Genomic DNA, 72,089 nt, shown 5'->3' with positions numbered 1-72,089 from the left:
AACAGTGTGGAACTGGCTCTAAACGGGCACAGGGACCAGAGGAACAGGACAGAGAGACCAGAATTCAACCCACACGGACGGGGTCGGTGAATTTATGACACAGGGACCAAGGACACACCAAGGAGCACGACACGCCCCACGATAAATGGTGCTGGGAAAACTGGACGCCCCATAACTCACGCTGGCTACCCTGCACACAAACCTGACCAAAAACCCAGCTTTCCACGCCAAGCCCTCCCTCGCTCACACGAAGACGGACCCCCTCAACGGTCAGTCGCCCACAGGAAGCTTCTCCCCACTTTTCCTCACCGTCTCTTCACCTTTTCCTCAGGCATCACCTGGGTCCTCAGGAACCCTAGTTCCCTAGTCAGCGTGGAGGCAGCCCCACTTTGTCCTGAAGCCGAAACCCCAGCGAGTCCTGAGGAGATGGAGACCGAGCTCCTCTCAGCAGAGAAGCTGAGCCGGGCGTCCTACCCGAAGGCCCCCGCCCCCGCCCCCGCGCCTGAGGCGGCTCAACTCCTCTCAGCTGCCCTCACAATGGAGTTCCATGGAATGAGCATGCGCTGTGGGTCAGAGAGGCGAACTCGGCGCCACCCTGTGGTCAGTGCAGGAAGTGCAGGCCGTGCCTCCCTCACAGGTCACTGGAGGCAGCGTGCCCTACTGACAGGACTGCTGAATCCATTAAACTGGAAATTCAAACGAAAACGGAGTCTCTATCCCAAAAGTTTTCTAAAAGTAGTTAAGGAACAATTAATTGGAAACCATTTGGAAGGAAGTGAATGTAGATGCAAACTTTACAACTTATACCAAATTCACTCAAAGTTATTCAGAGGCAAATTTTATTTTAGTTTATAATTTATGTTTGGCTGCATTGGGTCTTCGTTGCTGCATGTGGGCTTGCTCTGGTTGCGTCGAGCGGGGCTACTCTTCGTTGTGGTGCACGGGCTTCTCATTGCGGTGGCTTCTCTTGTGGGCGAGCACGGGCTCTAGGCGCACAGGCTTCAGTAGTTGTGCCGCGCAGGCTTGGTTGCTCTGCGGCATGTGGGAGCTTCCCGGACCAGGGCTCGAGCCCGTGTCCCCTGCATTGGCAGGCGGACTCTTAACCACTGCGTCACCAGGGAAGTCCCCACAGACAAACTTTAAATACAAAACTATTCAAGGGGCTTCCCTGGTGGCGCAGTGGTTGAGAATCTGCCTGCTAATGCAGGGGACACGGGTTCGAGCCCTGGTCTGGGAAGCTCCCACATGCCGCGGAGCAACTAGCCCCGTGAGCCACAACTCCTGAGCCTGCGCGTCTGGAGCCTGTGCTCCGCAACAAGAGAGGCCGCGATAGTGAGAGGCCCGCGCACCGCGATGAAGAGTGGCCCCCGCTTGCCACAACTAGAGAAAGCCTTCGCACAGAAACGAAGACCCAACACAGCCAAAAATAAATTAATTAATTCATCAATTAAAAAAGAAAGCTGTCTCTCAAATTTAACTTCCAGAATATATTCAGGAAAAACGCATACGCCCTTTTTGCCCAACCAAAGAAGCGGGCAATGCAAATCAACACTACAGAGAGGTATCACTGTGAATCAGAAAAAAGGACCATCCTCACAAAGGGTAAAAACCAGATATGCAGGACAAGGAGAGGAGAAAAGGGAGCCTTGTTACGCTGAAGGGGGGAATGTAAATTGCCAACGGCCACTCTGGAGAAGTGTGCTGTGTTTCCTGAAGCATCTAAAAAACAGAGCTACAAAGCATAGGGCGCTTCCACTCATGGGCCTATATGTTGGCAAAACCAAAAATCCACAGGATGCAGGCACCCCGTTTACTGCTGCTATGTTTACAACAGCCTCGACTTGGGTACAACTTCATAGTCCTTGGAAGGAAAAAACGGTGAAAGAAAATTTGGTACTTAAGCACAACGGAATATTACTCAGCCCTGAAATCAATGAAATGAGGCCAGTTGCAGCAACTCAGGGGGACTTATGTATGGTCATTGAGAGTGAAATAAGTTAGACAGCAAGAGAAACTTATCATATCACTTATAAAGGGAATCTAAAAATCGCCAACCGTGAACTGAATTACAAACAGAACACCATCACACATTTACAAAACACACTTATGGCTGCTTAAGGGGAAAAGTGTGGTGCGGTGATGCATAAACCAGGAGGTTGAAATTGGCACAGATACCGTTCCATACGCCAATAATGTAATCGCCAAGACATACTCATTGTTCAAGGAACTGGACTCAGCACACTCTATTCACAGAAAAAACATATATCTGACTACTAGAAACTAGAAAAGAATTTATTGATGTCTCTCTGTAAGTGACTCAAGTGGATGTACAGCACCAAGAAACACAACATTGCAAATCAGCTCCAGCCCATTATAAAAATTAATTATAAAAAGAGAAAGACAGTGAGAGAGAGAGGAATTCTTACAAAATTCAATCAGGGGCTGTGAGGCAACTGGACTGACCACATCTACACTCACAGCTGAATGGGACGTAAGGCTGGACACCCTAACCCTAAACCCTAACCCTAACCCAACCCTAACCCTACCTTAACCCTAACCCTAACCCAACACTAACCCTAACCCTAAACCTAAACCCTAACCCTAACCCCTAACCCTAACCCAACCCTAAGCCTAACCCTAACCCCTAGCCCTAGCCCTAGCCCTAACCCTGACCCTAACCCCTAACCCTTAACCCCTAACCCCTAACCCTAACCAAGTTCACAAGTAAACTTCTCGCCCACCTGGAGAGACTGATTTCATTTGAAAGAGTAAAGACACAATCAGCTCAGTAATTGGCCACGGGGGCTGGAGGGGCCAAGGCTAACCTGAGCTGGAGGAACGTGGGTGCCTGCCTGGATGCTCAGAGGCCAAGGGCTGTACTGAGACCTGCTTGGACACCCGTGCAGATGGAACAAAGGATCCGCCCAGTCCCAAGAGGGCCCCACCGGCCCTCACGAACGCAACACCAGACTTCCCTGGTGGCGCAGTGGTTAAGAATCCACCTGCCAATGCAGGAGACACGGGTTTGAGCCCTGGTCCGGGAAGATCCCACATGCTGTGGAGCAACTAAGCCCGTGCACCACAACTACTGAGCCTGCGCTCTAGAACCCGCGAGCCCCAACTGCTGAAGCCCACGCGCTTACAGCCTGGGCTCTGCAACAAGAGAAGCCACCGCAATGAGAAGCCCCCACTCGCCGCAACTAGAGAAAGCCTCCGGGCAGCAATGCAGACCCAACACAGCCCAAAATTAATTAATTAATTAATTAAGGGAAAAAAAAAGGCAGCACCTGGGGGCTGGCAGACTGAGGCACCAAGTCTTCCATCACGTCTACTTAGTATCCTGCATGTCAGGGCCATGCTGGACCTGGGGCTGCCCAGACAGAGTGGGGCCTGCATCACCCTTCCCAGGAGGGAGGGTGGAGGGAAACCCTGCATGACCTCTGAGGCCCTAAGAACCCTTGACTAAGGCTGAGCTCAATTGGAAACAGTGGGTGACCAGAGCAGACATTTCATTCGTCTATCAATGAGAATCCAGCACTGGAGGAGCAGCAAACAATGGCCTCGCTCAACCTTGACGCTAATCCTGACATGGACCCTAACCCTAAACTCTGATCCTGACCCTAAGCCCTGACCTAACCTTAGCCTAACCCGTACCCTAAACCTGTACCTTACCCTAACCCATGCTCTACCCGCATCCTACCTGTACCCCAATTCTCACCCATACCCTAACACCCACTCTAACACAGAACCCTAACACCCTGAGACCAAAACCATAAACCTTAACCAATAAGCAAAACCATAACCATAACCAAACCATAAAATATAGTCATTAACCATACCCATAAATAACTCATTAACCATAAAACTTAAACCATAACAGCAACCATGAACCATACACAGCCCCAACCCTCACACCAGCCCCAGCCCTAATGCTAACCCTCCAAACCACTTACACCAAGCCAAGTCTAATCAGATTATACAACTACATCTCGAAAAAGAAAACTGGGGAATACTCTGGTGGCCCAGTGGTTAGGACTCTGTGCTTTCACTGCCAAGGGCTCGGGTTCGATCCCTGACTGGGGAACTAAGATCCCACAAGCCATGGGACGTGGCCAAAATAAATAAATAAGTAAAATGAAATAAAACCACTATTTTAAAAAAGATTTTAAAAATAAAGGAAAAAAACAAGAAAACTACCCCAGTACAACTTACAAATAGGAACGTAAAAATCTATCACACAATAATAGCAACATGAAACCAACAGAACTTTAAATGGATAATGCCATAAGCAAGTATCTCTACATCAGAAATTTCAGGTTGCTCAACATACGAAAAGTAAGCAATGTATTCAACCACAATAATGGTGTGAAGTAAAAACACATAATCATATCAATTAATGCAAAAAATCTACAATGAAAATCCAGGGTTATTTCATGAAAAACACTCAAGAAAGCAGGAATAAAAGGAAATTTGCTCAATATGGAAAAGAGTAGTACAAAAAGCCACAGCAAACATCATGCTCAACGTTAAAGACTGAAAGATTTACTCCTGAAATCAGGAACAGGGCCAGGAAGCTGGCCTTCATCACCGTTACTCAATAGTGTACTGGAAGTTCTACCCAGAATCTTGAGGAAAGAAAGAAAAGGCATCCATGGGTGAATGGAAAAATTAAAACCGTGTCTCTTCACAGAACATAGGTCACATCATCTTATATATAAGACTACCTATAATCAGCAAAGAAATTATTTGAGCTAATCAACTCATTAATAAGCAAAGTTATAGAACAAAATATCAATTCATGAAAATCTATCTTATATGCATACGCTGGCAAAAAATAATCTGAAAAAGAATTTATGAGAACAATTCCATTTTTAAGAATGTCAACATCAATATTTAGGAGTATATTTAATCAAGGGACGAGACTTGTTTTTATGTATGTAAAGTTGTATGTTTGAAATTACTGGAAAGTCAATTACTTTTCAAAACATCATGTATGTCAACAGCATGCCAGAAAAGCAGAGAAAACATCAAACTTCCATATAGAAGCCAAGCCTTACCCAGATCCAGTTCACCCAAAGTCCACATGTCATTTAGAGGCACTGTGGGAAGGTTATATTAGGAGCCGCTGTCCTCCGTGTTGTGGACGACCTGGATATGGTAGAAACAGTGGGATTTTTGAATTCCAATTTTCCACTTGATTCCACAAAAAAACTATTAGAACTAATAAATCAATTCAGTAAAGTTGCAAAATCAATACACAGAGATCAGTTGCCTTTCTAAACACTAATAATGAACCATCAGAAAGAGAAAGAAAGCAACCCTATTTACAACTGCATTCAAAAAGAACAAAATACCTGGGAATAAAGTCAACCAAGGAGGTGAAAGACCTGCACACTGAAAACTTGAAGACATTGATGAAGACATTGCAAAACACACCAAGAAATGGAAAGATATCCTGTTCTCATGGAATGGAACAATTAATATTGTTAAAATATCCATGCTACCCAAAGCAGTGGACACAGTGAATGCAATCCCTCCCAAAATTCCATGGTATTTTCCCCCAAAATAGAGCAAATCCTCCTAATATCTGTGGGGAACCACACAGGACCCCAAATAGCCAAAGAAACCCTGAAAAAAGAGAACGGGCTGGAGGCATCTCCCTCCCTGACGTCACACTCTGCTGAGAAGCTACAGTCACCAAAACAGTGTGGAACTGGCTCTAAACGGGCACAGGGACCAGAGGAACAGGACAGAGAGACCAGAATTCAACCCACACGGACGGGGTCGGTGAATTTATGACACAGGGACCAAGGACACACCAAGGAGCACGACACGCCCCACGATAAATGGTGCTGGGAAAACTGGACGCCCCATAACTCACGCTGGCTACCCTGCACACAAACCTGACCAAAAACCCAGCTTTCCACGCCAAGCCCTCCCTCGCTCACACGAAGACGGACCCCCTCAACGGTCAGTCGCCCACAGGAAGCTTCTCCCCACTTTTCCTCACCGTCTCTTCACCTTTTCCTCAGGCATCACCTGGGTCCTCAGGAACCCTAGTTCCCTAGTCAGCGTGGAGGCAGCCCCACTTTGTCCTGAAGCCGAAACCCCAGCGAGTCCTGAGGAGATGGAGACCGAGCTCCTCTCAGCAGAGAAGCTGAGCCGGGCGTCCTACCCGAAGGCCCCCGCCCCCGCCCCCGCGCCTGAGGCGGCTCAACTCCTCTCAGCTGCCCTCACAATGGAGTTCCATGGAATGAGCATGCGCTGTGGGTCAGAGAGGCGAACTCGGCGCCACCCTGTGGTCAGTGCAGGAAGTGCAGGCCGTGCCTCCCTCACAGGTCACTGGAGGCAGCGTGCCCTACTGACAGGACTGCTGAATCCATTAAACTGGAAATTCAAACGAAAACGGAGTCTCTATCCCAAAAGTTTTCTAAAAGTAGTTAAGGAACAATTAATTGGAAACCATTTGGAAGGAAGTGAATGTAGATGCAAACTTTACAACTTATACCAAATTCACTCAAAGTTATTCAGAGGCAAATTTTATTTTAGTTTATAATTTATGTTTGGCTGCATTGGGTCTTCGTTGCTGCATGTGGGCTTGCTCTGGTTGCGTCGAGCGGGGCTACTCTTCGTTGTGGTGCACGGGCTTCTCATTGCGGTGGCTTCTCTTGTGGGCGAGCACGGGCTCTAGGCGCACAGGCTTCAGTAGTTGTGCCGCGCAGGCTTGGTTGCTCTGCGGCATGTGGGAGCTTCCCGGACCAGGGCTCGAGCCCGTGTCCCCTGCATTGGCAGGCGGACTCTTAACCACTGCGTCACCAGGGAAGTCCCCACAGACAAACTTTAAATACAAAACTATTCAAGGGGCTTCCCTGGTGGCGCAGTGGTTGAGAATCTGCCTGCTAATGCAGGGGACACGGGTTCGAGCCCTGGTCTGGGAAGCTCCCACATGCCGCGGAGCAACTAGCCCCGTGAGCCACAACTCCTGACCCTGCGCGTCTGGAGCCTGTGCTCCGCAACAAGAGAGGCCGCGATAGTGAGAGGCCCGCGCACCGCGATGAAGAGTGGCCCCCGCTTGCCACAACTAGAGAAAGCCTTCGCACAGAAACGAAGACCCAACACAGCCAAAAATAAATTAATTAATTCATCAATTAAAAAAGAAAGCTGTCTCTCAAATTTAACTTCCAGAATATATTCAGGAAAAACGCATACGCCCTTTTTGCCCAACCAAAGAAGCGGGCAATGCAAATCAACACTACAGAGAGGTATCACTGTGAATCAGAAAAAAGGACCATCCTCACAAAGGGTAAAAACCAGATATGCAGGACAAGGAGAGGAGAAAAGGGAGCCTTGTTACGCTGAAGGGGGGAATGTAAATTGCCAACGGCCACTCTGGAGAAGTGTGCTGTGTTTCCTGAAGCATCTAAAAAACAGAGCTACAAAGCATAGGGCGCTTCCACTCATGGGCCTATATGTTGGCAAAACCAAAAATCCACAGGATGCAGGCACCCCGTTTACTGCTGCTATGTTTACAACAGCCTCGACTTGGGTACAACTTCATAGTCCTTGGAAGGAAAAAACGGTGAAAGAAAATTTGGTACTTAAGCACAACGGAATATTACTCAGCCCTGAAATCAATGAAATGAGGCCAGTTGCAGCAACTCAGGGGGACTTATGTATGGTCATTGAGAGTGAAATAAGTTAGACAGCAAGAGAAACTTATCATATCACTTATAAAGGGAATCTAAAAATCGCCAACCGTGAACTGAATTACAAACAGAACACCATCACACATTTACAAAACACACTTATGGCTGCTTAAGGGGAAAAGTGTGGTGCGGTGATGCATAAACCAGGAGGTTGAAATTGGCACAGATACCGTTCCATACGCCAATAATGTAATCGCCAAGACATACTCATTGTTCAAGGAACTGGACTCAGCACACTCTATTCACAGAAAAAACATATATCTGACTACTAGAAACTAGAAAAGAATTTATTGATGTCTCTCTGTAAGTGACTCAAGTGGATGTACAGCACCAAGAAACACAACATTGCAAATCAGCTCCAGCCCATTATAAAAATTAATTATAAAAAGAGAAAGACAGTGAGAGAGAGAGGAATTCTTACAAAATTCAATCAGGGGCTGTGAGGCAACTGGACTGACCACATCTACACTCACAGCTGAATGGGACGTAAGGCTGGACACCCTAACCCTAAACCCTAACCCTAACCCAACCCTAACCCTACCTTAACCCTAACCCTAACCCAACACTAACCCTAACCCTAAACCTAAACCCTAACCCTAACCCCTAACCCTAACCCAACCCTAAGCCTAACCCTAACCCCTAGCCCTAGCCCTAGCCCTAACCCTGACCCTAACCCCTAACCCTTAACCCCTAACCCCTAACCCTAACCAAGTTCACAAGTAAACTTCTCGCCCACCTGGAGAGACTGATTTCATTTGAAAGAGTAAAGACACAATCAGCTCAGTAATTGGCCACGGGGGCTGGAGGGGCCAAGGCTAACCTGAGCTGGAGGAACGTGGGTGCCTGCCTGGATGCTCAGAGGCCAAGGGCTGTACTGAGACCTGCTTGGACACCCGTGCAGATGGAACAAAGGATCCGCCCAGTCCCAAGAGGGCCCCACCGGCCCTCACGAACGCAACACCAGACTTCCCTGGTGGCGCAGTGGTTAAGAATCCACCTGCCAATGCAGGAGACACGGGTTTGAGCCCTGGTCCGGGAAGATCCCACATGCTGTGGAGCAACTAAGCCCGTGCACCACAACTACTGAGCCTGCGCTCTAGAACCCGCGAGCCCCAACTGCTGAAGCCCACGCGCTTACAGCCTGGGCTCTGCAACAAGAGAAGCCACCGCAATGAGAAGCCCCCACTCGCCGCAACTAGAGAAAGCCTCCGGGCAGCAATGCAGACCCAACACAGCCCAAAATTAATTAATTAATTAATTAAGGGAAAAAAAAGGCAGCACCTGGGGGCTGGCAGACTGAGGCACCAAGTCTTCCACCACGTCTACTTAGTATCCTGCATGTCAGGGCCATGCTGGACCTGGGGCTGCCCAGACAGAGTGGGGCCTGCATCACCCTTCCCAGGAGGGAGGGTGGAGGGAAACCCTGCATGACCTCTGAGGCCCTAAGAACCCTTGACTAAGGCTGAGCTCAATTGGAAACAGTGGGTGACCAGAGCAGACATTTCATTCATCTATCAATGAGAATCCAGCACTGGAGGAGCAGAAAACAATGGCCTCGCTCAACCTTGACGCTAATCCTGACATGGACCCTAACCCTAAACTCTGATCCTGACCCTAAGCCCTGACCTAACCTTAGCCTAACCCGTACCCTAAACCTGTACCTTACCCTAACCCATCCTCTACCCGTATCCTACCTGTACCCCAATTCTAAACCATACCCTAACACCCACTCTAACACAGAACCCTAACACCCTGAGACCAAAACCATAAACCTTAACCAATAAGCAAAACCATAACCATAACCAAACCATAAAATATAGTCATTAACCATACCCATAAATAACTCATTAACCATAAAACTTAAACCATAACAGCAACCATAAACCATACACAGCCCCAACCCTCACACCAGCCCCAGCCCTAATGCTAACCCTCCAAACCACTTACACCAAGCCAAGTCTAATCAGATTATACAACTACATCTCGAAAAAGAAAACTGGGGAATACTCTGGTGGCCCAGTGGTTAGGACTCTGTGCTTTCACTGCCAAGGGCTCGGGTTCGATCCCTGACTGGGGAACTAAGATCCCACAAGCCATGGGACGTGGCCAAAATAAATAAATAAGTAAAATGAAATAAAACCACTATTTTAAAAAAGATTTTAAAAATAAAGGAAAAAAACAAGAAAACTACCCCAGTACAACTTACAAATAGGAACGTAAAAATCTATCACACAATAATAGCAACATGAAACCAACAGAACTTTAAATGGATAATGCCATAAGCAAGTATCTCTACATCAGAAATTTCAGGTTGCTCAACATATGAAAAGTAAGCAATGTATTCAACCACAATAATGGTGTGAAATAAAAACACATAATCATATCAATTAATGCAAAAAATCTACAATGAAAATCCAGGGTTATTTCATGAAAAACACTCAAGAAAGCAGGAATAAAAGGAAATTTGCTCAATATGGAAAAGAGTAGTACAAAAAGCCACAGCAAACATCATGCTCAACGTTAAAGACTGAAAGATTTACTCCTGAAATCAGGAACAGGGCCAGGAAGCTGGCCTTCATCACCGTTACTCAATAGTGTACTGGAAGTTCTACCCAGAATCTTGAGGAAAGAAAGAAAAGGCATCCATGGGTGAATGGAAAAATTAAAACCGTGTCTCTTCACAGAACATAGGTCACATCATCTTATATATAAGACTACCTATAATCAGCAAAGAAATTATTTGAGCTAATCAACTCATTAATAAGCAAAGTTATAGAACAAAATATCAATTCATGAAAATCTATCTTATATGCATACGCTGGCAAAAAATAATCTGAAAAAGAATTTATGAGAACAATTCCATTTTTAAGAATGTCAACATCAATATTTAGGAGTATATTTAATCAAGGGACGAGACTTGTTTTTATGTATGTAAAGTTGTATGTTTGAAATTACTGGAAAGTCAATTACTTTTCAAAACATCATGTATGTCAACAGCATGCCAGAAAAGCAGAGAAAACATCAAACTTCCATATAGAAGCCAAGCCTTACCCAGATCCAGTTCACCCAAAGTCCACATGTCATTTAGAGGCACTGTGGGAAGGTTATATTAGGAGCCGCTGTCCTCCGTGTTGTGGACGACCTGGATATGGTAGAAACAGTGGGATTTTTGAATTCCAATTTTCCACTTCATTCCACAAAAAAACTATTAGAACTAATAAATCAATTCAGTAAAGTTGCAAAATCAATACACAGAGATCAGTTGCCTTTCTAAACACTAATAATGAACCATCAGAAAGAGAAAGAAAGCAACCCTATTTACAACTGCATTCAAAAAGAACAAAATACCTGGGAATAAAGTCAACCAAGGAGGTGAAAGACCTGCACACTGAAAACTTGAAGACATTGATGAAGACATTGCAAAACACACCAAGAAATGGAAAGATATCCTGTTCTCATGGAATGGAACAATTAATATTGTTAAAATATCCATGCTACCCAAAGCAGTGGACACAGTGAATGCAATCCCTCCCAAAATTCCATGGTATTTTCCCCCAAAATAGAGCAAATCCTCCTAATATCTGTGGGGAACCACACAGGACCCCAAATAGCCAAAGAAACCCTGAAAAAAGAGAACGGGCTGGAGGCATCTCCCTCCCTGACGTCACACTCTGCTGAGAAGCTACAGTCACCAAAACAGTGTGGAACTGGCTCTAAACGGGCACAGGGACCAGAGGAACAGGACAGAGAGACCAGAATTCAACCCACACGGACGGGGTCGGTGAATTTATGACACAGGGACCAAGGACACACCAAGGAGCACGACACGCCCCACGATAAATGGTGCTGGGAAAACTGGACGCCCCATAACTCACGCTGGCTACCCTGCACACAAACCTGACCAAAAACCCAGCTTTCCACGCCAAGCCCTCCCTCGCTCACACGAAGACGGACCCCCTCAACGGTCAGTCGCCCACAGGAAGCTTCTCCCCACTTTTCCTCACCGTCTCTTCACCTTTTCCTCAGGCATCACCTGGGTCCTCAGGAACCCTAGTTCCCTAGTCAGCGTGGAGGCAGCCCCACTTTGTCCTGAAGCCGAAACCCCAGCGAGTCCTGAGGAGATGGAGACCGAGCTCCTCTCAGCAGAGAAGCTGAGCCGGGCGTCCTACCCGAAGGCCCCCGCCCCCGCCCCCGCGCCTGAGGCGGCTCAACTCCTCTCAGCTGCCCTCACAATGGAGTTCCATGGAATGAGCATGCGCTGTGGGTCAGAGAGGCGAACTCGGCGCCACCCTGTGGTCAGTGCAGGAAGTGCAGGCCGTGCCTCCCTCACAGGTCACTGGAGGCAGCGTGCCCTACTGACAGGACTGCTGAATCCATTAAACTGGAAATTCAAACGAAAACGGAGTCTCTATCCCAAAAGTTTTCTAAAAGTAGTTAAGGAACAATTAATTGGAAACCATTTGGAAGGAAGTGAATGTAGATGCAAACTTTACAACTTATACCAAATTCACTCAAAGTTATTCAGAGGCAAATTTTATTTTAGTTTATAATTTATGTTTGGCTGCATTGGGTCTTCGTTGCTGCATGTGGGCTTGCTCTGGTTGCGTCGAGCGGGGCTACTCTTCGTTGTGGTGCACGGGCTTCTCATTGCGGTGGCTTCTCTTGTGGGCGAGCACGGGCTCTAGGCGCACAGGCTTCAGTAGTTGTGCCGCGCAGGCTTGGTTGCTCTGCGGCATGTGGGAGCTTCCCGGACCAGGGCTCGAGCCCGTGTCCCCTGCATTGGCAGGCGGACTCTTAACCACTGCGTCACCAGGGAAGTCCCCACAGACAAACTTTAAATACAAAACTATTCAAGGGGCTTCCCTGGTGGCGCAGTGGTTGAGAATCTGCCTGCTAATGCAGGGGACACGGGTTCGAGCCCTGGTCTGGGAAGCTCCCACATGCCGCGGAGCAACTAGCCCCGTGAGCCACAACTCCTGACCCTGCGCGTCTGGAGCCTGTGCTCCGCAACAAGAGAGGCCGCGATAGTGAGAGGCCCGCGCACCGCGATGAAGAGTGGCCCCCGCTTGCCACAACTAGAGAAAGCCTTCGCACAGAAACGAAGACCCAACACAGCCAAAAATAAATTAATTAATTCATCAATTAAAAAAGAAAGCTGTCTCTCAAATTTAACTTCCAGAATATATTCAGGAAAAACGCATACGCCCTTTTTGCCCAACCAAAGAAACGGGCAATGTAAATCAACACTACAAAGTGGTATCACTTCGAATCAGAAAAAACAACCATTTAAGGCCCTGCTGCACTCAATACCTAAAGTCCTGACATTATCCTGAGCTAATATCCTGACCCATGTCTTACCAAGGTCCTGAAACTGTCCCAAAGTAAGCCCTGACACTATCCCTAAGTGAGGCCCTGAGGCGTTCCCTGACAGAGGCCCTGAGAATGTCTTTAACGAAGACCCTAATGCTGATCCTACAGAGGCCCTTATACGGCTCCTAAGTCATGCCCTGATACTATCCCTAGCTAAGGCTCTGACACTAGGCCTCACTCAAGCCCTGTCGCTCTCCCTAAGTCAGGCTCTGACGCTATCCCTACCTGAAGCCCTGACACTGGTCCTAAATTAGGCCCTGATGCCCTAAGTAACTAAGGTCTTGACACTATCCCTAGGCCATGCCCTGACACAATCCCTAGACCTTAACCTAACCTTCTCTTTAACTAATGTTGAGCTTCTTATGCTAAATAAATCCCTGATACTGTTCCTAACTAAGGCCCTAAAATTAGTCCCAGGACCGTGACCCTGGCCCTAACTGAGGCCTGGAGGCTCGTCCTAACTCAGGCCCTGACACTGTCCCTAACTAAGGCCCTGACACTACACCTAACTCAATCCCTGACACTGTACCTAAACAATTCTCTGATGCTAGTCCTAAGTCAGGCTGAGACACCGTCTCTAAGGCCCTGCTGCAGTCAATATCTAAAGTCCTGACATTATCCCGAGCTAATATCCTGACCCATGTCTTACCAAGGTCCTGAAACTGTCCCAAAGGAAGCCCTGACGCTGTCCCTAAGTGAGGCCCTGAGGCGGTCCCTAACAGAGGCCCTGAGAATGTCTTTAATGAAGACCCTAATGCTGATCCTACAGAGGCCCTTATACGGCTCCTAAGTCATGCCCTGACACTGTCCCTAACTCAGGCCCTAAAGATAGGCCTCACTTAGGCCCCGTTGCCGTACCTTAGTTAGGCTCTGACGCTGTCCGTACGTGAAGCCCTGACACTGGTCCTGATGAAGGCCCTGACGCTGGTCCTAACTAAGGCCCTGATGCTCTCAATAACTAAGGTCTTCACCCTATCCCTAGTTCACATCCTGACACTACCACTGGCCTGGAACCTGACTCTGTCCCGAGCTAACGTCCTGCCCCTTATCCTCAGCGAAGCCATAAGGCTCTCCCTAACTAAGGCCCAGACTAGTCCTAATTAAGGCCCTGACACTGTCCCTAACTAAGGCCCGGAATCTATCTCTAATATAGGCCCTGCTGCCGGCAATAACTAAAATCCGGACACTATCCTGAGCTAATATCCTGACCCATTTCTAACCAAGGTCCTGACACCGTCCCTAAGAGAGCCCTGTCGCTGTTCCTAAGTGAAGACCTGAGGCTGTCCGTAACTCAGTCCCTGAAGCTATGCCTAACTGAGGCCTTGACGCTGTGACTAACTCAGGCCCTGATCATGTCTGTAACGAAGACACTAATGCTGATGCAACAAAGCATGCTGATGCTAATGCGGATGCAACAAAGCATCCTGATTCTGCTCCTACATCATGCCCTGACAGTGTCCCCAGCTAAGGGCCTGACGCTAGGCCTCACTCAGGCCCTGTTGCTCTCCCAGAGTCAGGCACTGACGCTGTCCCTACCTGAAGCCCTGACACTGGTCCTAAATAAGGCCCTGATACTGTAACTAAGCTCTTGACACTATCCCTAGGTCATTTCCTGACAAGATCCCTAAACTTTACCCTAACCCTGTCCCTAGCAAATGTCCTGCCTCTTATGCTAACTAAAGCCCTTATGCTGTGTCTATTTCAGGGCCTGAATTTAGTCCCATGGCCGTGATACTGTCCCTAACTAAGGCCCTAACACTATTCCTATCTCAGGCCCTGACACTGTACCTAACAGAGGCCCAGATGCTAGTACTAACTAAGGCCTTGACACTGTCCCTAACTAAGGCCCTGCTGCCGTCAATATCTAATGTTCTGACACTATCCTGAGGTAATTTCCGGACCCATCTCTTACCAAGCTCCTGAAACTGTCCCTAAGTAAGCCCTGACGCTGTCCCTAAGTGAGGCCCTGAGGCGGTCCCTAACAGAGGCCCTGAGAATGTCTTTAACGAAGACCCTAATCCTGATCCTACAGAGGCCCTTATACGGCTCCTAAATCATGCCCTGACACTATCCCTAACTCAGGCCCTAAAGATAGGCCTCACTTAGGCCCTGTTGCCGTACCTTAGTTAGGCTCTGACGCTGTCCGTACGTTAAGCCCTGACACTGATCCTGATGAAGGCCCTGACGCTGGTCCTAACTAAGGCCCTGATGCTCTCAATAACTAAGGTCTTCACCCTATCCCTAGCTCACATCCTGACACTACCACTGGCCTGGAACCTGACTCTGTCCCGAGCTAACGTCCTGCCCCTTATCCTCAGCGAAGCCGTAATGCTCTCCCTAACTGAGGCCCAGACTAGTCCTAATTAAGGCCCTGAGACTGTCCCTAACTAAGGCCCGGAATCTATCTCTAATATAGGCCCTGCTGCCGGCAATAACTAAAATCCGGACACTATGCTGAGCTAATATCCTGACCCATTTCTAACCAAGGTCCTGACACCGTCCCTAAGAAAGCCCTGTTGCTGTTCCTATGTGAAGACCTGAGGCTGTGCCTAACTCAGGCCCTGAAGCTATGCCTAACTGAGGCCTTGACGCTGTGACTAACTCAGGCCCTGATCACGTCTGTAACGAAGACACTAATGCTGATGCAACAAAGGCCCTGATGCTGCTCCTACATCATGCCCTGACAGTGTCCCCAGCTATGGGCCTGACGCTAGGCCTCACTCAGGCCCTGTTGCTCTCCCAGAGTCAGGCACTGACGCTGTCCCTACCTGAAGCCCTGACACGGGTCCTAAATAAGGCCCTGATACTGTAACTAAGCTCTTGACACTATCCCTAGGTCATTTCCTGACACGATCCCTAAACTTTACCCTAACCCTGTCCCTAGCAAATGTCCTGCCTCTTATGCTAACTAAAGCCCTTATGCTGTGACTACCTCAGGCCCTGAATTTAGTCCCAAGGCCGTGATACTGTCCCTAACTAAGGCTCTAACACTATTCCCAACTCAGGCCCTGACACTGTACCTAACAGAGGCCCAGATGCTAGTACTAACTAGCGCCTTGACACTGTCCCTAACTAAGGCCCTGCTGCCGTCAATATCTAATGTCCTGACACTATCCTGAGGTAATTTCCGAACCCATCTCTTACCAAGCTCCTGAAACTGTCCCTAAGTAAGCCCTGACGCTGTCCCTAAGGGAGGCCCTAAGGCTGTCCCTAACAGAGGCCCTGAGAATGTCTTTAACAAAGCCCCTGAGGCTGATCCTACCAAGGCCCTTATGCTGCTCCTAAGTCATGCCCTGATACTATCCCTAGCTAAGGCTCTGACACTAGGCCTCACTCAAGCCCTGTCGCTCTCCCTAAGTCAGGCTCTGACGCTATCCCTACCTGAAGCCCTGACACTGGTCCTAAATTAGGCCCTGATGCCCTAAGTAACTAAGGTCTTGACACTATCCCTAGGTCATGCCCTGACACAATCCCTAGACCTGAACCTAACCTTGTCTTTAACTAATGTTGAGCTTCTTATGCTAAATAAATCCCTGATGCTCTTCCTAACTAAGGCCCTAAAATTAGTCCCGAGGCCGTGACCCTGGCCCTAACTGAGGCCTGGAGGCTCGTCCTAACTCAGGCCCTGACACTGTCCCTAACTAAGGCCCTGACACTACACCTAACTCAGTCCCTGACACTGTACCTAACAAAGGCTCTGATGCTAGTCCTAAGTCAGGCTGAGACACTGTCTCTAAGGCCCTGCGGCAGTCAATAATTAAAGTCCTGACATTATCCTGAGCTAATATCCTGACCCATGTCTTACCAAGGTCCTGAAACTGTCCCAAAGGAAGCCCTGACGCTGTCCCTAAGTGAGGCCCTGAGGCGGTCCCTAACAGAGGCCCTGAGAATGTCTTTAACGAAGACCCTAATGCTGATCCTACAGAGGCCCTTATACGGCTCCTAAGTCATGCCCTGACACTGACCCTAACTCAGGCCCTAAAGATAGGCCTCACTTAGGCCCTCTTGCCGTACTTTAGTTAGGCTCTGACGCTGTCCGTACGTGAAGCCCTGACACTGGTCCTGATGAAGGCCCTGACGCTGGTCCTAACTAAGGCCCTGATGCTCTCAATAACTAAGGTCTTCACCCTATCCCTAGCTCACATCCTGACACTACCACTGGCCTGGAACCTGACTCTGTCCCGGGCTAACACCCTGCCCCTTATCCTCACCGAAGCCGTAATGCTCTCCCTAACTAAGGCCCAGACTAGTCCTAATTAAGGCCCTGACACTGTCCCTAACTAAGGCCCGGAATCTATCTCTAACATAGGCCCTGCTGCCGGCAATAACTAAAATCCGGACACTATCCTGAGCTAATATCCTGACCCATTTCTAACCAAGGTCCTGACACCGTCCCTAAGAAAGCCCTGTCGCTGTTCCTAAGTGAAGACCTGAGGCTGTCCGTAACTCAGTCCCTGAAGCTATGCCTAACTGAGGCCTTGACGCTGTGACTAACTCAGGCCCTGATCATGTCTGTAACTAAGACACTAATGCTGATGCAACAAAGGCCCTGATGCTGCTCCTACATCATGCTCTGACAGTGTCCCCAGCTATGGGCCTGACGCTAGGGCTCACTCAGGCCCTGTTGCTCTCCCAGAGTCAGACACTGACGCCGTACCTACCTGAAGACCTGACACGATCCCTAAAATTTACCCTAACCCTGTCCCTAGCAAATGTCCTGCCTCTTATGCTAACTAAAGCCCTTATGCTGTGACTACCTCAGGCCCTGAATTTAGTCCCAAGGCCGTGATACTGTCCCTAACGAAGGCCCTAACACTATTCCTAACTCAGGCCCTGACACTGTACCTAACAGAGGCCCAGATGCTAGTACTAACTAAGGCCTTGACACTGTCCCTAACTAAGGCCCTGCTGCTGTCAATATCTAATGTCCTGACACTATCTTGAGGTAATTTCCGGACCCATCTCTTACCAAGGTCCTGAAACTGTCCCTAAGTAAGCCCTGACGCTGTCCCTAAGGGAGGCCCTAAGGCTGTCCCTAACAGAGGCCCTGATAATGTCTTTAACAAAGCCCCTGAGGCTAATCCTACCAAGGCCCTTATGCTGCTCCTAAGTCATGCCCTGATACTATCCCTAGCTAAGGCTCTGACACTAGGCCTCACTCAAGCCCTGTCGCTCTCCCTAAGTCAGGCTCTGACGCTATCCCTACCTGAAGCCCTGACACTGGTCCTAAATTAGGCCCTGATGCCCTAAGTAACTAAGGTCTTGACACTATCCCTAGGTCATGCCCTGACACAATCCCTAGACCTTAACCTAACCTTGTCTTTAACTAATGTTGAGCTTCTTATGCTAAATAAATCCCTGATGCTCTTCCTAACTAAGGCCCTAAAATTAGTCCCGAGGCCGTGACCCAGGCCCTAACTGAGGCCTGCAGGCTCGTCCTAACTCAGGCCCTGACACTGTCCCTAACTAAGGCCCTGACACTACACCTAACTCAGTCCCTGACACTGTACCTAACAAAGGCTCTGATGCTAGTCCTAAGTCAGGCTGAGACACTGTCTCTAAGGACCTGCGGCAGTCAATATCTAAAGTCCTGACATTATCCTGAGCTAATATCCTGACCCATGTCTTACCAAGGTCCTGAAACTGTCCCAAAGGAAGCCCTGACGCTGTCCCTAAGTGAGGCCCTGAGGCGGTCCCTAACAGAGGCCCTGAGAATGTCTTTAACGAAGACCCTAATGCTGATCCTACAGAGGCCCTTATACTGCTCCTAAGTCATGCCCTGACACTGTCCCTAACTCGGGCCCTAAAGATAGGCCTCACTTAGGCCCTGTTGCCGTACCTTAGTTAGGCTCTGACGCTGTCCGTACGTGAAGCCCTGACACTGGTCCTGATGAAGGCCCTGCCGCCGGTCCTAAGTAAGGCCCTGATGCTCTCAATAACTAAGGTCTTCACCCTATCCCTAGCTCATATCCTGACACTACCACTGGCCTGGAACCTGACTCTGTCCCGAGCTAATGTCCTGCCCCTTATCCTCACCGAAGCCGTAATGCTCTCCCTAACTAAGGCCCAGACTAGTCCTAATTAAGGCCCTGACACTGTCCCTAACTAAGGCCCGGAATCTATCTCTAATATAGGCCCTGCTGCCGGCAATAACTAAAATCCGGACACTATCCTGAGCTAATATCCTGACCCATTTCTAACCAAGGTCCTGACACCATCCCTAAGAAGGCCCTGTCGCTGTTCCTAAGTGAAGGCCTGAGGCTGTCCATAACTCAGTCCCTGAAGCTATGCCTAACTGAGCCCTTGACGCTGTGACTAACTCAGGCCCTGATCATGTCTGTAACTAAGACACTAATGCTGATGCAACAAAGGCCCTGATGCTGCTCCTACATCATACCCTGACAGTGTCCCCAGCTAAGGGCCTGACGCTAGGCCTCACTCAGGCCCTGTTGCTCTCCCAGAGTCAGGCACTGACGCTGTCCCTAACTGAAGCGCTGACACTGGTCCTAAATAAGGCCCTGATACTGTAACTAAGCTCTTGACACTAGCCCTAGGTCATTTCCTGACACGATCCCTAAACTTTACCCTAACCCTGTCCCTAGCAAATGTCCTGCCTCTTATGCTAACTAAAGCCCTTATGCTGTGACTACCTCAGGCCCTGAATTTAGTCCCAAGGCCGTGATACTGTCCCTAACTAAGGCCCTAACACTATTCCTAACTCAGGCCCTGACACTGTACCTAACAGAGGCCCAGATGCTAGTACTAACTAAGGCCTTGACACTGTCCCTAACTAAGGCCCTGCTGCCGTCAATATCTAATGTCCTGACACTATCCTGAGTTAATTTCCGGACCCATCTCTTACCAAGGTCCTGAAACTGTCCCTAAGTAAGCCCTGATGCTGTCCCTAAGTGAGGCCCTAAGGCTGCCCCTAACAGAGGCCCTGATAATGTCTTTAACAAAGCCCCTCCCTGAGGCTGATCCTATCAAGGCCCTTATGCTGCTCCTAAGTCATGCCCTGATACTATCCCTAGCTAAGGCTCTGACACTAGGCCTCACTCAAGCCCTGTCGCTCTCCCTAAGTCAGGCTCTGACGCTATCCCTACCTGAAGCCCTGACACTGGTCCTAAATTAGGCCCTGATGCCCTAAGTAACTAAGGTCTTGACACTATCCCTAGGTCATGCCCTGACACAATCCCTAGACCTTAACCTAACCTTGTCTTTAACTAATGTTGAGCTTCTTATGCTAAATAATTCCCTGATGCTCTTCCTAACTAAGGCCCTAAAATTAGTCCCGAGGCCGTGACCCTGGCCCTAACTGAGGCCTGGAGGCTCGTCCTAACTCAGGCCCTGACACTGTCCCTAACTAAGGTCCGGAATCTATCTCTAATATAGTCCCTGCTGCCGGCAATAACTAAAATCCGGACACTATCCTGAGCTAATATCCTGACCCATTTCTAACCAAGGTCCTGACACCGTCCCTAAGAAAGCCCTGTCGCTGTTCCTAAGTGAAGACCTGAGGCTGTCCGTAACTCAGTCCCTGAAGCTATGCCTAACTGAGGCCTTGACGACGTCTGTAACTAAGACACTAATGCTGATGCAACAAAGGCCCTGATGCTACTCCTACATCATGCCCTGACAGTGTCCCCAGCTATGGGCCTGACGCTGGGCCTCACTCAGGCCCTGTTGCTCTCCCAGAGTCAGGCACTGACGCTGTCCCTACCTGAAGCCCTGACACTGGTCCTAAATAAGGCCCTGATACTGTAACTAAGCTCTTGACACTAGCCCTAGGTCATTTCCTGACACGATCCCTAAACTTTACCCTAACCCTGTCCCTAGCAAATGTCCTGCCTCTTATGCTAACTAAAGCCCTTATGCTGTGACTACCTCAGGCCCTGAATTTAGTCCCAAGGCCGTGATACTGTCCCTAACTAAGGCCCTAACACTATTCCTAACTCAGGCCCTGACACTGTACCTAACAGAGGCCCAGATGCTAGTACTAACTAAGGCCTTGACACTGTCCCTAACTAAGGCCCTGCTGCCGTCAATATCTAATGTCCTGACACTATCCTGAGTTAATTTCCGGACCCATCTCTTACCAAGGTCCTGAAACTGTCCCTAAGTAAGCCCTGACGCTGTCCCTAAGTGAGGTCCTAAGGCTGTCCCTAACAGAGGCCCTGATAATGTCTTTAACAAAGCCCCTCCCTGAGGCTGATCCTACCAAGGCCCTTATGCTGCTCCTAAGTCATGCCCTGATACTATCCCTAGCTAAGGCTCTGACACTAGGCCTCACTCAAGCCCTGTCGCTCTCCCTAAGTCAGGCTCTGACGCTATCCCTACCTGAAACCCTGACACTGGTCCTAAATTAGGCCCTGATGCCCTAAGTAACTAAGGTCTTGACACTATCCCTAGGTCATGCCCTGACACAATCCCTAGACCTTAACCTAACCTTGTCTTTAACTAATGTTGAGCTTCTTATGCTAAATAAATCCCTGATGCTCTTCTTAACTAAGGCCCTAAAATTAGTCCCGAGGCCGTGACCCTGGCCCTAACTGAGGCCTGGAGGCTCGTCCTAACTCAGGCCCTGACACTGTCCCTAACTAAGGCCCTGACAGTACACCTAACTCAGTCCCTGACACTGTACCTAACAAAGGCTCTGATGCTAGTCCTAAGTCAGGCTGAGACACTGTCTCTAAGGCCCTGCTGCAGTCAATATCTAAAGTCCTGACATTATCCTGAGCTAATATCCTGACCCATGTCTTACCAAGGTCCTGAAACTGTCCCAAAGTAAGGCCTGACGCCGTCCCTAAGTGAGGCCCTGAGGCGGTCCCTAACAGAGGCCCTGAGAATGTCTTTAACGAAGACCCTAATGCTGATCCTACAGAGGCCTTTATACTGCTCCTAAGTAATGCCCTGACACTGTCGTTAACTCAGGCCCTAAAGATAGGCCTCACTTAGGCCCTGTTGCCGTACCTTAGTTAGGCTCTGACGCTGTCCGTACGTGAAGCCCTGACACTGGTCCTGATGAAGGCCCTGCCGCCGGTCCTAAGTAAGGCCCTGATGCTCTCAATAACTAAGGTCTTCACCCTATCCCTAGCTCACATCCTGACACTACCACTGGCCTGGAACCTGACTCTGTCCCGAGCTAATGTCCTGCCCCTTATCCTCACCGAAGCCGTAATGCTCTCCCTAACTAAGGCCCAGACTAGTCCTAATTAAGGCCCTGACACTGTCCCTAACTAAGGCCCGGAATCTATCTCTAATATAGGCCCTGCTGCCGGCAATAACTAAAATCCGGACACTATCCTGAGCTAATATCCTGACCCATTTCTAACCAAGGTCCTGACACCATCCCTAAGAAGGCCCTGTCGCTGTTCCTAAGTGAAGGCCTGAGGCTGTCCATAACTCAGTCCCTGAAGCTATGCCTAACTGAGCCCTTGACGCTGTGACTAACTCAGGCCCTGATCATGTCTGTAACTAAGACACTAATGCTGATGCAACAAAGGCCCTGATGCTGCTCCTACATCATACCCTGACAGTGTCCCCAGCTAAGGGCCTGACGCTAGGCCTCACTCAGGCCCTGTTGCTCTCCCAGAGTCAGGCACTGACGCTGTCCCTACCTGAAGCCCTGACACTGGTCCTAAATAAGGCCCTGATACTGTAACTAAGCTCTTGACACTAGCCCTAGGTCATTTCCTGACACGATCCCTAAACTTTACCCTAACCCTGTCCCTAGCAAATGTCCTGCCTCTTATGCTAACTAAAGCCCTTATGCTGTGACTACCTCAGGCCCTGAATTTAGTCCCAAGGCCGTGATACTGTCCCTAACGAAGGCCCTAACACTATTCCTAACTCAGGCCCTGACACTGTACCTAACAGAGGCCCAGATGCTAGTACTAACTAAGGCCTTGACACTGTCCCTAACTAAGGCCCTGCTGCCGTCAATATCTAATGTCCTGACACTATCCTGAGTTAATTTCCGGACCCATCTCTTACCAAGGTCCTGAAACTGTCCCTAAGTAAGCCCTGATGCTGTCCCTAAGTGAGGCCCTAAGGCTGCCCCTAACAGAGGCCCTGATAATGTCTTTAACAAAGCCCCTCCCTGAGGCTGATCCTATCAAGGCCCTTATGCTGCTCCTAAGTCATGCCCTGATACTATCCCTAGCTAAGGCTCTGACACTAGGCCTCACTCAAGCCCTGTCGCTCTCCCTAAGTCAGGCTCTGACGCTATCCCTACCTGAAGCCCTGACACTGGTCCTAAATTAGGCCCTGATGCCCTAAGTAACTAAGGTCTTGACACTATCCCTAGGCCATGCCCTGACACAATCCCTAGACCTTAACCTAACCTTCTCTTTAACTAATGTTGAGCTTCTTATGCTAAATAAATCCCTGATACTGTTCCTAACTAAGGCCCTAAAATTAGTCCCAGGACCGTGACCCTGGCCCTAACTGAGGCCTGGAGGCTCGTCCTAACTCAGGCCCTGACACTGTCCCTAACTAAGGCCCTGACACTACACCTAACTCAATCCCTGACACTGTACCTAAACAATTCTCTGATGCTAGTCCTAAGTCAGGCTGAGACACCGTCTCTAAGGCCCTGCTGCAGTCAATATCTAAAGTCCTGACATTATCCCGAGCTAATATCCTGACCCATGTCTTACCAAGGTCCTGAAACTGTCCCAAAGGAAGCCCTGACGCTGTCCCTAAGTGAGGCCCTGAGGCGGTCCCTAACAGAGGCCCTGAGAATGTCTTTAATGAAGACCCTAATGCTGATCCTACAGAGGCCCTTATACGGCTCCTAAGTCATGCCCTGACACTGTCCCTAACTCAGGCCCTAAAGATAGGCCTCACTTAGGCCCCGTTGCCGTACCTTAGTTAGGCTCTGACGCTGTCCGTACGTGAAGCCCTGACACTGGTCCTGATGAAGGCCCTGACGCTGGTCCTAACTAAGGCCCTGATGCTCTCAATAACTAAGGTCTTCACCCTATCCCTAGTTCACATCCTGACACTACCACTGGCCTGGAACCTGACTCTGTCCCGAGCTAACGTCCTGCCCCTTATCCTCAGCGAAGCCATAAGGCTCTCCCTAACTAAGGCCCAGACTAGTCCTAATTAAGGCCCTGACACTGTCCCTAACTAAGGCCCGGAATCTATCTCTAATATAGGCCCTGCTGCCGGCAATAACTAAAATCCGGACACTATCCTGAGCTAATATCCTGACCCATTTCTAACCAAGGTCCTGACACCGTCCCTAAGAGAGCCCTGTCGCTGTTCCTAAGTGAAGACCTGAGGCTGTCCGTAACTCAGTCCCTGAAGCTATGCCTAACTGAGGCCTTGACGCTGTGACTAACTCAGGCCCTGATCATGTCTGTAACGAAGACACTAATGCTGATGCAACAAAGCATGCTGATGCTAATGCGGATGCAACAAAGCATCCTGATTCTGCTCCTACATCATGCCCTGACAGTGTCCCCAGCTAAGGGCCTGACGCTAGGCCTCACTCAGGCCCTGTTGCTCTCCCAGAGTCAGGCACTGACGCTGTCCCTACCTGAAGCCCTGACACTGGTCCTAAATAAGGCCCTGATACTGTAACTAAGCTCTTGACACTATCCCTAGGTCATTTCCTGACAAGATCCCTAAACTTTACCCTAACCCTGTCCCTAGCAAATGTCCTGCCTCTTATGCTAACTAAAGCCCTTATGCTGTGTCTATTTCAGGGCCTGAATTTAGTCCCATGGCCGTGATACTGTCCCTAACTAAGGCCCTAACACTATTCCTATCTCAGGCCCTGACACTGTACCTAACAGAGGCCCAGATGCTAGTACTAACTAAGGCCTTGACACTGTCCCTAACTAAGGCCCTGCTGCCGTCAATATCTAATGTTCTGACACTATCCTGAGGTAATTTCCGGACCCATCTCTTACCAAGCTCCTGAAACTGTCCCTAAGTAAGCCCTGACGCTGTCCCTAAGTGAGGCCCTGAGGCGGTCCCTAACAGAGGCCCTGAGAATGTCTTTAACGAAGACCCTAATCCTGATCCTACAGAGGCCCTTATACGGCTCCTAAATCATGCCCTGACACTATCCCTAACTCAGGCCCTAAAGATAGGCCTCACTTAGGCCCTGTTGCCGTACCTTAGTTAGGCTCTGACGCTGTCCGTACGTTAAGCCCTGACACTGATCCTGATGAAGGCCCTGACGCTGGTCCTAACTAAGGCCCTGATGCTCTCAATAACTAAGGTCTTCACCCTATCCCTAGCTCACATCCTGACACTACCACTGGCCTGGAACCTGACTCTGTCCCGAGCTAACGTCCTGCCCCTTATCCTCAGCGAAGCCGTAATGCTCTCCCTAACTGAGGCCCAGACTAGTCCTAATTAAGGCCCTGAGACTGTCCCTAACTAAGGCCCGGAATCTATCTCTAATATAGGCCCTGCTGCCGGCAATAACTAAAATCCGGACACTATGCTGAGCTAATATCCTGACCCATTTCTAACCAAGGTCCTGACACCGTCCCTAAGAAAGCCCTGTTGCTGTTCCTATGTGAAGACCTGAGGCTGTGCCTAACTCAGGCCCTGAAGCTATGCCTAACTGAGGCCTTGACGCTGTGACTAACTCAGGCCCTGATCACGTCTGTAACGAAGACACTAATGCTGATGCAACAAAGGCCCTGATGCTGCTCCTACATCATGCCCTGACAGTGTCCCCAGCTATGGGCCTGACGCTAGGCCTCACTCAGGCCCTGTTGCTCTCCCAGAGTCAGGCACTGACGCTGTCCCTACCTGAAGCCCTGACACGGGTCCTAAATAAGGCCCTGATACTGTAACTAAGCTCTTGACACTATCCCTAGGTCATTTCCTGACACGATCCCTAAACTTTACCCTAACCCTGTCCCTAGCAAATGTCCTGCCTCTTATGCTAACTAAAGCCCTTATGCTGTGACTACCTCAGGCCCTGAATTTAGTCCCAAGGCCGTGATACTGTCCCTAACTAAGGCTCTAACACTATTCCCAACTCAGGCCCTGACACTGTACCTAACAGAGGCCCAGATGCTAGTACTAACTAGCGCCTTGACACTGTCCCTAACTAAGGCCCTGCTGCCGTCAATATCTAATGTCCTGACACTATCCTGAGGTAATTTCCGAACCCATCTCTTACCAAGCTCCTGAAACTGTCCCTAAGTAAGCCCTGACGCTGTCCCTAAGGGAGGCCCTAAGGCTGTCCCTAACAGAGGCCCTGATAATGTCTTTAACAAAGCCCCTGAGGCTGATCCTACCAAGGCCCTTATGCTGCTCCTAAGTCATGCCCTGATACTATCCCTAGCTAAGGCTCTGACACTAGGCCTCACTCAAGCCCTGTCGCTCTCCCTAAGTCAGGCTCTGACGCTATCCCTACCTGAAGCCCTGACACTGGTCCTAAATTAGGCCCTGATGCCCTAAGTAACTAAGGTCTTGACACTATCCCTAGGTCATGCCCTGACACAATCCCTAGACCTGAACCTAACCTTGTCTTTAACTAATGTTGAGCTTCTTATGCTAAATAAATCCCTGATGCTCTTCCTAACTAAGGCCCTAAAATTAGTCCCGAGGCCGTGACCCTGGCCCTAACTGAGGCCTGGAGGCTCGTCCTAACTCAGGCCCTGACACTGTCCCTAACTAAGGCCCTGACACTACACCTAACTCAGTCCCTGACACTGTACCTAACAAAGGCTCTGATGCTAGTCCTAAGTCAGGCTGAGACACTGTCTCTAAGGCCCTGCGGCAGTCAATAATTAAAGTCCTGACATTATCCTGAGCTAATATCCTGACCCATGTCTTACCAAGGTCCTGAAACTGTCCCAAAGGAAGCCCTGACGCTGTCCCTAAGTGAGGCCCTGAGGCGGTCCCTAACAGAGGCCCTGAGAATGTCTTTAACGAAGACCCTAATGCTGATCCTACAGAGGCCCTTATACGGCTCCTAAGTCATGCCCTGACACTGACCCTAACTCAGGCCCTAAAGATAGGCCTCACTTAGGCCCTCTTGCCGTACTTTAGTTAGGCTCTGACGCTGTCCGTACGTGAAGCCCTGACACTGGTCCTGATGAAGGCCCTGACGCTGGTCCTAACTAAGGCCCTGATGCTCTCAATAACTAAGGTCTTCACCCTATCCCTAGCTCACATCCTGACACTACCACTGGCCTGGAACCTGACTCTGTCCCGGGCTAACACCCTGCCCCTTATCCTCACCGAAGCCGTAATGCTCTCCCTAACTAAGGCCCAGACTAGTCCTAATTAAGGCCCTGACACTGTCCCTAACTAAGGCCCGGAATCTATCTCTAACATAGGCCCTGCTGCCGGCAATAACTAAAATCCGGACACTATCCTGAGCTAATATCCTGACCCATTTCTAACCAAGGTCCTGACACCGTCCCTAAGAAAGCCCTGTCGCTGTTCCTAAGTGAAGACCTGAGGCTGTCCGTAACTCAGTCCCTGAAGCTATGCCTAACTGAGGCCTTGACGCTGTGACTAACTCAGGCCCTGATCATGTCTGTAACTAAGACACTAATGCTGATGCAACAAAGGCCCTGATGCTGCTCCTACATCATGCTCTGACAGTGTCCCCAGCTATGGGCCTGACGCTAGGGCTCACTCAGGCCCTGTTGCTCTCCCAGAGTCAGACACTGACGCCGTACCTACCTGAAGACCTGACACGATCCCTAAAATTTACCCTAACCCTGTCCCTAGCAAATGTCCTGCCTCTTATGCTAACTAAAGCCCTTATGCTGTGACTACCTCAGGCCCTGAATTTAGTCCCAAGGCCGTGATACTGTCCCTAACTAAGGCCCTAACACTATTCCTAACTCAGGCCCTGACACTGTACCTAACAGAGGCCCAGATGCTAGTACTAACTAAGGCCTTGACACTGTCCCTAACTAAGGCCCTGCTGCTGTCAATATCTAATGTCCTGACACTATCTTGAGGTAATTTCCGGACCCATCTCTTACCAAGGTCCTGAAACTGTCCCTAAGTAAGCCCTGACGCTGTCCCTAAGGGAGGCCCTAAGGCTGTCCCTAACAGAGGCCCTGATAATGTCTTTAACAAAGCCCCTGAGGCTAATCCTACCAAGGCCCTTATGCTGCTCCTAAGTCATGCCCTGATACTATCCCTAGCTAAGGCTCTGACACTAGGCCTCACTCAAGCCCTGTCGCTCTCCCTAAGTCAGGCTCTGACGCTATCCCTACCTGAAGCCCTGACACTGGTCCTAAATTAGGCCCTGATGCCCTAAGTAACTAAGGTCTTGACACTATCCCTAGGTCATGCCCTGACACAATCCCTAGACCTTAACCTAACCTTGTCTTTAACTAATGTTGAGCTTCTTATGCTAAATAAATCCCTGATGCTCTTCCTAACTAAGGCCCTAAAATTAGTCCCGAGGCCGTGACCCAGGCCCTAACTGAGGCCTGCAGGCTCGTCCTAACTCAGGCCCTGACACTGTCCCTAACTAAGGCCCTGACACTACACCTAACTCAGTCCCTGACACTGTACCTAACAAAGGCTCTGATGCTAGTCCTAAGTCAGGCTGAGACACTGTCTCTAAGGACCTGCGGCAGTCAATATCTAAAGTCCTGACATTATCCTGAGCTAATATCCTGACCCATGTCTTACCAAGGTCCTGAAACTGTCCCAAAGGAAGCCCTGACGCTGTCCCTAAGTGAGGCCCTGAGGCGGTCCCTAACAGAGGCCCTGAGAATGTCTTTAACGAAGACCCTAATGCTGATCCTACAGAGGCCCTTATACTGCTCCTAAGTCATGCCCTGACACTGTCCCTAACTCGGGCCCTAAAGATAGGCCTCACTTAGGCCCTGTTGCCGTACCTTAGTTAGGCTCTGACGCTGTCCGTACGTGAAGCCCTGACACTGGTCCTGATGAAGGCCCTGCCGCCGGTCCTAAGTAAGGCCCTGATGCTCTCAATAACTAAGGTCTTCACCCTATCCCTAGCTCATATCCTGACACTACCACTGGCCTGGAACCTGACTCTGTCCCGAGCTAATGTCCTGCCCCTTATCCTCACCGAAGCCGTAATGCTCTCCCTAACTAAGGCCCAGACTAGTCCTAATTAAGGCCCTGACACTGTCCCTAACTAAGGCCCGGAATCTATCTCTAATATAGGCCCTGCTGCCGGCAATAACTAAAATCCGGACACTATCCTGAGCTAATATCCTGACCCATTTCTAACCAAGGTCCTGACACCATCCCTAAGAAGGCCCTGTCGCTGTTCCTAAGTGAAGGCCTGAGGCTGTCCATAACTCAGTCCCTGAAGCTATGCCTAACTGAGCCCTTGACGCTGTGACTAACTCAGGCCCTGATCATGTCTGTAACTAAGACACTAATGCTGATGCAACAAAGGCCCTGATGCTGCTCCTACATCATACCCTGACAGTGTCCCCAGCTAAGGGCCTGACGCTAGGCCTCACTCAGGCCCTGTTGCTCTCCCAGAGTCAGGCACTGACGCTGTCCCTAACTGAAGCGCTGACACTGGTCCTAAATAAGGCCCTGATACTGTAACTAAGCTCTTGACACTAGCCCTAGGTCATTTCCTGACACGATCCCTAAACTTTACCCTAACCCTGTCCCTAGCAAATGTCCTGCCTCTTATGCTAACTAAAGCCCTTATGCTGTGACTACCTCAGGCCCTGAATTTAGTCCCAAGGCCGTGATACTGTCCCTAACTAAGGCCCTAACACTATTCCTAACTCAGGCCCTGACACTGTACCTAACAGAGGCCCAGATGCTAGTACTAACTAAGGCCTTGACACTGTCCCTAACTAAGGCCCTGCTGCCGTCAATATCTAATGTCCTGACACTATCCTGAGTTAATTTCCGGACCCATCTCTTACCAAGGTCCTGAAACTGTCCCTAAGTAAGCCCTGATGCTGTCCCTAAGTGAGGCCCTAAGGCTGCCCCTAACAGAGGCCCTGATAATGTCTTTAACAAAGCCCCTCCCTGAGGCTGATCCTATCAAGGCCCTTATGCTGCTCCTAAGTCATGCCCTGATACTATCCCTAGCTAAGGCTCTGACACTAGGCCTCACTCAAGCCCTGTCGCTCTCCCTAAGTCAGGCTCTGACGCTATCCCTACCTGAAGCCCTGACACTGGTCCTAAATTAGGCCCTGATGCCCTAAGTAACTAAGGTCTTGACACTATCCCTAGGTCATGCCCTGACACAATCCCTAGACCTTAACCTAACCTTGTCTTTAACTAATGTTGAGCTTCTTATGCTAAATAAATCCCTGATGCTCTTCCTAACTAAGGCCCTAAAATTAGTCCCGAGGCCGTGACCCAGGCCCTAACTGAGGCCTGGAGTCTCGTGCTAACTCAGGCCCTGACACTGTCCCTAACTAAGGCCCTGACACTACACCTAACTCAGTCCCTGACACTGTACCTAACAAAGGCTCTGATGCTAGTCCTAAGTCAGGCTGAGACACTGTCTCTAAGGACCTGCGGCAGTCAATATCTAAAGTCCTGACATTATCCTGAGCTAATATCCTGACCCATGTCTTACCAAGGTCCTGAAACTGTCCCAAAGGAAGCCCTGACGCTGTCCCTAAGTGAGGCCCTGAGGCGGTCCCTAACAGAGGCCCTGAGAATGTCTTTAACGAAGACCCTAATGCTGATCCTACAGAGGCCCTTATACGGCTCCTAAGTCATGCCCTGACACTGTCCCTAACTCAGGCCCTAAAGATAGGCCTCACTTAGGCCCTGTTGCCGTACCTTAGGTAGGCTCTGACGCTGTCCGTACGTGAAGCCCTGACACTGGTCCTGATGAAGGCCCTGACGCTGGTCCTAACTAAGGCCCTGATGCTCTCAATAACTAAGGTCTTCACCCTATCCCTAGCTCACATCCTGACACTACCACTGGCCTGGAACCTGACTCTGTCCCGAGCTAACGTCCTGCCCCTTATCCTCACTGAAGCCGTAATGCTCTCCCTAACTAAGGCCCAGACGAGTCCTAATTAAGGCCCTGACACTGTCCCTAACTAAGGCCCGGAATCTATCTCTAATATAGGCCCTGCTGCCGGCAATAACTAAAATCCGGACACTATCCTGAGCTAATATCCTGACCCATTTCTAACCAAGGTCCTGACACCGTCCCTAAGAAAGCCCTGTCGCTGTTCCTAAGTGAAGACCTGAGGCTGTCCGTAACTCAGTCCCTGAAGCTATGCCTAACTGAGCCCTTGACGCTGTGACTAACTCAGGCCCTGATCATGTCTGTAACTACGACACTAATGCTGATGCAACAAAGGCCCTGATGCTGCTCCTACATCATGCCCTGACAGTGTCCCCAGCTATGGGCCTGACGCTAGGCCTCACTCAGGCCCTGTTGCTCTCCCAGAGTCAGGCACTGACGCTGTCCCTACCTGAAGCCCTGACACTGGTCCTAAATAAGGCCCTGATACTGTAACTAAGCTCTTGACACTATCCCTAGGTCATTTCCTGACACGATCCCTAAACTTTACCCTAACCCTGTCCCTAGCAAATGTCCTGGCTCTTATGCTAACTAAAGCCCTTATGCTGTGACTACCTCAGGCCCTGAATTTAGTCCCAAGGCCGTGATACTGTCCCTAACTAAGGCCCTAACACTATTCCTAACTCAGGCCCTGACACTGTACCTAACAGAGGCCCAGATGCTAGTACTAACTAATGCCTTGACACTGTCCCTAACTAAGGCCCTGCTGCCGTCAATATCTAATGTCCTGACACTATCCTGAGTTAATTTCCGGACCCATCTCTTACCAAGGTCCTGAAACTGTCCCTAAGTAAGCCCTGACGCTGTCCCTAAGGGAGGCCCTAAGGCTGCCCCTAACAGAGGCCCTGATAATGTCTTTAACAAAGCCCCTCCCTGAGGCTGATCCTACCAAGGCCCTTATGCTGCTCCTAAGTCATGCCCTGATACTATCCCTAGCTAAGGCTCTGACACTAGGCCTCACTCAAGCCCTGTCGCTCTCCCTAAGTCAGGCTCTGACGCTATCCCTACCTGAAGCCCTGACACTGGTCCTAAATTAGGCCCTGATGCCCTAAGTAACTAAGGTCTTGACACTATCCCTAGGTCATGCCCTGACACAATCCCTAGACCTTAACCTAACCTTGTCTTTAACTAATGTTGAGCTTCTTATGCTAAAAAAATCCCTGATGCTGTTCCTAACTAAGGCACTAAAATTAGTCCCGAGGCCGTGACCCTGGCCCTAACTGAGGCCTGCAGGCTCGTCCTAACTCAGGCCCTGACACTGTCCCTAACTAAGGCCCTGACACTACACCTAACTCAGTCCCTGACACTGTACCTAACAAAGGCTCTGATGCGAGTCCTAAGTCAGGCTGAGACACTGTCTCTAAGGCCCTGCTGCAGTCAGTATCTAAAGTCCTGACATTATCCTGAGCTAATATCCTGACCCATGTCTTACCAAGGTCCTGAAACTGTCCCAAAGGAAGCCCTGACGCTGTCCCTAAGTGAGGCCCTGAGGCGGTCCCTAACAGAGGCCCTGAGAATGTCTTTAACGAAGACCCTAATGCTGATCCTACAGAGGCCCTTATACTGCTCCTAAGTCATGCCCTGACACTGTCCCTAACTCGGGCCCTAAAGATAGGCCTCACTTAGGCCCTGTTGCCGTACCTTAGTTAGGCTCTGACGCTGTCCGTACGTGAAGCCCTGACACTGGTCCTGATGAAGGCCCTGCCGCCGGTCCTAAGTAAGGCCCTGATGCTCTCAATAACTAAGGTCTTCACCCTATCCCTAGCTCACATCCTGACACTACCACTGGCCTGGAACCTGACTCTGTCCCGAGCTAATGTCCTGCCCCTTATCCTCACCGAAGCCGTAATGCTCTCCCTAACTAAGGCCCAGACTAGTCCTAATTAAGGCCCTGACACTGTCCCTAACTAAGGCCCGGAATCTATCTCTAATATAGGCCCTGCTGCCGGCAATAACTAAAATCCGGACACTATCCTGAGCTAATATCCTGACCCATTTCTAACCAAGGTCCTGACACCATCCCTAAGAAGGCCCTGTCGCTGTTCCTAAGTGAAGGCCTGAGGCTGTCCATAACTCAGTCCCTGAAGCTATGCCTAACTGAGCCCTTGACGCTGTGACTAACTCAGGCCCTGATCATGTCTGTAACTAAGACACTAATGCTGATGCAACAAAGGCCCTGATGCTGCTCCTACATCATACCCTGACAGTGTCCCCAGCTAAGGGCCTGACGCTAGGCCTCACTCAGGCCCTGTTGCTCTCCCAGAGTCAGGCACTGACGCTGTCCCTACCTGAAGCCCTGACACTGGTCCTAAATAAGGCCCTGATACTGTAACTAAGCTCTTGACACTATCCCTAGGTCATTTCCTGACACGATCCCTAAACTTTACCCTAACCCTGTCCCTAGCAAATGTCCTGCCTCTTATGCTAACTAAAGCCCTTATGCTGTGACTACCTCAGGCCCTGAATTTAGTCCCAAGGCCGTGATACTGTCCCTAACTAAGGCCCTAACACTATTCGTAACTCAGGCCCTGACACTGTACCTAACAGAGGCCCAGATGCTAGTACTAACTAAGGCCTTGACACTGTCCCTAACTAAGGCCCTGCTGCCGTCAATATCTAATGTCCTGACACTATCCTTAGTTAATTTCCAGACCCATCTCTTACCAAAGTCCTGAAACTGTCCCTAAGAAAGCCCTGATGCTGTCCCTAAGTGAGGCCCTAAGGCTGCCCCTAACAGAGGCCCTGATAATGTCTTTAACAAAGCCCCTCCCTGAGGCTGATCCTATCAAGGCCCTTATGCTGCTCCTAAGTCATGCCCTGATACTATCCCTAGCTAAGGCTCTGACACTAGGCCTCACTCAAGCCCTGTCGCTCTCCCTAAGTCAGGCTCTGACGCTATCCCTAACTGAAGCCCTGACACTGGTCCTAAATTAGGCCCTGATGCCCTAAGTAACTAAGGTCTTGACACTATCCCTAGGTCATGCCCTGACACAATCCCTAGACCTTAACCTAACCTTGTCTTTAACTAATGTTGAGCTTCTTATGCTAAATAAATCCCTGATGATGTTCCTAACTAAGGCCCTAAAATTAGTCCCGAGGCCGTGACCCTGGCCCTAACTGAGGCCTGGAGGCTCGTCCTAACTCAGGCCCTGACACTGTCCCTAACTAAGGCCCTGACACTACACCTAACTCAGTCCCTGACACTGTACCTAACAAAGGCTCTGATGCTAGTCCTAAGTCAGGCTGAGACACTGTCTCTAAGGCCCTGCTGCAGTCAATATCTAAAGTCCTGACATTATCCTGAGCTAATATCCTGACCCATGTCTTACCAAGGTCCTGAAACTGTCCCAAAGGAAGGCCTGACGCTGTCCCTAAGTGAGGCCCTGAGGCGGTCCCTAACAGAGGCCCTGAGAATGTCTTTAACGAAGACCCTAATGCTGATCCTACAGAGGCCCTTATACGGCTCCTAAGTCATGCCCTGACACTGTCCCTAACTCAGGCCCTAAAGATAGGCCTCACTTAGCCCCTGTTGCCGTACCTTAGTTAGGCTCTGACGCTGTCCGTACGTGAAGCCCTGACACTGGTCCTGATGAAGGCCCTGACGCCGGTCCTAACTAAGGCCCTGATGCTCTCAATAACTAAGGTCTTCACCCTATCCCTAGCTCACATCCTGACACTACCACTGGCCTGGAACCTGACTCTGTCCCGAGCTAATGTCCTGCCCCTTATCCTCACCGAAGCCGTAATGCTCTCCCTAACTAAGGCCCAGACTAGTCCTAATTAAGGCCCTGACACTGTCCCTAACTAAGGCCCGGAATCTATCTCTAATATAGGCCCTGCTGCCGGCAATAACTAAAATCCGGACACTATCCTGAGCTAATATCCTGACCCATTTCTAACCAAGGTCCTGACACCATCCCTAAGAAGGCCCTGTCGCTGTTCCTAAGTGAAGGCCTGAGGCTGTCCATAACTCAGTCCCTGAAGCTATGCCTAACTGAGCCCTTGACGCTGTGACTAACTCAGGCCCTGATCATGTCTGTAACTAAGACACTAATGCTGATGCAACAAAGGCCCTGATGCTGCTCCTACATCATGCCCTGACAGTGTCCCGAGCTAAGGGCCTGATGCTAGGCCTCACTCAGGCCCTGTTGCTCTCCCAGAGTCAGGCACTGACGCTGTCCCTACCTGAAGCCCTGACACGGGTCCTAAATAAGGCCCTGATACTGTAACTAAGCTCTTGACACTAGCCCTAGGTCATTTCCTGACACGATCCCTAAACTTTACCCTAACCCTGTCCCTAGCAAATGTCCTGCCTCTTATGCTAACTAAAGCCCTTAGGCTGTGACTACCTCAGGCCCTGAATTTAGTCCCAAGGCCGTGATACTGTCCCTAACTAAGGCCCTAACACTATTCGTAACTCAGGCCCTGACACTGTACCTAACAGAGGCCCAGATGCTAGTACTAACTAAGGCCTTGACACTGTCCCTAACTAAGGCCCTGCTGCCGTCAATATCTAATGTCCTGACACTATCCTGAGTTAATTTCCGGACCCATCTCTTACCAAGGTCCTGAAACTGTCCCTAAGTAAGCCCAGACGCTGTCCCTAAGTGAGGCCCTAAGGCTGTCCCTAACAGAGGCCCTGATAATGTCTTTAACAAAGCCCCTCCCTGAGGCTGATCCTACCAAGGCCCTTATGCTGCTCCTAAGTCATGCCCTGATACTATCCCTAGCTAAGGCTCTGACACTAGGCCTCACTCAAGCCCTGTCGCTCTCCCTAAGTCAGGCTCTGACGCTATCCCTACCTGAAGCCCTGACACTGGTCCTAAATTAGGCCCTGATGCCCTAAGTAACTAAGGTCTTGACACTATCCCTAGGTCATGCCCTGACACAATCCCTACACCTTAACCTAACCTTGTCTTTAACTAATGTTGAGCTTCTTATGCTAAATAAATCCCTGATGCTCTTCTTAACTAAGGCCCTAAAATTAGTCCCGAGGCCGTGACCCTGGCCCTAACTGAGGCCTGGAGGCTCGTCCTAACTCAGGCCCTGACACTGTCCCTACCTAAGGCCCTGACACTACACCTAACTCAGTCCCTGACACTGTACCTAACAAAGGCTCTGATGCTAGTCCTAAGTCAGGCTGAGACACTGTCTCTAAGGCCCTGCTGCAGTCAATATCTAAAGTCCTGACATTATCCTGAGCTAATATCCTGACCCATGTCTTACCAAGGTCCTGAAACTGTCCCAAAGTAAGGCCTGACGCCGTCCCTAAGTGAGGCCCTGAGGCGGTCCCTAACAGAGGCCCTGAGAATGTCTTTAACGAAGACCCTAATGCTGATCCTACAGAGGCCTTTATACTGCTCCTAAGTAATGCCCTGACACTGTCGTTAACTCAGGCCCTAAAGATAGGCCTCACTTAGGCCCTGTTGCCGTACCTTAGTTAGGCTCTGACGCTGTCCGTACGTGAAGCCCTGACACTGGTCCTGATGAAGGCCCTGCCGCCGGTCCTAAGTAAGGCCCTGATGCTCTCAATAACTAAGGTCTTCACCCTATCCCTAGCTCACATCCTGACACTACCACTGGCCTGGAACCTGACTCTGTCCCGAGCTAATGTCCTGCCCCTTATCCTCACCGAAGCCGTAATGCTCTCCCTAACTAAGGCCCAGACTAGTCCTAATTAAGGCCCTGACACTGTCCCTAACTAAGGCCCGGAATCTATCTCTAATATAGGCCCTGCTGCCGGCAATAACTAAAATCCGGACACTATCCTGAGCTAATATCCTGACCCATTTCTAACCAAGGTCCTGACACCATCCCTAAGAAGGCCCTGTCGCTGTTCCTAAGTGAAGGCCTGAGGCTGTCCATAACTCAGTCCCTGAAGCTATGCCTAACTGAGGCCTTGACGCTGTGACTAACTCAGGCCCTGATCATGTCTGTAACTAAGACACTAATGCTGATGCAACAAAGGCACTGATGCTGCTCCTACATCATACCCTGACAGTGTCCCCAGCTAAGGGCCTGACGCTAGGCCTCACTCAGGCCCTGTTGCTCTCCCAGAGTCAGGCACTGACGCTGTCCCTAACTGAAGCCCTGACACGGGTCCTAAATAAGGCCCTGATACTGTAACTAAGCTCTTGACACTATCCCTAGGTCATTTCCTGACACGATCCCTAAACTTTACCCTAACCCTGTCCCTAGCAAATGTCCTGCCTCTTATGCTAACTAAAGCCCTTATGCTGTGACTACCTCAGGCCCTGAATTTAGTCCCAAGGCCGTGATACTGTCCCTAACGAAGGCCCTAACACTATTCCTAACTCAGGCCCTGACACTGTACCTAACAGAGGCCCAGATGCTAGTACTAACTAAGGCCTTGACACTGTCCCTAACTAAGGCCCTGCTGCCGTCAATATCTAATGTCCTGACACTATCCTGAGTTAATTTCCGGACCCATCTCTTACCAAGGTCCTGAAACTGTCCCTAAGTAAGCCCTGATGCTGTCCCTAAGTGAGGCCCTAAGGCTGCCCCTAACAGAGGCCCTGATAATGTCTTTAACAAAGCCCCTCCCTGAGGCTGATCCTATCAAGGCCCTTATGCTGCTCCTAAGTCATGCCCTGATACTATCCCTAGCTAAGGCTCTGACACTAGGCCTCACTCAAGCCCTGTCGCTCTCCCTAAGTCAGGCTCTGACGCTATCCCTACCTGAAGCCCTGACACTGGTCCTAAATTAGGCCCTGATGCCCTAAGTAACTAAGGTCTTGACACTATCCCTAGGTCATGCCCTGACACAATCCCTAGACCTTAACCTAACCTTGTCTTTAACTAATGTTGAGCTTCTTATGCTAAATAAATCCCTGATGCTCTTCCTAACTAAGGCCCTAAAATTAGTCCCGAGGCCGTGACCCAGGCCCTAACTGAGGCCTGGAGTCTCGTGCTAACTCAGGCCCTGACACTGTCCCTAACTAAGGCCCTGACACTACACCTAACTCAGTCCCTGACACTGTACCTAACAAAGGCTCTGATGCTAGTCCTAAGTCAGGCTGAGACACTGTCTCTAAGGCCCTGCTGCAGTCAATATCTAAAGTCCTGACATTATCCTGAGCTAATATCCTGACCCATGTCTTACCAAGGTCCTGAAACTGTCCCAAAGGAAGCCCTGACGCTGTCCCTAAGTGAGGCCCTGAGGCGGTCCCTAACAGAGGCCCTGAGAATGTCTTTAACGAAGACCCTAATGCTGATCCTACAGAGGCCCTTATACGGCTCCTAAGTCATGCCCTGACACTGTCCCTAACTCAGGCCCTAAAGATAGGCCTCACTTAGGCCCTGTTGCCGTACCTTAGGTAGGCTCTGACGCTGTCCTTACGTGAAGCCCTGACACTGGTCCTGATGAAGGCCCTGACGCTGGTCCTAACTAAGGCCCTGATGCTCTCAATAACTAAGGTCTTCACCCTATCCCTAGCTCACATCCTGACACTACCACTGGCCTGGAACCTGACTCTGTCCCGAGCAACGTCCTGCCCCTTATCCTCACTGAAGCCGTAATGCTCTCCCTAACTAAGGCCCAGACTAGTCCTAATTAAGGCCCTGACACTGTCCCTAACTAAGGCCCGGAATCTATCTCTAATATAGGCCCTGCTGCCGGCAATAACTAAAATCCGGACACTATCCTGAGCTAATATCCTGACCCATTTCTAACCAAGGTCCTGACACCGTCCCTAAGAAATCCCTGTCGCTGTTCCTAAGTGAAGACCTGAGGCTGTCCGTAACTCAGTCCCTGAAGCTATGCCTAACTGAGGCCTTGACGCTGTGACTAACTCAGGCCCTGATCATGTCTGTAACTACGACACTAATGCTGATGCAACAAAGGCCCTGATGCTGCTCCTACATCATGCCCTGACAGTGTCCCCAGCTATGGGCCTGACGCTAGGCCTCACTCAGGCCCTGTTGCTCTCCCAGAGTCAGGCACTGACGCTGTCCCTACCTGAAGCCCTGACACTGGTCCTAAATAAGGCCCTGATACTGTAACTAAGCTCTTGACACTATCCCTAGGTCATTTCCTGACACGATCCCTAAACTTTACCCTAACCCTGTCCCTAGCAAATGTCCTGGCTCTTATGCTAACTAAAGCCCTTATGCTGTGACTACCTCAGGCCCTGAATTTAGTCCCAAGGCCGTGATACTGTCCCTAACTAAGGCCCTAACACTATTCCTAACTCAGGCCCTGACACTGTACCTAACAGAGGCCCAGATGCTAGTACTAACTAATGCCTTGACACTGTCCCTAACTAAGGCCCTGCTGCCGTCAATATCTAATGTCCTGACACTATCCTGAGTTAATTTCCGGACCCATCTCTTACCAAGGTCCTGAAACTGTCCCTAAGTAAGCCCTGACGCTGTCCCTAAGGGAGGCCCTAAGGCTGCCCCTAACAGAGGCCCTGATAATGTCTTTAACAAAGCCCCTCCCTGAGGCTGATCCTACCAAGGCCCTTATGCTGCTCCTAAGTCATGCCCTGATACTATCCCTAGCTAAGGCTCTGACACTAGGCCTCACTCAAGCCCTGTCGCTCTCCCTAAGTCAGGCTCTGACGCTATCCCTACCTGAAGCCCTGACACTGGTCCTAAATTAGGCCCTGATGCCCTAAGTAACTAAGGTCTTGACACTATCCCTAGGTCATGCCCTGACACAATCCCTAGACCTTAACCTAACCTTGTCTTTAACTAATGTTGAGCTTCTTATGCTAAATAAATCCCTGATGCTCTTCCTAACTAAGGCCCTAAAATTAGTCCCGAGGCCGTGACCCTGGCCCTAACTGAGGCCTGGAGTCTCGTGCTAACTCAGGCCCTGACACTGTCCCTAACTAAGGCCCTGACACTACACCTAACTCAGTCCCTGACACTGTACCTAACAAAGGCTCTGATGCTAGTCCTAAGTCAGGCTGAGACACTGTCTCTAAGGCCCTGCTGCAGTCAATATCTAAAGTCCTGACATTATCCTGAGCTAATATCCTGACCCATGTCTTACCAAGGTCCTGAAACTGTCCCAAAGGAAGCCCTGACGCTGTCCCTAAGTGAGGCCCTGAGGCGGTCCCTAACAGAGGCCCTGAGAATGTCTTTAACGAAGACCCTAATGCTGATCCTACAGAGGCCCTTATACTGCTCCTAAGTCATGCCCTGACACTGTCCCTAACTCGGGCCCTAAAGATAGGCCTCACTTAGGCCCTGTTGCCGTACCTTAGTTAGGCTCTGACGCTGTCCGTACGTGAAGCCCTGACACTGGTCCTGATGAAGGCCCTGCCGCCGGTCCTAAGTAAGGCCCTGATGCTCTCAATAACTAAGGTCTTCACCCTATCCCTAGCTCACATCCTGACACTACCACTGGCCTGGAACCTGACTCTGTCCCGAGCTAATGTCCTGCCCCTTATCCTCACCGAAGCCGTAATGCTCTCCCTAACTAAGGCCCAGACTAGTCCTAATTAAGGCCCTGACACTGTCCCTAACTAAGGCCCGGAATCTATCTCTAATATAGGCCCTGCTGCCGGCAATAACTAAAATCCGGACACTATCCTGAGCTAATATCCTGACCCATTTCTAACCAAGGTCCTGACACCATCCCTAAGAAGGCCCTGTCGCTGTTCCTAAGTGAAGGCCTGAGGCTGTCCATAACTCAGTCCCTGAAGCTATGCCTAACTGAGCCCTTGACGCTGTGACTAACTCAGGCCCTGATCATGTCTGTAACTAAGACACTAATGCTGATGCAACAAAGGCCCTGATGCTGCTCCTACATCATACCCTGACAGTGTCCCCAGCTAAGGGCCTGACGCTAGGCCTCACTCAGGCCCTGTTGCTCTCCCAGAGTCAGGCACTGACGCTGTCCCTACCTGAAGCCCTGACACTGGTCCTAAATAAGGCCCTGATACTGTAACTAAGCTCTTGACACTATCCCTAGGTCATTTCCTGACACGATCCCTAAACTTTACCCTAACCCTGTCCCTAGCAAATGTCCTGCCTCTTATGCTAACTAAAGCCCTTATGCTGTGACTACCTCAGGCCCTGAATTTAGTCCCAAGGCCGTGATACTGTCCCTAACTAAGGCCCTAACACTATTCCTAACTCAGGCCCTGACACTGTACCTAACAGAGGCCCAGATGCTAGTACTAACTAAGGCCTTGACACTGTCCCTAACTAAGGCCCTGCTGCCGTCAATATCTAATGTCCTGACACTATCCTTAGTTAATTTCCAGACCCATCTCTTACCAAAGTCCTGAAACTGTCCCTAAGTAAGCCCTGATGCTGTCCCTAAGTGAGGCCCTAAGGCTGCCCCTAACAGAGGCCCTGATAATGTCTTTAACAAAGCCCCTCCCTGAGGCTGATCCTATCAAGGCCCTTATGCTGCTCCTAAGTCATGCCCTGATACTATCCCTAGCTAAGGCTCTGACACTAGGCCTCACTCAAGCCCTGTCGCTCTCCCTAAGTCAGGCTCTGACGCTATCCCTACCTGAAGCCCTGACACTGGTCCTAAATTAGGCCCTGATGCCCTAAGTAACTAAGGTCTTGACACTATCCCTAGGTCATGCCCTGACACAATCCCTAGACCTTAACCTAACCTTGTCTTTAACTAATGTTGAGCTTCTTATGCTAAATAAATCCCTGATGCTCTTCCTAACTAAGGCCCTAAAATTAGTCCAGAGGCCGTGACCCTGGCCCTAACTGAGGCCTGGAGTCTCGTGCTAACTCAGGCCCTGACACTGTCCCTAACTAAGGCCCTGACACTACACCTAACTCAGTCCCTGACACTGTACCTAACAAAGGCTCTGATGCTAGTCCTAAGTCAGGCTGAGACACTGTCTCTAAGGCCCTGCTGCAGTCAATATCTAAAGTCCTGACATTATCCTGAGCTAATATCCTGACCCATGTCTTACCAAGGTCCTGAAACTGTCCCAAAGGAAGGCCTGACGCTGTCCCTAAGTGAGGCCCTGAGGCGGTCCCTAACAGAGGCCCTGAGAATGTCTTTAACGAAGACCCTAATGCTGATCCTACAGAGGCCCTTATACTGCTCCTAAGTCATGCCCTGACACTGTCCCTAACTCAGGCCCTAAAGATAGGCCTCACTTAGGCCCTGTTGCCGTACCTTAGTTAGGCTCTGACGCTGTCCGTACGTGAAGCCCTGACACTGGTCCTGATGAAGGCCCTGCCGCCGGTCCTAACTAAGGCCCTCATGCTCTCAATAACTAAGGTCTTCACCCTATCCCTAGCTCACATCCTGACACTACCACTGGCCTGGAACCTGACTCTGTCCCGAGCTAATGTCCTGCCCCTTATCCTCACCGAAGCCGTAATGCTCTCCCTAACTAAGGCCCAGACTAGTCCTAATTAAGGCCCTGACACTGTCCCTAACTAAGGCCCGGAATCTATCTCTAATATAGGCCCTGCTGCCGGCAATAACTAAAATCCGGACACTATCCTGAGCTAATATCCTGACCCATTTCTAACCAAGGTCCTGACACCATCCCTAAGAAGGCCCTGTCGCTGTTCCTAAGTGAAGGCCTGAGGCTGTCCATAACTCAGTCCCTGAAGCTATGCCTAACTGAGCCCTTGACGCTGTGACTAACTCAGGCCCTGATCATGTCTGTAACTAAGACACTAATGCTGATGCAACAAAGGCCCTGATGCTGCTCCAACATCATGCCCTGACAGTGTCCCCAGCTAAGGGCCTGATGCTAGGCCTCACTCAGGCCCTGTTGCTCTCCCAGAGTCAGGCACTGACGCTGTCCCTACCTGAAGCCCTGACACGGGTCCTAAATAAGGCCCTGATACTGTAACTAAGCTCTTGACACTATCCCTAGGTCATTTCCTGACACGATCCCTAAACTTTACCCTAACCCTGTCCCTAGCAAATGTCCTGCCTCTTATGCTAACTAAAGCCCTTAGGCTGTGACTACCTCAGGCCCTGAATTTAGTCCCAAGGCCGTGATACTGTCCCTAACTAAGGCCCTAACACTATTCCTAACTCAGGCCCTGACACTGTACCTAACAGAGGCCCAGATGCTAGTACTAACTAAGGCCTTCACACTGTCCCTAACTAAGGCCCTGCTGCCGTCAATATCTAATGTCCTGACACTATCCTGAGTTAATTTCCAGACCCATCTCTTACCAAGGTCCTGAAACTGTCCCTAAGTAAGCCCTGATGCTGTCCCTAAGTGAGGCCCTGATAATGTCTTTAACAAAGCCCCTCCCTGAGGCTGATCCTATCAAGGCCCTTATGCTGCTCCTAAGTCATGCCCTGATACTATCCCTAGCTAAGGCTCTGACACTAGGCCTCACTCAAGCCCTGTCGCTCTCCCTAAGTCAGGCTCTGACGCTATCCCTACCTGAAGCCCTGACACTGGTCCTAAATTAGGCCCTGATGCCCTAAGTAACTAAGGTCTTGACACTATCCCTAGGTCATGCCCTGACACAATCCCTACACCTTAACCTAACCTTGTCTTTAACTAATGTTGAGCTTCTTATGCTAAATAAATCCCTGATGCTCTTCCTAACTAAGGCCCTAAAATTAGTCCCGAGGCCGTGACCCTGGCCCTAACTGAGGCCTGGAGGCTCGTCCTAACTCAGGCCCTGACACTGTCCCTAACTAAGGCCCTGACACTACACCTAACTCAGTCCCTGACACTGTACCTAACAAAGGCTCTGATGCTAGTCCTAAGTCAGGCTGAGACACTGTCTCTAAGGCCCTGCTGCAGTCAATATCTAAAGTCCTGACATTATCCCGAGCTAATATCCTGACCCATGTCTTACCAAGGTCCTGAAACTGTCCCAAAGGAAGGCCTGACGCTGTCCCTAAGTGAGGCCCTGAGGCGGTCCCTAACAGAGGCCCTGAGAATGTCTTTAACGAAGACCCTAATGCTGATCCTACAGAGGCCCTTATACTGTTCCTAAGTCATGCCCTGACACTGCCCCTAACTCAGGCCCTAAAGATAGGCCTCACTTAGGCCCTGTTGCCGTACCTTAGTTAGGCTCTGACGCTGTCCGTACGTGAAGCCCTGGCACTGGTCCTGATGAAGGCCCTGACGCTGGTCCTAACTAAGGCCCTCATGCTCTCAATAACTAAGGTCTTCACCCTATCCCTAGCTCACATCCTGACACTACCACTGGCCTGGAACCTGACTCTGTCCCGAGCTAACGTCCTGCCCCTTATCCTCACCGAAGCCGTAATGCTCTCCCTAACTAAGGCCCAGACTAGTCCTAATTAAGGCCCTGACACTGTCCTTAACTAAGGCCCGGAATCTATCTCTAATATAGGCCTTGCTGCCGGTAATAACTAAAATCCGGACACTATCCTGAGCTAATATCCTGACCCATTTCTAACCAAGGTCCTGACACCGTCCCTAAGAAAGCCCTGTCGCTGTTCCTAAGTGAAGACCTGAGGCTGTCCGTAACTCAGTCCCTGAAGCTATGCCTAACTGAGGCCTTGACGCTGTGACTAACTCAGGCCCTGATCATGTCTGTAACTAAGACACTAATGCTGAGGCAACAAAGGCCCTGATGCTGCTCCTACATCATGCCCTGACAGTGTCCCCAGCTATGGGCCTGACGCTAAGCCTCAATCAGGCCCTTTGCTTTCCCAGAGTCAGGCACTGACGCTGTCCCTACCTGAAGCCCTGACACGGGTCCTAAATAAGGCCCTGATACTGTAACTAAGCTCTTGACACTATCCCTAGGTCATTTCCTGACACGATCCCTAAACTTTACCCTAACCCTGTCCCTAGCAAATGTCCTGCCTCTTATGCTAACTAAAGCCCTTAGGCTGTGACTACCTCAGGCCCTGAATTTAGTCCCAAGGCCGTGATACTGTCCCTAACTAAGGCCCTAACACTATTCCTAACTCAGGCCCTGACACTGTACCTAACAGAGGCCCAGATGCTAGTACTAACTAAGGCCTTGACACTGTCCCTAACTAAGGCCCTGCTGCCATCAATATCTAATGTCCTGACACTATCCTGAGGTAATTTCCGGACCCATCTCTTACCAAGCTCCTGAAACTGTCCCTAAGTAAGCCCTGACGCTGTCCCTAAGGGAGGCCCTAAGGCTGTCCCTAACAGAGGCCCTGAGAATGTCTTTAACAAAGCCCCTGAGGCTGATCCTACCAAGGCCCTTAGGCTGCTCCTAAGTCATGCCCTGATACTATCCCTAGCTAAGGCTCTGATACTAGGCCTCACTCAAGCCCTGTCGCTCTCCCTAAGTCAGGCTCTGACGCTATCCCTACCTGAAGCCCTGACACTGGTCCTAAATTAGGCCCTGATGCCCTAAGTAACTAAGGTCTTGACACTATCCCTAGGTCATGCCCTGACACAATCCCTACACCTTAACATAACCTTGTCTTTAACTAATGTTGAGCTTCTTATGCTAAATAAATCCCTGATGCTCTTCCTAACTAAGGCCCTAAAATTAGTCCCGAGGCCGTGACCCTGGCCCTAACTGAGGCCTGGAGGCTCGTCCTAACTCAGGCCCTGACACTGTCCCTAACTAAGGCCCTGACACTACACCTAACTCAGGCCCTGACACTGTACCTAACAAAGGCTCTGATGCTAGTCCTAAGTCAGGCTGAGACACTGTCTCTAAGGCCCTGCTGCAGTCAATATCTAAAGTCCTGACATTATCCTGAGCTAATATCCTGACCCATGTCTTACCAAGGTCCTGAAACTGTCCCAAAGGAAGGCCTGACGCCGTCCCTAAGTGAGGCCCTGAGGCGGTCCCTAACAGAGGCCCTGAGAATGTCTTTAACGAAGACCCTAATGCTGATCCTACAGAGGCCTTTATACTGCTCCTAAGTCATGCCCTGACACTGTCCCTAACTCAGGCCCTAAAGATAGGCCTCACTTAGGCCCTGTTGCCGTACCTTAGTTAGGCTCTGACGCTGTCCGTACGTGAAGCCCTGACACTGGTCCTGATGAATGCCCTGCCGCCGGTCCTAAGTAAGGCCCTGATGCTCTCAATAACTAAGGTCTTCACCCTATCCCTAGCTCACATCCTGACACTACCACTGGCCTGGAACCTGACTCTGTCCCGAGCTAATGTCCTGCCCCTTATCCTCACCGAAGCCGTAATGCTCTCCCTAACTAAGGCCCAGACTAGTCCTAATTAAGGCCCTGACACTGTCCCTAACTAAGGCCCGGAATCTATCTCTAATATAGGCCCTGCTGCCGGCAATAACTAAAATCCGGACACTATCCTGAGCCAATATCCTGACCCATTTCTAACCAAGGTCCTGACACCGTCCCTAAGAAAGCCCTGTCGCTGTTCCTAAGTGAAGACCTGAGGCTGTCCGTAACTCAGTCCCTGAAGCTATGCCTAACTGAGGCCTTGACGCTGTGACTAACTCAGGCCCTGATCATGTCTCTAACGAAGACACTAATGCTGATGCAACAAAGCATGCTGATGCTAATGCGGATGCAACAAAGCATCCTGATGCTGCTCCTACATCATGCCCTGACAGTGTCCCCAGCTAAGGGCCTGACGCTAGGCCTCACTCAGGCCCTGTTGCTCTCCCAGAGTCAGGCACTGACGCTGTCCCTACCTGAAGCCCTGACACTGGTCCTAAATAAGGCCCTGATACTGTAACTAAGCTCTTGACACTAGCCATTGGTCATTTCCTGACACGATCCCTAAACTTGACCCTAACCCTGACCCTAGCAAATGTCCTGCCTCTTATGCTAACTAAAGCCCTTATGCTGTGACTACCTCAGGCCCTGAATTTAGTCCCAAGGCCGTGATACTGTCCCTAACGAAGGCCCTAACACTATTCCTAACTCAGGCCCTGACACTGTACCTAACAGAGGCCCAGATGCTAGTACTAACTAAGGCCTTGACACTGTCCCTAACTAAGGCCCTGCTGCCGTCAATATCTAATGTCCTGACACTATCCTGAGTTAATTTCCGGACCCATCTCTTACCAAGGTCCTGAAACTGTCCCTAAGTAAGCCCTGACGCTGTCCCTAAGTGAGGCCCTAAGGCTGCCCCTAACAGAGGCCCTGATAATGTCTTTAACAAAGCCCCTCCCTGAGGCTGATCCTACCAAGGCCCTTATGCTGCTCCTAAGTCATGCCCTGATACTATCCCTAGCTAAGGCTCTGACACTAGGCCTCACTCAAGCCCTGTCGCTCTCCCTAAGTCAGGCTCTGACGCTATCCCTACCTGAAGCCCTGACACTGGTCCTAAATTAGGCCCTGATGCCCTAAGTAACTAAGGTCTTGACACTATCCCTAGGTCATGCCCTGACACAATCCCTAGACCTTAACCTAACCTTGTCTTTAACTAATGTTGAGCTTCTTATGCTAAATAAATCCCTGATGCTCTTCCTAACTAAGGCCCTAAAATTAGTCCCGAGGCCGTGACCCTGGCCCTAACTGAGGCCTGGAGGCTCGTCCTAACTCAGGCCCTGACACTGTCCCTAACTAAGGCCCTGACACTACACCTAACTCAGTCCCTGACACTGTACCTAACAAAGGCTCTGATGCTAGTCCTAAGTCAGGCTGAGACACTGTCTCTAAGGCCCTGCTGCAGTCAATATCTAAAGTCCTGACATTATCCCGAGCTAATATCCTGACCCATGTCTTACCAAGGTCCTGAAACTGTCCCAAAGGAAGCCCTGACGCTGTCCCTAAGTGAGGCCCTGAGGCGGTCCCTAACAGAGGCCCTGAGAATGTCTTTAACGAAGACCCTAATGCTGATCCTACAGAGGCCCTTATACGGCTCCTAAGTTATGCCCTGACACTGCCCCTAACTCAGGCCCTAAAGATAGGCCTCACTTAGGCCCTTTTGCCGTACCTTAGTTAGGCTCTGACGCTGTCTGTACGTGAAGCCCTGGCACTGGTCCTGATGAAGGCCCTGACGCTGGTCCTAACTAAGGCCCTGATGCTCTCAATAACTAAGGTCTTCACCCTATCCCTAGCTCACATCCTGACACTACCACTGGCCTGGAACCTGACTCTGTCCCGAGCTAACGTCCTGCCCCTTATCCTCACCGAAGCCGTAATGCTCTCCCTAACTAAGGCCCAGACGAGTCCTAATTAAGGCCCTGACACTGTCCCTAACTAAGGCCCGGAATCTATCTCTAATATAGGCCCTGCTGCCGGCAATAACTAAAATCCGGACACTATCCTGAGCTAATATCCTGACCCATTTCTAACCAAGGTCCTGACACCGTCCCTAAGAAAGCCCTGTCGCTGTTCCTAAGTGAAGACCTGAGGCTGTCCGTAACTCAGTCCCTGAAGCTATGCCTAACTGAGGCCTTGACGCTGTGACTAACTCAGGCCCTGATCATGTCTGTAACTACGACACTAATGCTGATGCAACAAAGGCCCTGATGCTGCTCCTACATCATGCCCTGACAGTGTCCCCAGCTATGGGCCTGACGCTAGGCCTCACTCAGGCCCTGTTGCTCTCCCAGAGTCAGGCACTGACGCTGTCCCTACCTGAAGCCCTGACACTGGTCCTAAATAAGGCCCTGATACTGTAACTAAGCTCTTGACACTATCCCTAGGTCATTTCCTGACACGATCCCTAAACTTTACCCTAACCCTGTCCCTAGCAAATGTCCTGGCTCTTATGCTAACTAAAGCCCTTATGCTGTGACTACCTCAGGCCCTGAATTTAGTCCCAAGGCCGTGATACTGTCCCTAACTAAGGCCCTAACACTATTCCTAACTCAGGCCCTGACACTGTACCTAACAGAGGCCCAGATGCTAGTACTAACTAATGCCTTGACACTGTCCCTAACTAAGGCCCTGCTGCCGTCAATATCTAATGTCCTGACACTATCCTGAGTTAATTTCCGGACCCATCTCTTACCAAGGTCCTGAAACTGTCCCTAAGTAAGCCCTGACGCTGTCCCTAAGGGAGGCCCTAAGGCTGCCCCTAACAGAGGCCCTGATAATGTCTTTAACAAAGCCCCTCCCTGAGGCTGATCCTACCAAGGCCCTTATGCTGCTCCTAAGTCATGCCCTGATACTATCCCTAGCTAAGGCTCTGACACTAGGCCTCACTCAAGCCCTGTCGCTCTCCCTAAGTCAGGCTCTGACGCTATCCCTACCTGAAGCCCTGACACTGGTCCTAAATTAGGCCCTGATGCCCTAAGTAACTAAGGTCTTGACACTATCCCTAGGTCATGCCCTGACACAATCCCTAGACCTTAACCTAACCTTGTCTTTAACTAATGTTGAGCTTCTTATGCTAAATAAATCCCTGATGCTCTTCCTAACTAAGGCCCTAAAATTAGTCCCGAGGCCGTGACCCTGGCCCTAACTGAGGCCTGGAGTCTCGTGCTAACTCAGGCCCTGACACTGTCCCTAACTAAGGCCCTGACACTACACCTAACTCAGTCCCTGACACTGTACCTAACAAAGGCTCTGATGCTAGTCCTAAGTCAGGCTGAGACACTGTCTCTAAGGCCCTGCTGCAGTCAATATCTAAAGTCCTGACATTATCCTGAGCTAATATCCTGACCCATGTCTTACCAAGGTCCTGAAACTGTCCCAAAGGAAGCCCTGACGCTGTCCCTAAGTGAGGCCCTGAGGCGGTCCCTAACAGAGGCCCTGAGAATGTCTTTAACGAAGACCCTAATGCTGATCCTACAGAGGCCCTTATACTGCTCCTAAGTCGTGCCCTGACACTGTCCCTAACTCGGGCCCTAAAGATAGGCCTCACTTAGGCCCTGTTGCCGTACCTTAGTTAGGCTCTGACGCTGTCCGTACGTGAAGCCCTGACACTGGTCCTGATGAAGGCCCTGCCGCCGGTCCTAAGTAAGGCCCTGATGCTCTCAATAACTAAGGTCTTCACCCTATCCCTAGCTCACATCCTGACACTACCACTGGCCTGGAACCTGACTCTGTCCCGAGCTAATGTCCTGCCCCTTATCCTCACCGAAGCCGTAATGCTCTCCCTAACTAAGGCCCAGACTAGTCCTAATTAAGGCCCTGACACTGTCCCTAACTAAGGCCCGGAATCTATCTCTAATATAGGCCCTGCTGCCGGCAATAACTAAAATCCGGACACTATCCTGAGCTAATATCCTGACCCATTTCTAACCAAGGTCCTGACACCATCCCTAAGAAGGCCCTGTCGCTGTTCCTAAGTGAAGGCCTGAGGCTGTCCATAACTCAGTCCCTGAAGCTATGCCTAACTGAGCCCTTGACGCTGTGACTAACTCAGGCCCTGATCATGTCTGTAACTAAGACACTAATGCTGATGCAACAAAGGCCCTGATGCTGCTCCTACATCATACCCTGACAGTGTCCCCAGCTAAGGGCCTGACGCTAGGCCTCACTCAGGCCCTGTTGCTCTCCCAGAGTCAGGCACTGACGCTGTCCCTACCTGAAGCCCTGACACTGGTCCTAAATAAGGCCCTGATACTGTAACTAAGCTCTTGACACTATCCCTAGGTCATTTCCTGACACGATCCCTAAACTTTACCCTAACCCTGTCCCTAGCAAATGTCCTGCCTCTTATGCTAACTAAAGCCCTTATGCTGTGACTACCTCAGGCCCTGAATTTAGTCCCAAGGCCGTGATACTGTCCCTAACTAAGGCCCTAACACTATTCCTAACTCAGGCCCTGACACTGTACCTAACAGAGGCCCAGATGCTAGTACTAACTAAGGCCTTGACACTGTCCCTAACTAAGGCCCTGCTGCCGTCAATATCTAATGTCCTGACACTATCCTTAGTTAATTTCCAGACCCATCTCTTACCAAAGTCCTGAAACTGTCCCTAAGTAAGCCCTGATGCTGTCCCTAAGTGAGGCCCTAAGGCTGCCCCTAACAGAGGCCCTGATAATGTCTTTAACAAAGCCCCTCCCTGAGGCTGATCCTATCAAGGCCCTTATGCTGCTCCTAAGTCATGCCCTGATACTATCCCTAGCTAAGGCTCTGACACTAGGCCTCACTCAAGCCCTGTCGCTCTCCCTAAGTCAGGCTCTGACGCTATCCCTACCTGAAGCCCTGACACTGGTCCTAAATTAGGCCCTGATGCCCTAAGTAACTAAGGTCTTGACACTATCCCTAGGTCATGCCCTGACACAATCCCTAGACCTTAACCTAACCTTGTCTTTAACTAATGTTGAGCTTCTTATGCTAAATAAATCCCTGATGCTCTTCCTAACTAAGGCCCTAAAATTAGTCCAGAGGCCGTGACCCTGGCCCTAACTGAGGCCTGGAGTCTCGTGCTAACTCAGGCCCTGACACTGTCCCTAACTAAGGCCCTGACACTACACCTAACTCAGTCCCTGACACTGTACCTAACAAAGGCTCTGATGCTAGTCCTAAGTCAGGCTGAGACACTGTCTCTAAGGCCCTGCTGCAGTCAATATCTAAAGTCCTGACATTATCCTGAGCTAATATCCTGACCCATGTCTTACCAAGGTCCTGAAACTGTCCCAAAGGAAGGCCTGACGCCGTCCCTAAGTGAGGCCCTGAGGCGGTCCCTAACAGAGGCCCTGAGAATGTCTTTAACGAAGACCCTAATGCTGATCCTACAGAGGCCCTTATACTGCTCCTAAGTCATGCCCTGACACTGTCCCTAACTCAGGCCCTAAAGATAGGCCTCACTTAGGCCCTGTTGCCGTACCTTAGTTAGGCTCTGACGCTGTCCGTACGTGAAGCCCTGACACTGGTCCTGATGAAGGCCCTGCCGCCGGTCCTAACTAAGGCCCTCATGCTCTCAATAACTAAGGTCTTCACCCTATCCCTAGCTCACATCCTGACACTACCACTGGCCTGGAACCTGACTCTGTCCCGAGCTAATGTCCTGCCCCTTATCCTCACCGAAGCCGTAATGCTCTCCCTAACTAAGGCCCAGACTAGTCCTAATTAAGGCCCTGACACTGTCCCTAACTAAGGCCCGGAATCTATCTCTAATATAGGCCCTGCTGCCGGCAATAACTAAAATCCGGACACTATCCTGAGCTAATATCCTGACCCATTTCTAACCAAGGTCCTGACACCATCCCTAAGAAGGCCCTGTCGCTGTTCCTAAGTGAAGGCCTGAGGCTGTCCATAACTCAGTCCCTGAAGCTATGCCTAACTGAGCCCTTGACGCTGTGACTAACTCAGGCCCTGATCATGTCTGTAACTAAGACACTAATGCTGATGCAACAAAGGCCCTGATGCTGCTCCAACATCATGCCCTGACAGTGTCCCCAGCTAAGGGCCTGATGCTAGGCCTCACTCAGGCCCTGTTGCTCTCCCAGAGTCAGGCACTGACGCTGTCCCTACCTGAAGCCCTGACACGGGTCCTAAATAAGGCCCTGATACTGTAACTAAGCTCTTGACACTATCCCTAGGTCATTTCCTGACACGATCCCTAAACTTTACCCTAACCCTGTCCCTAGCAAATGTCCTGCCTCTTATGCTAACTAAAGCCCTTAGGCTGTGACTACCTCAGGCCCTGAATTTAGTCCCAAGGCCGTGATACTGTCCCTAACTAAGGCCCTAACACTATTCCTAACTCAGGTCCTGACACTGTACCTAACAGAGGCCCAGATGCTAGTACTAACTAAGGCCTTGACACTGTCCCTAACTAAGGCCCTGCTGCCGTCAATATCTAATGTCCTGACACTATCCTGAGTTAATTTCCAGACCCATCTCTTACCAAGGTCCTGAAACTGTCCCTAAGTAAGCCCTGATGCTGTCCCTAAGTGAGGCCCTGATAATGTCTTTAACAAAGCCCCTCCCTGAGGCTGATCCTATCAAGGCCCTTATGCTGCTCCTAAGTCATGCCCTGATACTATCCCTAGCTAAGGCTCTGACACTAGGCCTCACTCAAGCCCTGTCGCTCTCCCTAAGTCAGGCTCTGACGCTATCCCTACCTGAAGCCCTGACACTGGTCCTAAATTAGGCCCTGATGCCCTAAGTAACTAAGGTCTTGACACTATCCCTAGGTCATGCCCTGACACAATCCCTACACCTTAACCTAACCTTGTCTTTAACTAATGTTGAGCTTCTTATGCTAAATAAATCCCTGATGCTCTTCCTAACTAAGGCCCTAAAATTAGTCCCGAGGCCGTGACCCTCGCCCTAACTGAGGCCTGGAGGCTCGTCCTAACTCAGGCCCTGACACTGTCCCTAACTAAGGTCCGGAATCTATCTCTAATATAGGCCCTGCTGCCGGCAATAACTAAAATCCGGACACTATCCTGAGCTAATATCCTGACCCATTTCTAACCAAGGTCCTGACACCGTCCCTAAGAAAGCCCTGTCGCTGTTCCTAAGTGAAGACCTCAGGCTGTCCGTAACTCAGTCCCTGAAGCTATGCCTAACTGAGCCCTTGACGCTGTGACTAACTCAGGCCCTGATCACGTCTGTAACTAAGACACTAATGCTGATGCAACAAAGCATGCTGATGCTAATGCGGATGCAACAAAGCATCCTGATGCTGCTCCTACATCATGCCCTGACAGTGTCCCCAGCTAAGGGCCTGACGCTAGGCCTCACTCAGGCCCTGTTGCTCTCCCAGAGTCAGGCACTGACGCTGTCCCTACCTGAAGCCCTGACACTGGTCCTAAATAAGGCCCTGATACTGTAACTAAGCTCTTGACATTAGCCCTTGGTCATTTCCTGACACGATCCCTGAACTTGACCCTAACCCTGACCCTAGCAAATGTCCTGCCTCTTATGGTAACTAAAGCCCTTATGCTGTGACTACCTCAGGCCCTGAATTTAGTCCCAAGGCCGTGATACTGTCCCTAACTAAGGCCCTAACACTATTCCTAACTCAGGCCCTGACACTGTACCTAACAGAGGCCCAGATGCTAGTACTAACTAAGGCCTTGACACTGTCCCTAACTAAGGCCCTGCTGCCGTCAATATCTAATGTCCTGACACTATCCTGAGTTAATTTCCGGACCCATCTCTTACCAAGGTCCTGAAACTGTCCCTAAGTAAGCCCTGACGCTGTCCCTAAGTGAGGCCCTAAGGCTGCCCCTAACAGAGGCCCTGATAATGTCTTTAACAAAGCCCCTCCCTGAGGCTGATCCTACCAAGGCCCTTATGCTGCTCCTAAGTCATGCCCTGATACTATCCCTAGCTAAGGCTCTGACACTAGGCCTCACTCAAGCCCTGTCGCTCTCCCTAAGTCAGGCTCTGACGCTATCCCTACCTGAAGCCCTGACACTGGTCCTAAATTAGGCCCTGATGCCCTAAGTAACTAAGGTCTTGACACTATCCCTAGGTCATGCCCTGACACAATCCCTAGACCTTAACCTAACCTTGTCTTTAACTAATGTTGAGCTTCTTATGCTAAATAAATCCCTGATGCTCTTCCTAACTAAGGCCCTAAAATTAGTCCCGAGGCCGTGACCCTGGCCCTAACTGAGGCCTGGAGGCTCGTCCTAACTCAGGCCCTGACACTGTCCCTAACTAAGGCCCTGACACTACACCTAACTCAGTCCCTGACACTGTACCTAACAAAGGCTCTGATGCTAGTCCTAAGTCAGGCTGAGACACTGTCTCTAAGGCCCTGCTGCAGTCAATATCTAAAGTCCTGACATTATCCCAAGCTAATATCCTGACCCATGTCTTACCAAGGTCCTGAAACTGTCCCAAAGGAAGGCCTGACGCTGTCCCTAAGTGAGGCCCTGAGGCGGTCCCTAACAGAGGCCCTGAGAATGTCTTTAACGAAGACCCTAATGCTGATCCTACAGAGGCCCTTATACTGTTCCTAAGTCATGCCCTGACACTGCCCCTAACTCAGGCCCTAAAGATAGGCCTCACTTAGGCCCTGTTGCCGTACCTTAGTTAGGCTCTGACGCTGTCCGTACGTGAAGCCCTGGCACTGGTCCTGATGAAGGCCCTGACGCTGGTCCTAACTAAGGCCCTGATGCTCTCAATAACTAAGGTCTTCACCCTATCCCTAGCTCACATCCTGACACTACCACTGGCCTGGAACCTGACTCTGTCCCGAGCTAACGTCCTGCCCCTTATCCTCACCGAAGCCGTAATGCTCTCCCTAACTAAGGCCCAGACTAGTCCTAATTAAGGCCCTGACACTGTCCTTAACTAAGGCCCGGAATCTATCTCTAATATAGGCCTTGCTGCCGGTAATAACTAAAATCCGGACACTATCCTGAGCTAATATCCTGACCCATTTCTAACCAAGGTCCTGACACCGTCCCTAAGAAAGCCCTGTCGCTGTTCCTAAGTGAAGACCTGAGGCTGTCCGTAACTCAGTCCCTGAAGCTATGCCTAACTGAGGCCTTGACGCTGTGACTAACTCAGGCCCTGATCATGTCTGTAACTAAGACACTAATGCTGAGGCAACAAAGGCCCTGATGCTGCTCCTACATCATGCCCTGACAGTGTCCCCAGCTATGGGCCTGACGCTAAGCCTCACTCAGGCCCTGTTGCTTTCCCAGAGTCAGGCACTGACGCTGTCCCTACCTGAAGCCCTGACACGGGTCCTAAATAAGGCCCTGATACTGTAACTAAGCTCTTGACACTATCCCTAGGTCATTTCCTGACACGATCCCTAAACTTTACCCTAACCCTGTCCCTAGCAAATGTCCTGCCTCTTATGCTAACTAAAGCCCTTAGGCTGTGACTACCTCAGGCCCTGAATTTAGTCCCAAGGCCGTGATACTGTCCCTAACTAAGGCCCTAACACTATTCCTAACTCAGGCCCTGACACTGTACCTAACAGAGGCCCAGATGCTAGTACTAACTAAGGCCTTGACACTGTCCCTAACTAAGGCCCTGCTGCCATCAATATCTAATGTCCTGACACTATCCTGAGGTAATTTCCGGACCCATCTCTTACCAAGCTCCTGAAACTGTCCCTAAGTAAGCCCTGACGCTGTCCCTAAGGGAGGCCCTAAGGCTGTCCCTAACAGAGGCCCTGAGAATGTCTTTAACAAAGCCCCTGAGGCTGATCCTACCAAGGCCCTTAGGCTGCTCCTAAGTCATGCCCTGATACTATCCCTAGCTAAGGCTCTGATACTAGGCCTCACTCAAGCCCTGTCGCTCTCCCTAAGTCAGGCTCTGACGCTATCCCTACCTGAAGCCCTGACACTGGTCCTAAATTAGGCCCTGATGCCCTAAGTAACTAAGGTCTTGACACTATCCCTAGGTCATGCCCTGACACAATCCCTACACCTTAACCTAACCTTGTCTTTAACTAATGTTGAGCTTCTTATGCTAAATAAATCCCTGATGCTCTTCCTAACTAAGGCCCTAAAATTAGTCCCGAGGCCGTGACCCTGGCCCTAACTGAGGCCTGGAGGCTCGTCCTAACTCAGGCCCTGACACTGTCCCTAACTAAGGCCCTGACACTACACCTAACTCAGGCCCTGACACTGTACCTAACAAAGGCTCTGATGCTAGTCCTAAGTCAGGCTGAGACACTGTCTCTAAGGCCCTGCTGCAGTCAATATCTAAAGTCCTGACATTATCCTGAGCTAATATCCTGACCCATGTCTTACCAAGGTCCTGAAACTGTCCCAAAGGAAGGCCTGACGCCGTCCCTAAGTGAGGCCCTGAGGCGGTCCCTAACAGAGGCCCTGAGAATGTCTTTAACGAAGACCCTAATGCTGATCCTACAGAGGCCTTTATACTGCTCCTAAGTCATGCCCTGACACTGTCCCTAACTCAGGCCCTAAAGATAGGCCTCACTTAGGCCCTGTTGCCGTACCTTAGTTAGGCTCTGACGCTGTCCGTACGTGAAGCCCTGACACTGGTCCTGATGAAGGCCCTGCCGCCGGTCCTAAGTAAGGCCCTGATGCTCTCAATAACTAAGGTCTTCACCCTATCCCTAGCTCACATCCTGACACTACCACTGGCCTGGAACCTGACTCTGTCCCGAGCTAATGTCCTGCCCCTTATCCTCACCGAAGCCGTAATGCTCTCCCTAACTAAGGCCCAGACTAGTCCTAATTAAGGCCCTGACACTGTCCCTAACTAAGGCCCGGAATCTATCTCTAATATAGGCCCTGCTGCCGGCAATAACTAAAATCCGGACACTATCCTGAGCCAATATCCTGACCCATTTCTAACCAAGGTCCTGACACCGTCCCTAAGAAAGCCCTGTCGCTGTTCCTAAGTGAAGACCTGAGGCTGTCCGTAACTCAGTCCCTGAAGCTATGCCTAACTGAGGCCTTGACGCTGTGACTAACTCAGGCCCTGATCATGTCTCTAACGAAGACACTAATGCTGATGCAACAAAGCATGCTGATGCTAATGCGGATGCAACAAAGCATCCTGATGCTGCTCCTACATCATGCCCTGACAGTGTCCCCAGCTAAGGGCCTGACGCTAGGCCTCACTCAGGCCCTGTTGCTCTCCCAGAGTCAGGCACTGACGCTGTCCCTACCTGAAGCCCTGACACTGGTCCTAAATAAGGCCCTGATACTGTAACTAAGCTCTTGACACTAGCCATTGGTCATTTCCTGACACGATCCCTAAACTTGACCCTAACCCTGACCCTAGCAAATGTCCTGCCTCTTATGCTAACTAAAGCCCTTATGCTGTGACTACCTCAGGCCCTGAATTTAGTCCCAAGGCCGTGATACTGTCCCTAACTAAGGCCCTAACACTATTCCTAACTCAGGCCCTGACACTGTACCTAACAGAGGCCCAGATGCTAGTACTAACTAAGGCCTTGACACTGTCCCTAACTAAGGCCCTGCTGCCGTCAATATCTAATGTCCTGACACTATCCTGAGTTAATTTCCGGACCCATCTCTTACCAAGGTCCTGAAACTGTCCCTAAGTAAGCCCTGACGCTGTCCCTAAGTGAGGCCCTAAGGCTGCCCCTAACAGAGGCCCTGATAATGTCTTTAACAAAGCCCCTCCCTGAGGCTGATCCTACCAAGGCCCTTAGGCTGCTCCTAAGTCATGCCCTGATACTATCCCTAGCTAAGGCTCTGACACTAGGCCTCACTCAAGCCCTGTCGCTCTCCCTAAGTCAGGCTCTGACGCTATCCCTACCTGAAGCCCTGACACTGGTCCTAAATTAGGCCCTGATGCCCTAAGTAACTAAGGTCTTGACACTATCCCTAGGTCATGCCCTGACACAATCCCTAGACCTTAACCTAACCTTGTCTTTAACTAATGTTGAGCTTCTTATGCTAAATAAATCCCTGATGCTCTTCCTAACTAAGGCCCTAAAATTAGTCCCGAGGCCGTGACCCTGGCCCTAACTGAGGCCTGGAGGCTCGTCCTAACTCAGGCCCTGACACTGTCCCTAACTAAGGCCCTGACACTACACCTAACTCAGTCCCTGACACTGTACCTAACAAAGGCTCTGATGCTAGTCCTAAGTCAGGCTGAGACACTGTCTCTAAGGCCCTGCTGCAGTCAATATCTAAAGTCCTGACATTATCCCGAGCTAATATCCTGACCCATGTCTTACCAAGGTCCTGAAACTGTCCCAAAGGAAGCCCTGACGCTGTCCCTAAGTGAGGCCCTGAGGCGGTCCCTAACAGAGGCCCTGAGAATGTCTTTAACGAAGACCCTAATGCTGATCCTACAGAGGCCCTTATACGGCTCCTAAGTTATGCCCTGACACTGCCCCTAACTCAGGCCCTAAAGATAGGCCTCACTTAGGCCCTTTTGCCGTACCTTAGTTAGGCTCTGACGCTGTCTGTACGTGAAGCCCTGGCACTGGTCCTGATGAAGGCCCTGACGCTGGTCCTAACTAAGGCCCTGATGCTCTCAATAACTAAGGTCTTCACCCTATCCCTAGCTCACATCCTGACACTACCACTGGCCTGGAACCTGACTCTGTCCCGAGCTAACGTCCTGCCCCTTATCCTCACCGAAGCCGTAATGCTCTCCCTAACTAAGGCCCAGACTAGTCCTAATTAAGGCCCTGACACTGTCCTTAACTAAGGCCTGGAATCTATCTCTAATATAGGCCTTGCTGCCGGTAATAACTAAAATCCGGACACTATCCTGAGCTAATATCCTGACCCATTTCTAACCAAGGTCCTGACACCGTCCCTAAGAAAGCCCTGTCGCTGTTCCTAAGTGAAGACCTGAGGCTGTCCGTAACTCAGTCCCTGAAGCTATGCCTAACTGAGCCCTTGACGCTGTGACTAACTCAGGCCCTGATCATGTCTGTAACTAAGACACTAATGCTGATGCAACAAAGGCCCTGATGCTGCTCCTACATCATGCCCTGACAGTGTCCCCAGCTATGGGCCTGACGCTAAGCCTCACTCAGGCCCTGTTGCTCTCCCAGAGTCAGGCACTGACGCTGTCCCTACCTGAAGCCCTGACACGGGTCCTAAATAAGGCCCTGATACTGTAACTAAGCTCTTGACACTATCCCTAGGTCATTTCCTGACACGATCCCTAAACTTTACCCTAACCCTGTCCCTAGCAAATGTCCTGCCTCTTATGCTAACTAAAGCCCTTAGGCTGTGACTACCTCAGGCCCTGAATTTAGTCCCAAGGCCGTGATACTGTCCCTAACTAAGGCCCTAACACTATTCCTAACTCAGGCCCTGACACTGTACCTAACAGAGGCCCAGATGCTAGTACTAACTAAGGCCTTGACACTGTCCCTAACTAAGGCCCTGCTGCCATCAATATCTAATGTCCTGACACTATCCTGAGGTGATTTCCGGACCCATCTCTTACCAAGCTCCTGAAACTGTCCCTAAGTAAGCCCTGACGCTGTCCCTAAGGGAGGCCCTAAGGCTGTCCCTAACAGAGGCCCTGAGAATGTCTTTAACAAAGCCCCTCCCTGAGGCTGATCCTACCAAGGCCCTTATGCTGCTCCTAAGTCATGCCCTGATACTATCCCTAGCTAAGGCTCTGACACTAGGCCTCACTCAAGCCCTGTCGCTCTCCCTAAGTCAGGCTCTGACGCTATCCCTACCTGAAGCCCTGACACTGGTCCTAAATTAGGCCCTGATGCCCTAAGTAACTAAGGTCTTGACACTATCCCTAGGTCATGCCCTGACACAATCCCTAGACCTTAACCTAACCTTGTCTTTAACTAATGCTGAGCTTCTTATGCTAAATAAATCCCTGATGCTGTTCCTAACTAAGGCCCTAAAATTAGTCCCGAGGCCGTGACCCTGGCCCTAACTGAGGCCTGGAGGCTCGTGCTAACTCAGGCCCTGACACTGTCCCTAACTAAGGCCCTGACACTACACCTAACTCAGTCCCTGACACAGTACCTAACAAAGGCTCTGATGCTAGTCCTCAGTCAGGCTGAGACACTGTCTCTAAGGCCCTGCTGCAGTCAATATCTAAAGTCCTGACATTATCCTGAGCTAATATCCTGACCCATGTCTTACCAAGGTCCTGAAACTGTCCCAAAGGAAGGCCTGACGCCGTCCCTAAGTGAGGCCCTGAGGCGGTCCCTAACAGAGGCCCTGAGAATGTCTTTAACGAAGACCCTAATGCTGATCCTACAGAGGCCTTTATACTGCTCCTAAGTCATGCCCTGACACTGTCCCTAACTCAGGCCCTAAAGATAGGCCTCACTTAGGCCCTGTTGCCGTACCTTAGTTAGGCTCTGACGCTGTCCGTACGTGAAGCCCTGACACTGGTCCTGATGAAGGCCCTGCCGCCGGTCCTAAGTAAGGCCCTGATGCTCTCAATAACTAAGGTCTTCACCCTATCCCTAGCTCACATCCTGACACTACCACTGGCCTGGAACCTGACTCTGTCCCGAGCTAATGTCCTGCCCCTTATCCTCACCGAAGCCGTAATGCTCTCCCTAACTAAGGCCCAGACTAGTCCTAATTAAGGCCCTGACACTGTCCCTAACTAAGGCCCGGAATCTATCTCTAATATAGGCCCTGCTGCCGGCAATAACTAAAATCCGGACACTATCCTGAGCCAATATCCTGACCCATTTCTAACCAAGGTCCTGACACCGTCCCTAAGAAAGCCCTGTCGCTGTTCCTAAGTGAAGACCTGAGGCTGTCCGTAACTCAGTCCCTGAAGCTATGCCTAACTGAGGCCTTGACGCTGTGACTAACTCAGGCCCTGATCATGTCTCTAACGAAGACACTAATGCTGATGCAACAAAGCATGCTGATGCTAATGCGGATGCAACAAAGCATCCTGATGCTGCTCCTACATCATGCCCTGACAGTGTCCCCAGCTAAGGGCCTGACGCTAGGCCTCACTCAGGCCCTGTTGCTCTCCCAGAGTCAGGCACTGACGCTGTCCCTACCTGAAGCCCTGACACTGGTCCTAAATAAGGCCCTGATACTGTAACTAAGCTCTTGACACTAGCCCTTGGTCATTTCCTGACACGATCCCTAAACTTGACCCTAACCCTGACCCTAGCAAATGTCCTGCCTCTTATGCTAACTAAAGCCCTTATGCTGTGACTACCTCAGGCCCTGAATTTAGTCCCAAGGCCGTGATACTGTCCCTAACTAAGGCCCTAACACTATTCCTAACTCAGGCCCTGACACTGTACCTAACAGAGGCCCAGATGCTAGTACTAACTAAGGCCTTGACACTGTCCCTAACTAAGGCCCTGCTGCCGTCAATATCTAATGTCCTGACACTATCCTGAGTTAATTTCCGGACCCATCTCTTACCAAGGTCCTGAAACTGTCCCTAAGTAAGCCCTGACGCTGTCCCTAAGTGAGGCCCTAAGGCTGCCCCTAACAGAGGCCCTGATAATGTCTTTAACAAAGCCCCTCCCTGAGGCTGATCCTACCAAGGCCCTTATGCTGCTCCTAAGTCATGCCCTGATACTATCCCTAGCTAAGGCTCTGACACTAGGCCTCACTCAAGCCCTGTCGCTCTCCCTAAGTCAGGCTCTGACGCTATCCCTACCTGAAGCCCTGACACTGGTCCTAAATTAGGCCCTGATGCCCTAAGTAACTAAGGTCTTGACACTATCCCTAGGTCATGCCCTGACACAATCCCTAGACCTTAACCTAACCTTGTCTTTAACTAATGTTGAGCTTCTTATGCTAAATAAATCCCTGATGCTCTTCCTAACTAAGGCCCTAAAATTAGTCCCGAGGCCGTGACCCTGGCCCTAACTGAGGCCTGGAGGCTCGTCCTAACTCAGGCCCTGACACTGTCCCTAACTAAGGCCCTGACACTACACCTAACTCAGTCCCTGACACTGTACCTAACAAAGGCTCTGATGCTAGTCCTAAGTCAGGCTGAGACACTGTCTCTAAGGCCCTGCTGCAGTCAATATCTAAAGTCCTGACATTATCCCGAGCTAATATCCTGACCCATGTCTTACCAAGGTCCTGAAACTGTCCCAAAGGAAGCCCTGACGCTGTCCCTAAGTGAGGCCCTGAGGCGGTCCCTAACAGAGGCCCTGAGAATGTCTTTAACGAAGACCCTAATGCTGATCCTACAGAGGCCCTTATACTGCTCCTAAGTCATGCCCTGACACTGCCCCTAACTCAGGCCCTAAAGATAGGCCTCACTTAGGCCCTGTTGCCGTACCTTAGTTAGGCTCTGACGCTGTCCGTACGTGAAGCCCTGGCACTGGTCCTGATGAAGGCCCTGACGCTGGTCCTAACTAAGGCCCTGATGCTCTCAATAACTAAGGTCTTCACCCTATCCCTAGCTCACATCCTGACACTACCACTGGCCTGGAACCTGACTCTGTCCCGAGCTAACGTCCTGCCCCTTATCCTCACCGAAGCCGTAATGCTCTCCCTAACTAAGGCCCAGACTAGTCCTAATTAAGGCCCTGACACTGTCCTTAACTAAGGCCCGGAATCTATCTCTAATATAGGCCTTGCTGCCGGTAATAACTAAAATCCGGACACTATCCTGAGCTAATATCCTGACCCATTTCTAACCAAGGTCCTGACACCGTCCCTAAGAAAGCCCTGTCGCTGTTCCTAAGTGAAGACCTGAGGCTGTCCGTAACTCAGTCCCTGAAGCTATGCCTAACTGAGGCCTTGACGCTGTGACTAACTCAGGCCCTGATCATGTCTGTAACTAAGACACTAATGCTGATGCAACAAAGGCCCTGATGCTGCTCCTACATCATGCCCTGACAGTGTCCCCAGCTATGGGCCTGACGCTAAGCCTCACTCAGGCCCTGTTGCTCTCCCAGAGTCAGGCACTGACGCTGTCCCTACCTGAAGCCCTGACACGGGTCCTAAATAAGGCCCTGATACTGTAACTAAGCTCTTGACACTATCCCTAGGTCATTTCCTGACACGATCCCTAAACTTTACCCTAACCCTGTCCCTAGCAAATGTCCTGCCTCTTATGCTAACTAAAGCCCTTAGGCTGTGACTACCTCAGGCCCTGAATTTAGTCCCAAGGCCGTGATACTGTCCCTAACTAAGGCCCTAACACTATTCCTAACTCAGGCCCTGACACTGTACCTAACAGAGGCCCAGATGCTAGTACTAACTAAGGCCTTGACACTGTCCCTAACTAAGGCCCTGCTGCCATCAATATCTAATGTCCTGACACTATCCTGAGGTAATTTCCGGACCCATCTCTTACCAAGCTCCTGAAACTGTCCCTAAGTAAGCCCTGACGCTGTCCCTAAGTGAGGCCCTAAGGCTGTCCCTAACAGAGGCCCTGATAATGTCTTTAACAAAGCCCCTCCCTGAGGCTGATCCTACCAAGGCCCTTATGCTGCTCCTAAGTCATGCCCTGATACTATCCCTAGCTAAGGCTCTGACACTAGGCCTCACTCAAGCCCTGTCGCTCTCCCTAAGTCAGGCTCTGACGCTATCCCTACCTGAAGCCCTGACACTGGTCCTAAATTAGGCCCTGATGCCCTAAGTAACTAAGGACTTGACACTATCCCTAGGTCATGCCCTGACACAATCCCTAGACCTTAACCTAACCTTGTCTTTAACTAATGTTGAGCTTCTTATGCTAAATAAATCCCTGATGCTGTTCCTAACTAAGTCCCTAAAATTAGTCCCGAGGCCGTGACCCTGGCCCTAACTGAGGCCTGGAGGCTCGTCCTAACTCAGGCCCTGACACTGTCCCTAACTAAGGCCCCGACACTACACCTAACTCAGTCCCTGACACTGTACCTAACAAAGGCTTTGATGCTAGTCCTAAGTCAGGCTGAGACACTGTCTCTAAGGCCCTGCTGCAGTCAATATCTAAAGTCCTGACATTATCCCGAGCTAATATCCTGACCCATGTCTTACCAAGGTCCTGAAACTGTCCCAAAGGAAGCCCTGACGCTGTCCCTAAGTGAGGCCCTGAGGCGGTCCCTAACAGAGGCCCTGAGAATGTCTTTAACGAAGACCCTAATGCTGATCCTACAGAGGCCCTTATACTGCTCCTAAGTCATGCCCTGACACTGCCCCTAACTCAGGCCCTAAAGATAGGCCTCACTTAGGCCCTGTTGCCGTACCTTAGTTAGGCTCTGACGCTGTCCGTACGTGAAGCCCTGGCACTGGTCCTGATGAAGGCCCTGACGCTGGTCCTAACTAAGGCCCTGATGCTCTCAATAACTAAGGTCTTCACCCTATCCCTAGCTCACATCCTGACACTACCACTGGCCTGGAACCTGACTCTGTCCCGAGCTAACGTCCTGCCCCTTATCCTCACCGAAGCCGTAATGCTCTCCCTAACTAAGGCCCAGACTAGTCCTAATTAAGGCCCTGACACTGTCCTTAACTAAGGCCCGGAATCTATCTCTAATATAGGCCTTGCTGCCGGTAATAACTAAAATCCGGACACTATCCTGAGCTAATATCCTGACCCATTTCTAACCAAGGTCCTGACACCGTCCCTAAGAAAGCCCTGTCGCTGTTCCTAAGTGAAGACCTGAGGCTGTCCGTAACTCAGTCCCTGAAGCTATGCCTAACTGAGGCCTTGACGCTGTGACTAACTCAGGCCCTGATCATGTCTGTAACTAAGACACTAATGCTGATGCAACAAAGGCCCTGATGCTGCTCCTACATCATGCCCTGACAGTGTCCCCAGCTATGGGCCTGACGCTAAGCCTCACTCAGGCCCTGTTGCTCTCCCAGAGTCAGGCACTGACGCTGTCCCTACCTGAAGCCCTGACACGGGTCCTAAATAAGGCCCTGATACTGTAACTAAGCTCTTGACACTATCCCTAGGTCATTTCCTGACACGATCCCTAAACTTTACCCTAACCCTGTCCCTAGCAAATGTCCTGCCTCTTATGCTAACTAAAGCCCTTAGGCTGTGACTACCTCAGGCCCTGAATTTAGTCCCAAGGCCGTGATACTGTCCCTAACTAAGGCCCTAACACTATTCCTAACTCAGGCCCTGACACTGTACCTAACAGAGGCCCAGATGCTAGTACTAACTAAGGCCTTGACACTGTCCCTAACTAAGGCCCTGCTGCCATCAATATCTAATGTCCTGACACTATCCTGAGGTAATTTCCGGACCCATCTCTTACCAAGCTCCTGAAACTGTCCCTAAGTAAGCCCTGACGCTGTCCCTAAGGGAGGCCCTAAGGCTGTCCCTAACAGAGGCCCTGAGAATGTCTTTAACAAAGCCCCTGAGGCTGATCCTACCAAGGCCCTTATGCTGCTCCTAAGTCATGCCCTGATACTATCCCTAGCTAAGGCTCTGATACTAGGCCTCACTCAAGCCCTGTCGCTCTCCCTAAGTCAGGCTCTGACGCTATCCCTACCTGAAGCCCTGACACTGGTCCTAAATTAGGCCCTGATGCCCTAAGTAACTAAGGACTTGACACTATCCCTAGGTCATGCCCTGACACAATCCCTAGACCTTAACCTAACCTTGTCTTTAACTAATGTTGAGCTTCTTATGCTAAAAAAATCCCTGATGCTGTTCCTAACTAAGGCCCTAAAATTAGTCCCGAGGCCGTGACCCTGGCCCTAACTGAGGCCTGGAGGCTCGTCCTAACTCAGGCCCTGACACTGTCCCTAACTAAGGCCCCGACACTACACCTAACTCAGTCCCTGACACTGTACCTAACAAAGGCTTTGATACTAGTCCTAAGTCAGGCTGAGACACTGTCTCTAAGGCCCTGCTGCAGTCAATATCTAAAGTCCTGACATTATCCCGAGCTAATATCCTGACCCATGTCTTACCAAGGTCCTGAAACTGTCCCAAAGGAAGCCCTGACGCTGTCCCTAAGTGAGGCCCTGAGGCGGTCCCTAACAGAGGCCCTGAGAATGTCTTTAACGAAGACCCTAATGCTGATCCTACAGAGGCCCTTATACTGCTCCTAAGTCATGCCCTGACACTGCCCCTAACTCAGGCCCTAAAGATAGGCCTCACTTAGGCCCTGCTGCCGTACCTTAGTTAGGCTCTGACGCTGTCCGTACGTGAAGCCCTGGCACTGGTCCTGATGAAGGCCCTGACGCTGGTCCTAACTAAGGCCCTGATGCTCTCAATAACTAAGGTCTTCACCCTATCCCTAGCTCACATCCTGACACTACCACTGGCCTGGAACCTGACTCTGTCCCGAGCTAACGTCCTGCCCCTTATCCTCACCGAAGCCGTAATGCTCTCCCTAACTAAGGCCCAGACTAGTCCTAATTAAGGCCCTGACACTGTCCTTAACTAAGGCCTGGAATCTATCTCTAATAAAGGCCCTGCTGCCGGCAATAACTAAAATCCGGACACTATCCTGAGCTAATATCCTGACCCATTTCTAACCAAGGTCCTGACACCGTCCGTAAGAAAGCCCTGTCGCTGTTCCTAACTGAAGACCTGAGGCTGTCTGTAACTCAGTCCCTGAAGCTATGCCTAACTGAGGCCTTGACGCTGTGACTAACTCAGGCCCTGATCATGTCTGTAACTAAGACACTAATGCTGATGCAACAAAGGCCCTGATGCTGCTCCTACATCATGCCCTGACAGTGTCCCCAGCTATGGGCCTGACGCTAGGCCTCACTCAGGCCCTGTTGCTCTCCCAGAGTCAGGCACTGATGCTGTCCCTACCTGAAGCCCTGACACGGGTCCTAAATAAGGCCCTGATACTGTAACTAAGCTCTTGACACTATCCCTAGGTCATTTCCTGACACGATCCCTAAACTTTACCCTAACCCTGTCCCTAGCAAATGTCCTGCCTCTTATGCTAACTAAAGCCCTTAGGCTGTGACTACCTCAGGCCCTGAATTTAGTCCCAAGGCTGTGATACTGTCCCTAACTAAGGCCCTAACACTATTCCTAACTCAGGCCCTGACACTGTACCTAACAGAGGCCCAGATGCTAGTACTAACTAAGGCCTTGACACTGTCCCTAACTAAGGCCCTGCTGCCATCAATATCTAATGTCCTGACACTATCCTGAGGTAATTTCCGGACCCATCTCTTACCAAGCTCCTGAAACTGTCCCTAAGTAAGCCCTGACGCTGTCCCTAAGTGAGGCCCTAAGGCTGTCCCTAACAGAGGCCCTGATAATGTCTTTAACAAAGCCCCTCCCTGAGGCTGATCCTACCAAGGCCCTTATGCTGCTCCTAAGTCATGCCCTGATACTATCCCTAGCTAAGGCTCTGACACTAGGCCTCACTCAAGCCCTGTCGCTCTCCCTAAGTCAGGCTCTGACGCTATCCCTAACTGAAGCCCTGACACTGGTCCTAAATTAGGCCCTGATGCCCTAAGTAACTAAGGTCTTGACACTATCCCTAGGTCATGCCCTGACACAATCCCTAGACCTTAACCTAACCTTGTCTTTAACTAATGTTGAGCTTCTTATGCTAAATAAATCCCTGATGCTCTTCCTAACTAAGGCCCTAAAATTAGTCCCGAGGCCGTGACCCTGGCCCTAACTGAGGCCTGGAGGCTCGTCCTAACTCAGGCCCTGACACTGTCCCTAACTAAGGCCCTGACACTACACCTAACTCAGTCCCTGACACTGTACCTAACAAAGGCTCTGATGCTAGTCCTAAGTCAGGCTGAGACACTGTCTCTAAGGCCCTGCTGCAGTCAATATCTAAAGTCCTGACATTATCCTGAGCTAATATCCTGACCCATGTCTTACCAAGGTCCTGAAACTGTCCCAAAGGAAGGCCTGACGCTGTCCCTAAGTGAGGCCCTGAGGCGGTCCCTAACAGAGGCCCTGAGAATGTCTTTAACGAAGACCCTAATGCTGATCCTACAGAGGCCCTTATACTGCTCCTAAGTCATGCCCTGACACTGTCCCTAACTCAGGCCCTAAAGATAGGCCTCACTTAGCCCCTGTTGCCGTACCTTAGTTAGGCTCTGACGCTGTCCGTACGTGAAGCCCTGACACTGGTCCTGATGAAGGCCCTGACGCCGGTCCTAACTAAGGCCCTGATGCTCTCAATAACTAAGGTCTTCACCCTATCCTTAGCTCACATCCTGACACTACCACTGGCCTGGAACCTGACTCTGTCCCGAGCTAATGTCCTGCCCCTTATCCTCACCGAAGCCGTAATGCTCTCCCTAACTAAGGCCCAGACTAGTCCTAATTAAGGCCCTGACACTGTCCCTAACTAAGGCCCGGAATCTATCTCTAATATAGGCCCTGCTGCCGGCAATAACTAAAATCCGGACACTATCCTGAGCTAATATCCTGACCCATTTCTAACCAAGGTCCTGACACCATCCCTAAGAAGGCCCTGTCGCTGTTCCTAAGTGAAGGCCTGAGGCTGTCCATAACTCAGTCCCTGAAGCTATGCCTAACTGAGGCCTTGACGCTGTGACTAACTCAGGCCCTGATCATGTCTGTAACTAAGACACTAATGCTGATGCAACAAAGGCCCTGATGCTGCTCCTACATCATGCCCTGACAGTGTCCCGAGCTAAGGGCCTGATGCTAGGCCTCACTCAGGCCCTGTTACTCTCCCAGAGTCAGGCACTGATGCTGTCCCTACCTGAAGCCCTGACACGGGTCCTAAATAAGGCCCTGATACTGTAACTAAGCTCTTGACACTAGCCCTAGGTCATTTCCTGACACGATCCCTAAACTTTACCCTAACCCTGTCCCTAGCAAATGTCCTGCCTCTTATGCTAACTAAAGCCCTTATGCTGTGACTACCTCAGGCCCTGAATTTAGTCCCAAGGCCGTGATACTGTCCCTAACTAAGGCCCTAACACTATTCCTAACTCAGGCCCTGACACTGTACCTAACAGAGGCCCAGATGCTAGTACTAACTAAGGCCTTGACACTGTCCCTAACTAAGGCCCTGCTGCCGTCAATATCTAATGTCCTGACACTATCCTGAGTTAATTTCCGGACCCATCTCTTACCAAGGTCCTGAAACTGTCCCTAAGTAAGCCCTGACGCTGTCCCTAAGTGAGGCCCTAAGGCTGTCCCTAACAGAGGCCCTGATAATGTTTTTAACAAAGCCCCTCCCTGAGGCTGATCCTACCAAGGCCCTTATGCTGCTCCTAAGTCATGCCCTGATACTATCCCTAGCTAAGGCTCTGACACTAGGCCTCACTCAAGCCCTGTCGCTCTCCCTAAGTCAGGCTCTGACGCTATCCCTACCTGAAGCCCTGACACTGGTCCTAAATTAGGCCCTGATGCCCTAAGTAACTAAGGTCTTGACACTATCCCTAGGTCATGCCCTGACACAATCCCTACACCTGAACCTAACCTTGTCTTTAACTAATGTTGAGCTTCTTATGCTAAATAAATCCCTGATGCTCTTCCTAACTAAGGCCCTAAAATTAGTCCCGAGGCCGTGACCCTGGCCCTAACTGAGGCCTGGAGGCTCGTCCTAACTCAGGCCCTGACACTGTCCCTAACTAAGGCCCTGACACTACACCTAACTCAGTCCCTGACACTGTACCTAACAAAGGCTCTGATGCTAGTCCTAAGTCAGGCTGAGACACTGTCTCTAAGGCCCTGCTGCAGTCAATATCTAAAGTCCTGACATTATCCTGAGCTAATATCCTGACCCATGTCTTACCAAGGTCCTGAAACTGTCCCAAAGTAAGGCCTGACGCCGTCCCTAAGTGAGGCCCTGAGGCGGTCCCTAACAGAGGCCCTGAGAATGTCTTTAACGAAGACCCTAATGCTGATCCTACAGAGGCCTTTATACTGCTCCTAAGTAATGCCCTGACACTGTCGTTAACTCAGGCCCTAAAGATAGGCCTCACTTAGGCCCTGTTGCCGTACCTTAGTTAGGCTCTGACGCTGTCCGTACGTGAAGCCCTGACACTGGTCCTGATGAAGGCCCTGCCGCCGGTCCTAAGTAAGGCCCTGATGCTCTCAATAACTAAGGTCTTCACCCTATCCCTAGCTCACATCCTGACACTACCACTGGCCTGGAACCTGACTCTGTCCCGAGCTAATGTCCTGCCCCTTATCCTCACCGAAGCCGTAATGCTCTCCCTAACTAAGGCCCAGACTAGTCCTAATTAAGGCCCTGACACTGTCCCTAACTAAGGCCCGGAATCTATCTCTAATACAGGCCCTGCTGCCGGCAATAACTAAAATCCGGACACTATCCTGAGCTAATATCCTGACCCATTTCTAACCAAGGTCCTGACACCATCCCTAAGAAGGCCCTGTCGCTGTTCCTAAGTGAAGGCCTGAGGCTGTCCATAACTCAGTCCCTGAAGCTATGCCTAACTGAGGCCTTGACGCTGTGACTAACTCAGGCCCTGATCATGTCTGTAACTAAGACACTAATGCTGATGCAACAAAGGCCCTGATGCTGCTCCTACATCATACCCTGACAGTGTCCCCAGCTAAGGGCCTGACGCTAGGCCTCACTCAGGCCCTGTTGCTCTCCCAGAGTCAGGCACTGACGCTGTCCCTACCTGAAGCCCTGACACGGGTCCTAAATAAGGCCCTGATACTGTAACTAAGCTCTTGACACTAGCCCTAGGTCATTTCCTGACACGATCCCTAAACTTTACCCTAACCCTGTCCCTAGCAAATGTCCTGCCTCTTATGCTAACTAAAGCCCTTACGCTGTGACTACCTCAGGCCCTGAATTTAGTCCCAAGGCCGTGATACTGTCCCTAACTAAGGCCCTAACACTATTCCTAACTCAGGCCCTGACACTGTACCTAACAGAGGCCCAGATGCTAGTACTAACTAAGGCCTTGACACTGTCCCTAACTAAGGCCCTGCTGCCGTCAATATCTAATGTCCTGACACTATCCTGAGTTAATTTCCGGACCCATCTCTTACCAAGGTCCTGAAACTGTCCCTAAGTAAGCCCTGACGCTGTCCCTAAGTGAGGCCCTAAGGCTGTCCCTAACAGAGGCCCTGATAATGTCTTTAACAAAGCCCCTCCCTGAGGCTGATCCTACCAAGGCCCTTATGCTGCTCCTAAGTCATGCCCTGATACTATCCCTAGCTAAGGCTCTGACACTAGGCCTCACTCAAGCCCTGTCGCTCTCCCTAAGTCAGGCTCTGACGCTATCCCTACCTGAAGCCCTGACACTGGTCCTAAATTAGGCCCTGATGCCCTAAGTAACTAAGGTCTTGACACTATCCCTAGGTCATGCCCTGACACAATCCCTACACCTGAACCTAACCTTGTCTTTAACTAATGTTGAGCTTCTTATGCTAAATAAATCCCTGATGCTCTTCCTAACTAAGGCCCTAAAATTAGTCCCGAGGCCGTGACCCTGGCCCTAACTGAGGCCTGGAGGCTCGTGCTAACTCAGGCCCTGACACTGTCCCTAACTAAGGCCCTGACACTACACCTAACTCAGTCCCTGACACAGTACCTAACAAAGGCTCTGATGCTAGTCCTCAGTCAGGCTGAGACACTGTCTCTAAGGCCCTGCTGCAGTCAATATCTAAAGTCCTGACATTATCCTGAGCTAATATCCTGACCCATGTCTTACCAAGGTCCTGAAACTGTCCCAAAGGAAGGCCTGACGCCGTCCCTAAGTGAGGCCCTGAGGCGGTCCCTAACAGAGGCCCTGAGAATGTCTTTAACGAAGACCCTAATGCTGATCCTACAGAGGCCTTTATACTGCTCCTAAGTCATGCCCTGACACTGTCCCTAACTCAGGCCCTAAAGATAGGCCTCACTTAGGCCCTGTTGCCGTACCTTAGTTAGGCTCTGACGCTGTCCGTACGTGAAGCCCTGACACTGGTCCTGATGAAGGCCCTGCCGCCGGTCCTAAGTAAGGCCCTGATGCTCTCAATAACTAAGGTCTTC

This window comes from Balaenoptera borealis, assembly GCF_965194805.1.
Source record: "Balaenoptera borealis genome assembly, chromosome: 10".
In the NCBI taxonomy this organism is placed as follows: Eukaryota; Metazoa; Chordata; class Mammalia; order Artiodactyla; family Balaenopteridae; genus Balaenoptera; species Balaenoptera borealis.
This window is presented reverse-complemented; position numbering follows the sequence as displayed.